At 27.5% G+C, this 60,948-nt stretch overlaps 2 protein-coding genes across 2 annotated transcripts; one reads left to right on the plus strand and one right to left on the minus strand.

Annotated features, from left to right (window-relative positions):
* Positions 1-5,887: 5,887 nt before the first annotated feature.
* Positions 5,888-41,983, minus strand: LOC129960114 (serine/threonine-protein kinase 3-like). The gene is made up of 11 exons (XM_056073246.1): positions 41,795-41,983; positions 27,713-27,824; positions 27,221-27,301; positions 26,904-27,084; positions 26,424-26,486; positions 25,472-25,636; positions 24,787-24,953; positions 18,125-18,380; positions 17,812-18,028; positions 17,408-17,730; positions 5,888-14,445 (listed from the first exon to the last, which is right to left on the minus strand). Exons 2-11 carry the CDS (start codon positions 27,715-27,717, stop codon positions 14,287-14,289), a joined length of 1,617 nt encoding a protein of 538 aa, XP_055929221.1. The 5' UTR covers positions 27,718-27,824; positions 41,795-41,983; the 3' UTR covers positions 5,888-14,286.
* Positions 41,984-42,315: 332 nt separating this feature from the next.
* On the plus strand, positions 42,316-60,594 carry LOC129960559 (GTP:AMP phosphotransferase AK3, mitochondrial-like). Its single transcript, XM_056074047.1, has 5 exons — positions 42,316-42,585; positions 43,939-44,058; positions 45,338-45,510; positions 53,395-53,513; positions 56,839-60,594. Exons 1-5 carry the CDS (start codon positions 42,444-42,446, stop codon positions 56,936-56,938), a joined length of 654 nt encoding a protein of 217 aa, XP_055930022.1. The 5' UTR covers positions 42,316-42,443; the 3' UTR covers positions 56,939-60,594.
* The last annotated feature ends 354 nt before the right edge of the window (positions 60,595-60,948 follow it).

The raw sequence follows: 60,948 nt of genomic DNA on the forward strand, positions 1-60,948 counted from the left end.
TTGCTGATGAAAATCTGAAAAAGATTATTGACAGTTTCGAATCTACTCAGAAAACAGAAGATTATGCCAACTGGACAGAACGTGGGTTCTTAATGAATCAAGGTGTCATTTACAGATATTTGCCAGATGCTGATTCCGAAGAGGCACAACTGGTAATTCCTTCTTCAGAACGTGATTCTATAATGGAAAAACACTATGATGATCCGATGGCCGGTCATTATGGAGAAGAAGGTACTTTTCAAAGAATTACTAAGCGTTACTATTGGACTGGTATGAGAAAATACATAAATGATTATGTAAAAAATTGTCCAGAATGCAACAGATATAAAGCAAACAACCAGAAGCCAGCTGGTTTACTGCGAACCCCAGTCTATTCTCAAAGATTTGAGATAATCTCGATCGATCTTTTTGGTCCATTGCCAAAGACTGAAAATGGTAAGCAATGGATATTTATTATTGAGGATTGTGCAACCCGATGGGTTGAACTATTTCCACTATCTCAAGCAACTGCTAGTGAGTGCGCCATTACACTCATTGAGGAGATATTCCTGAGATATGGAATTCCCAGACGAATCATTAGCGACAATAGGTCTCAATTCGTCAGTGCTGTTCTTCAACAGGTGTGTTGCACCCTCAACATTAGCCAAAATCTCATTCCTGTTTATTTTCCTCATTCAAATCCTGTAGAGCGAAAGAATAGAGATTTAAAGCCTCGACTGGCCATATTGGTTGGAGATGATCACGGAAACTGGCATTCGAAGTTACCAATGATTCGTTTCGCCATGAACACCGCAGTTTGTGATACCACTGACCATACACCTGCATTCCTCCAATTCGGAAGAGAATTAAGGACTGTTGATGATGTTGTACGAGATTTCAAAGCAGTTGTCGAGAATGACAATTTTGTACCCGAGATAACGCCTTATCTTAAAAGGTTTGCAAACATCATGAACGAATTAAGGGAACGAATAGAAATGAAACAAGACAGAAGGAAGATATATTAAGACAAAAACAGGAAGCAAGTATTTTATTCTCCGGGTGATAAGGTTTGGGTAACATCACATCCCATTAGTAACAAATTTAAACGTAAAACGTCGAAATTTGCACCACGTCGAGATGGTCCATCCATCATATTAACTCAGCGTTCTCCAACTACCTATGAAATTGCTAGCCCAAGTGATCCATCCACCTCCTTAGGAACATATCATACCTCAGCTCTACGTTCGTACAGTCGAAACATGGAAGCGGATACACCACTGCATCCGATTCGCAAAAGAGGCAGACCACCAAAACTTAATTCCCTTTCCTCAGGAACCAATAGACTTCCAGACAATTCAAATTCTGTCTCCTTGCCGAGACGTCGTCGGAGCCAGAGGGGGAGGATGTAACAGTTGCATTACTCTTACCTTCCCTTTTGGATACTAGATGGCGATGCCTGATTAGGCCATCCCATATGTCATCCCATAGTGCATTGCGATTGTAATTAGAATGAGATGTGACGCTGAACTGTGAAGTCGCGCGCGTGAATGTTTTGTGTTTGTGCTTGTTTTAAGTGTGTGAATGTGATTATTAAAAGAAATGTTTCCAACAACATTCGTCCTGTTGCTTCCTGCACAGATCATAATAATCTACATACGACCACATTGTTAATTTTTTTGTTTATATTTCATTTGATTTAACATGTATTATTGTATTTTTGTTCTCAAATTTGTATTCTTTTATCTGTTGAAATTTGTATTTCAACGGGGGCCGGGATGTTCGTACCACCTGCTACTTCCTGTTTCAATGTATGGTGTCGCCCCTTATATCATGTTAACAAAATACTTCACTTTTTACCAGTCTTACTCATACAGAGTAGCCGTGCTTTTACTTTCCTTGTAATTGTTGATCCTTTATTATCTATGTTAATAGTAATAAATTTATTTCTTATAATTAATATGGATTAAGTCCATTATTCTCGAATAGTTCACTATCGACGAATTTATTACTTGCTGGCATACCGCCAGAATTAGGCCTACCGCTGCCACACACATGATTCTCTTCAGTTGGTGAAAGCTGAAGAAGGATTCTGTTTAATATCAATGCAGTTCAAAAGCTGATTAAAAAATGAAGTTACAATACTATGAATTTCAAAAGATAATTTAACAGCGCATTTATGTTTTTAACAGCATTGTGATGTTAAAGGGCTGTCTCCATTAGAAAGGTTCGTGTATACGAAAAACAGAACTTAACTGAAACAATTAAAATAGCTCGGCTTTATTGTCAGACAATTTGACGGTATGATGAACATGAAATTATATTTAAATGATAAATTGGATAATGCTTTATTTGAAATGCAACCAATATTCACAATGAGCCAGCTGATCACCTCAGGCGGCTAGATTAACTAAATATGTATTTCATGAATTTAGATAGATTAAGATTAAATAGATTTAATTATAAATTTGGATAGATTAACCTGATATTTACGTGCTTAGTAGAGTTATGACTCATAGGACTAATCTCCATTAGGAAGGTTCATGTACTCATTGAATAGAGCCTACATACAACAATTAAAATAACACGACTTTAATGACTGACAATTTGGGGGACTCATAGACAAGAGAATGCATCTAAACTATTTAATTGGAATAAGGTAAAACAATTATCCCCAGCGAACCAGCTGATCGCCAAAGATGACTAGTTTAAAATAAGTCCGCACGCATTTCCATGTATTAATATTTTATCAAATTAATTTATTGGTTTTCAAACTTCTTTTTTTGAAAGATTAATTATTTTTAAAAAGTATGCTCACAACCTTTTTTTACAATAAACCAATAATTCGATCAATCACAAATGTTACGATTTTTCGCTGTTTCCTCTGCATTTTCCTAATGATTCCTTGAGGGAATTTTCAAAAGAATATTTTTCCTCGTCCAATAACGCGAAACTTTCTGCCTCATTTAGAGAGTCATATTTTGATGAAAATGTAGTGAATTTGCTAAAATTATTACTGAAGTGCTTAAGAATGGTATTTTGTTTTTATTTATTGTTTTCTCTAACTTCTTGAATTATATAATATCACCTCTCGATAACAATCTTTTACAACAAACCTTCGCATCGTAATAATCAACAAAAAGTAACTCCAGTGCTTTGACAGATTTTTGTGAAAAATTTGTCGTCTCATTTAAAAATGAAAAACACCGTTTGATTTTTTTTGTACAGGCTCACAAATAGAGTTCCCGGCAATCGAGGTTCTACTGTAGTTGAAAATCTTGCGGATTTTGACGAATTACAAACTAAAGGCTAGTTTCTTGCATTGCTGAACTCCATTCATCAATTCGTTCGCGGCTCGAATATAGTATACGTCTTTAACTTTGTTGCAAGGTGTGTTTTTAACGTGTTTTAAAAACACTTCAAATACTCATCACTAAGTTGAATAGATTTTTTTTTTTTTTTTTTAATTAACAGTATCTTGAGAAAGTTGGTATGTAAAATTTCCCATAAAATCGCATGTCATGTAGCCATTGGAATTGAATCATTGATGCACCTGGCACCATATGATGAAAGGGCGAAATAATACTATGGCAGGGCGCAGTTTACACTTGCGAAGCTACTGATAATACTAAGAGCGAAAAAGTCATTTTATACCAGGAGGGCTACTTATCTCCGATAGGCAACTGCCTGGTTTTGTAATTAAATAATAATAAACGAAGAAGAGCAAATATAAATTGTTTTCTAAAAATGCTAAGTGATACTTTTGCAGGGAAAATAATAGTAAGCATAGTATTTGTTCATTTTCCAAAAATTTCCCCCAGTATTAAACAAAAAGAAGTAAAATGGCTGTCCTTGAAAGCTTAAGTCAGGTTTATTATAAATGCTCAAACTAAAAAAAAAAAAAAAAAAAAAAAAAAAAAAACCTTGGGTTTTGCATTTAAAAAACACAAAAAACTTCGTTTAGTAGCTGAATAATTCAAGAAAACTTATTTTATGATATATACTTTTTAAATAAGTCACAAATCCTTTCTTTTATATCCGAGGTAAAATCATATTTGTGTTTAACCATGATGAAATGAATACAAGGTGATTTACAAAATCGCTTCAAATTCAAAATGTCGTCTTGTATAGTTCAGGGAAAAAGCGTGTATCTATGGCATAGTGACTATGCTGAATTTATTGGGACAGGTTACCACGTCCCTAGCGGCGAAATAAGAAAGTTAGAAAAAATAACTTTAAAAAAAATAATAAAAAGTCGGCCAAAAAATCCAATTAGAAGAATGTCTTATACCTTCATAAAAACACTGGAAAATTTCATAGAGTGATCTGTATCCTGACGTCACGGAAAGTTCATACTTTTAATCGGAAATATCTTCGCTTGTTTTATAGATAACTCCATGATTTTTTTTATTGTTTATTTATTATGGTATGGCGTACATTTTTCTAGTTTGATTTTTTTTTTGGCCGATCTCCTTTATTTTTTGGAACTTCCTTATTTCGCCACTGGTCGCACAGCAACTTGTTTCAATAAATTCAGTATAATAACCTTACTTCCCTGCCTATACGAGACCTCGTTTTGAATTTAAAGGGTTTTACCCATCAACCTGCATATAAACGTTGTATCTTTTTTTAGTGAAACTCTCATTTAAAAAAAAACTTAAATTATAAAGCAGTCAGCAGGCCACAATTTTAGAATAAAATTTATAAAATCGAATTTGATTCTCATATCCAACATTTATGAAAATGACACATTTTCGAGTAGCTGTACTTTATACTGAGATCCTAGTAACATTTTATAAAATAGTGTCATATAATTAATTCATTCAAAAAATTTAAATTGAACAATTAAGTTTTTTAATTAACAAGGTGAAATGCCCATTCTTTTTCCAAAAATTCAATATAATTGCATCTGTAAAAGCTGAATTATCCTGAAAAATGTAAGAAATTATTTCCTTCATAAATTTGTTCAGTTGCTTTTAGGGCCTCTTAACTCATCTAAATCTTAAAGCAATAATTATTCAAGCAACTTCAAAAATTTATTGGTATATAATGAAAATATAAAACTTTTGTGCTCAAAGTGCATCATGCAAGTTCACAGAGCAATGAACATTGTATTTAGAAAATCGGTAGTTTCATGTGCTTTCACTATAATTCCATGGTAGATACAAATAAAAGACATCAATGCAAAATTATATAACATAGTAATTACCATAATTAGTGCGATTTCTGGCTTAAAAATAAATTTATGAATTGATCCTTCAAATAAGTTCTCTATATTTAACGTCAGTGATATTCTTTCTAAAACTACAATTTCTTTATAAAATAAGTTTCTCAAAAGCAGCAAAGATATAAAATACCTTAAGTCTTCACATATGTATTAAACATAATCTACATGTTTTTTCCATCAGCTTTCTAATGAGGCTGCTGCTTTTATAAATAAGCATAGATTGTATTTCAAATAATATACATTAGATTCAATAACATGCAATAAATAAATTTTTGTGTTATTTAGATCATTTTTCAATGTATTGTGTTTCAATGTACAATGGATATTTTCATATCTATATTTCCTTAAATTTTAGCCATTTAAAAAAAGCAATAAAAATTTAAAATTTTTGCCTTGTATGCAATACTAAAACAGTCTCAAGAATATGTTTTAAAAAAATTAATAAACACTGTATTGAAATTTAGTGTCAAAAATTAGTTTTGATAGTATACTTACTACAAAAGATTAAATGAATAAAGTTTCATTTAAAAGTGTTTAAATAAAACACATCAGCATCTATCTTGGTCCAAACATACTTTCTTTAGAAGCCATTTAGAAAATATTTATAAAAGAAATAATTAGACATTTCAAGTAGACAAAAACTAACAGTGAATTTTTTTATATCAATAAAATTATTCAGTTTATTCCTGCAAATGAATTTAAAAAAAAATCTACAATATGTACATTGTGCTAGAAGGATAAATTTTATTCCATTCTAACATGATTGCCGTGCTTTTGTTTACATGAATACATTTCATAGTTGGAACAGCTTTGATGTAGGTAAAAAGAACAGAAACATATATAAACAAAATGTCTGAAAACTTAGATTCAAAACAAGAGACATAGATGATTTTTGAAATTATTGCACTAAAAAATCAATTTGGATATTTAATTATTTATAATTTTGGAACTCAAGCAGACTAAAAGTACAATTATATTTTATCAGAATTATGGGTGAAAAACAAAGTAATTTGTAACCAAAAAATATAACAATAAATTCAAAATAAAACACTATAAAATATTTTACTAATTAAGATACTTTAAGCAGATTATTAATATTAATACAATGATTATCTTGTGGTATTATTTCATATTAAGAAAATCAAGAATAACATCTGTTTTGTGAACTGAAAAATAAAAAAAAATTCTCCATAAATGAGAAATTGTGCAGACATATCTAAAATCAAAATTTGCATAATGAAAAACTTTTCTAACACGTAAGCGACACATGCAAAATTCTTAATTGTAAAATAAATTCTTTCAAATAAACTTAAATACAACATAAATAAATAAAACATGTTAAAATAATATATAATAGTGATTTAATCTTTTGTAATGATGCTGTCTTATTTACAAATAATATATGCTTATCTCAATGTGTGCAAAACAAATAAAAGTTCAACACTGGAAAACATCTATTACACATGATTTGAGAAAACAATGTGACCATTTACTTATACAAGAGTAAAGAATCCAAGAAATTGTCACTCACATTTCACATTATATTATTCATCTTTATTCTAGATTTACTAATTTGAAATTTATAATCGTTGGTATTAGTACATTATAAAATTATCTGTGTAAAAATAAAAACATTTAATCTTTTTAACTTCTTACAACTACAAAAGTTCCAATTATTGCTTTATGCATGCAAATTCTTACAAGACATAAGAAATACATTTTTACAAATTTTTCTCTTTTTTACTTCTTAAAAAACTACACTTCTACCTCACAGCTCATTTTTACAAAACATTATATCTCAAAGCTCTTAATTAAAAATATTCACTAAGATTTTTTTAAAAAAAAATTTAAATCATCAATAAACAATATGAGTATTAGATATCACTAACTTAACTTTAAATTTTATAATCAATCAATTCTCCCCTTCTCTATAGAATACTTTTACTAATAATGAAATAAAATTATGTTAGTACCTTATGAAAGAATTTACATTTTTTTCTATCTTAATAAACTATACTACATGAGATTATCTGATTGACTAACTATTCATGCACATTTCCATCATTCCTGATACTGAATACAATAAACTCCAGAAAAATCTATAAAAATAGATTCATAGAAAATGGCTTTACTTTTACCAATTTTATCATCCACGTATATGTCTGTACATAGCTTTACTTATGCAGCTCCGGAATCACCATATACAGGCAATAATTTGTTTTTATCACAAATACATAAGTGTTCTCTGTCATGCCAGATTAATTGTAAACAGATCTATAATTTTTAGGTGAAAATATACGGTGCATATTAAAAGAATTAACTTTTATAATTAAAAATCAGACTTTCCTACCTGTTTTGAATTGAAATACAACAAAAAACAAAAACATGAATAAATAAATGCTCAAGAAATGCAAGAAAAAAAAGAGAGAATGAAAAAATATCAAAATACATTTAAGACCGTTTTAAAATAAAATATCAGTTACAAGGATGAGCATTAGAAAAAACGAGGTCAACAACAACAAAAACCACCGTAAAAATGAATATCAATAATAAACTTGAAAAAATAACAAAATTTGTCGGCGATTCTAAGCATGATTCATGATATGTTTCCTTAACCAGTTATCTTAATTTAGACAATTTCACAAAATGGAGAAATGCAATAACTTCCAATATGCAGAGCATTATAGAAAAATACTGCAAGTATATTTGAATACTTGTTTGCAAAACCAAATATCCAGACACTGAAAGGCATTTCAAACCTGACATTAACAAAAAGGCACACAATTTATTTTTTCTAAAATTACTTATAAACAGTGTTGTGTTATATTGCAGGATAAATTCCTAATTATACGTCTTTAAGTAAAACAAAAAAGAGGAAATTTAAGAATAAAATATATTCCACAAATCATACATAAAGAAAAAATTGAGAAGTAAATAAAGTTCATTTAAATTTTAATGGAATTGAACAATTAAAATTTCAATGGAACTGAAGAATTGTCAAGCATTAAATCAACAAATAATTAGTAATAATACATAATTAAATAATATAGAATAAAATCTTGGCAAACAATGACATATACATATACTTCATGCATACTTGAATGAAAATAGTAAAAGCTTTTTAACTCTAAAGATTGATGCTTAGAGCTTGTTAAATTATAACTTACAATTCTTATATTCTTAGTTAAACTTTCACAAATTGACTTGAAGAACTTTTCATAAAAGGAAACTCACTACTGTTGTCTTGAGGATTTTTTTAGCATCTATTTTTTTTTTATAAGTGGCATTTAAATAATTCCACAATGAGAAGGTGAAGGCACTGACTGAAAAAGATGACTAATTAAAGCACTCAGCTTAATAAAAGATGCCCCAATCAAATAATTAAAAACTTTGGCAAAGACAGAAATCAATTTACATAACGTTACAATCTAAAAAATTACAAATTTCTTGATATTGCAAAAACCTTTAAAGATGAAAACACGTAAATGAAACAGATCAAGCAACAAATTAGTATCAAAATTCAAATCAATCAACCTTAGACACAGTAAATTATATCTGTTTTAAGCAGAAAGCATAAAAAATAAAACTGTTAAAAATTAATGTCACTACTTTACAAAAACATTATAATTCAGAGTAATGTATTTTAGTTCTATAGAAATTAATGAAAGAAAGAAAAAACATTTAATAGTTTCGGATGAAACTAAAAATCCTAATATTAAATTTGCTTTCATAATTTCAAAAATATAATTGAAAATATGGCTTGAAAAAAATATACCAGGGAAAATGCATAATTATTTAGAATAATAGATTATCATGTTAAGTCTAAGTATAGAATTACAAGTTCATTTCAAATTTTCAACAACACATTTTGAGTATCAGCAACTTTTTCAAATCTGAAATATTTTAAAATTATACTGGATGAAAACTTTTAAAACTTCATGATAAAGAGTAAAAAAACAAAATGATTATTAAAAGAGATCTAGTAGCTATATTTAGTAGAAAATATTCTAATATTTCATATTCTATTAAGAATAGTAGCACCACTTTCATATCTAAAATTTTTAGCACACTTTAAAAACTAACTCAATATCACATATGAAGTAAATTAAACAGTATACCATTAAATGAATATTCTACCAATGTTCAAGTTAACAAAATGATAATAATAATAATCTGGAGACTTGTTTCAAGAAAGTGTTTTAATTTTTAATATAAAGCAGCAAGATGAAATTAAATTTTCAAAAAATATAATAGCCTTCGATATTATACCCACATGGGAAAAAGTAATATCCTGTAAAATCACAGAAACAATTCAAATTATAAAATAAATTCTCACAACTCAATTATTTATATTACACATAAAAAATTGAGACGTTCTGCTTTATTTCATGAAAACAACATTATACATAATTTAAACATAACAGATTTTTTTCAATGTACTTATTATTGATTTATTAAATTCCCTAAATTAGGTTTTTCTAATGAACACAATTTTTTGATAGAACAATGAAATATTTTAATTACGTATCAATGACAATGTATTATTTTAATGAAGCATTTCTCATAGCAATTCATTTTCAATCTCATTATTCATATAAAATTCCTTCATCATTTTTAACATAACTCTGTCAAAACTGCAAACAGGTTTCTTAAAATAACAATATTTCAAAATTAATCAAATATTAATAAAGGGGTAAGGAAACTGTACCCAGCAACATCTTAAGACCATACTTTAAAAATGGACATAAATTTTATAGATTTATTACATGCGATTAGTTTTTGGGTGATTTAATTAAAAGTTGAAGTGGTTTTGTCCCGGTAATCGCGAGCTATAAAAACAACAATAAGCAATCTCTTAAAACCCTTTCAATAAAATAATTGATATTAATTAAATCAACATTTTGAAGAATAGTCAAATTAGAAGCCCACACACATTTCAATATTTTTGAAAGAAAAGTTTTTCATGTTATATCACCCACAGATTTGAAATCATTAAGTGAAATGGCAATTCACAAAATAAATAGTTTCAAAAAGTGCAAAAGATATTGGAGTTGGTTAATTAATCCATTTCATACAGATGAAATCAATTTTAAAGAAGGGGATAAAAGTGAGAGAAATGAATACAAATCAAATTTATCCAGTGACAAAGGAAATTTTTATGGCATACATACATTTCATGACTAGGAAGATACATACATAATGAAATTCTTGACTAACGATATTATCACCAGACATCATTACTTTCAGAAGGGAGGAGGGGATAATAAAACCCATCAAAATCGTCTCCTTTTCTGCAATTTCCTTAAAATTCTGTTTAAAAAGATAATAATTTTGTTTCCAAATGCAAAATTATGTAAAAAGAATCATGCAACAGAAATTTATATGCAATGAGTAAAAGAAATTAACATTTTGACTACTAATAGTAAATATATGTCCTGCTCACATTTTAAAATTACTACTGAAATGAAAATTACTCTGAATCACAATGTAATGTATTTGTTGCAAAACAAGCGAAATGTGCACTTTTCAATTCGATCACCAATATGGCAGAGACAATTTTTTTAAACCAAGAGTCAATGCTTCCTGAAAAGAATTATGTACATATGTGTGTTCACTATTTTTTAACTATTAGGAGGCATTACACATATGTTTGCAATAAATATTAATTATGTACTATAAAATTTTAACAAGATTTCATAATAATTAAGAGTAATTAAATTTTATACATAAAAGCGATGGTTTTTATTTATATGACTATTACAGCATCAGGTTTAGAAATCACACAGGTAAAAAAACCATCTTACTTGGAACATATTGTTCTCGCTTACATAGAAAAAGGGATGCATTTCAAAAAAAATCCGTACTGAAGGGTTAAATCAGAAAGATGGAAAATAAAGAAAAATAAGTTTCATGCAAGCACTGCAGTTTCTTAATGCTTGCAAACTTCCTTACAGATATATCTACTTCAACTAGGCATGGCTTGAATAAATTTAATAACAAGAAAATTCTTCCAAAAAATAAAAACTATTTTTTTAAAAAAGAAATTACATTTTTTTATTTTATTTTAAGAAGTATATTTAAATGATTTATCACTTGGGTACATTTTATGTTTGATTTTTTTTTTAAAGTGGATCAAATTTTCAGATGCTTGAACAGTCACATGGAATAAAAATAAATGCTAGCAATTTTAACCTGCTCAAAGTTTGTGTTCAAAAGGTCTGTACGCACAAACCAAACTAGCTGAACACACATTTATTTTTTTTTTTCATATGCTGACGTATTTAACTAAATTTAAATGACTAAGTATTACTCTAACATCATTTATTTGCATTTAAAAGGCTTTGCCCATTACAGAAGTTGACATTATATATCTTCTGTGACAGGAAACGAAACGTCCAGTCAAAAATGAAAATAAACACAAATCCCACCTTCATAAATGAAAGTATCATTAATACATATCAAATCGAAATAATACGTAAAAATTTTGAAATTAAATAACAGTAAATACTTTCTTTCATACTGAATAGATTGCAAGACAAAACCTAACTGATTTTTTCCCCTTCAAGTGACGTTATCAGCTTGTGATACTATTGGACAAATAAAAACTGATGATGAATACCAAGTAACATCAATGTACACATCGCAGAATCGTGAATAAAAACTTCAAAATAATAACCAATATTTAAAATCATTAACATATTTTGAATGCTTGATTCAGCTTAATAAAAGAAAATCACCAATAGCTATTATTTTTAAAAAACACAACAAAATTCATTTTACTAAAAGCTCTCTTCAAGCAAATCAACACAAAAGATTACAATAAAAATTATGATACAGAGTTTCAAGGCACTGATGTGTTGACAGAATTTAAGCTACAAAACCGTAAATAATGCGAAAAAAAAAAAAAAAAGACAAAAACAGAATCTACATTTATGATAAAATTTCCATAATTGAGATCTAAAGCCTTCATTTTCATCTCTTATTATCGATTCATTTCACTTTGATTTTCAAACAGGAAAATTATTTTAAATTGGAAACATAGTAACATTACAAAGTCACTTCTATTAAAAAAAGGTTTATTACATAAAATTTCAAACTTGCACAAGCAAACTTGAGCGAATTTCAACAGAAGCTTAAATTGGTAACATCAGCATGATCATAAAATTTTCAATGGAGAAAAATGGGCATTGCACTTGTCATTTTTCATTTAAAAATAAATCACAGAATGAATGTTTAGATTATATTGTAATTCATAATGAATTCCAATTTTTCTCATACTGCCGGCTTAATGACAAATAACACTGCCTAAAAATCGTTACTGAAATAATTTATTACAACTGCTTGAAAAAAATTAAAATTACATACCAAACAATTATAAATCAACTTCCATTAATAGCTGGATTTTGTTCTAAAAAACGCAAGTAAATTACAACTATTTGATATTACAGAATAGTTTTTTTTCCAAGCACATACAGTACCATTATTTCAGAGACACTTTTCGTAAATCATATGATTAGGGACTAAATCAATGATAGTATGTAAAGTGCAGCTTGGGAAAGGTATCGCTAAAATACAGTATATTTAAACAATAATGAGAAATTTTATGAAACATTTGTTTGGTCTTTTTATACATGTGTATAAACCCATTTTACTCCATATTAATATAAGCAGTTTTTTAGCAACAAATAATTTTGAGGAAAGTCTTTTGAAATACGATTTTTTAATATTTACAAACTATTCTACAAAATTTAAATGCATAATTATATACTTCATATTTTGAAAATGCATTCAAGTTATTATATTATAAAAGTATCTAGCAATACAAATTTAGTAAAAACACCTCTTTTAAGAGAAACTAATCATGCAGATGGATACTTTATAATCATCAGAATGCTATCTCTTTTTGAAAACATAAATCATTAATCACTTAATATAATTCTTGCATTTCCAACATTTTTGACTAGTTACAACATTACATTTTTGAGTAATCAACACAATCATACAAATAAAAAAAAAAATGTTTACACAATATCATCTTTGAAAATATTGCTTTGTCTTATTGCAAGTTCAATATTTAAATAATTACAGTATGATTACTAAATTTACACAAAATAGTATCATTGAAAATGTTTCAAAGAAAACTCCATTGCATGATTCATATCATCAACATGCTTCACAAAGTTAAAAAAAAGTAATATAATTCTTTTAATTGATTTCATTTAGTTTGAAATGACAGTATAGGCAATAGTCAAGAGTTAACATACATTTATGCCTTTTAGTTAACATGCCTTAAGAATCCACAAAATGTCAAGATATGACAATAATTTGGTTATGACTAGAGACCAATCAAGCTCATTTCATTGTGGCTTACTACTAAAAAGTTAAAATGTTTTCAATCAAAGCATATTTAATGACAAATTAGTTACCTTTGATACATTTCTAACAATATTTCTTTTGTGCGCGAATTGCATTTTCAAACTATCTCCCAAATACAAATTTAAGGAAGAACAAACAAATAAACAAAAAAAAAAAAAAAAAAACATAAGAATAAGTTTCTTTCTTTACTTCAGGAACAACAGATGAAATGCTCTTCATCAATCAATCATTAGCTGGCACTTGGTTCCTATAGGAACTACAGCAATAGAGCTTTTATTAATTGACTAGTGACAAGCACCGTTTCATTATTTTTTAGTTTTGTACAAGATACATCAACATATATTATACACAAAATGGGACCTGCTGAATAAGTTTCCTTATGAATTCAGTTTTTTACACATATTTAGTTAACAGCAATTATCTTTAAAAACAGTTTGAAACTGCTGTTGTCCTGGGTTAAAATCTACAAAGCCAAACATAAAGAAAGGTAGTAATGCATTTAGATTTCCACATTTAAATAAGATTCTTCTGCCTGATTGGCAGTATCCGATATTAGGAGATTTTCACCAACAGCTTTTTCAATGACTCAAAATCCAATGGCAGGCCTATAATATCACAATCCCATCACAAAGCAAGGTCATCTAATCAAGCATGCCACACTCAAAAGACTCAAATGTTTCTGTCATTTCAAAATACCAACAAGAAACTCAAAAATTTTGTTGTCTTTTTTTCTTGGCATCCATGGCATCTAAGATTGGTTGCCTTTTAGCTTGATACCGACGTCTTAACTCTTCTATTTCTCTCTCCATTTCAGAATCTAAACTTGCCATGCGCTGACTAAGTTCATCATAACTCAGAAATTTCAGCTGCAAAATAATTATAGTTAAAAATTTCAAAGTTACTTAACAATGAAAATTATCAACAGATTGTTAATTAAAAAGCAAACAAAAACGTTCCAAAGCATCATCGATTACTTAATAATAAGAACACATGACTTATTTTCACTATTGATCATACTAATTTTATCTAACAGAGCTTCCCATGTTTTTGTGGTATTAACAATTAGATAGCAATTAGATAAAGACGTATTTAAATTACTATGACTACTAAATCAGAAATGCGATAATAAATTTCCAGATTTGTACAACTCAAGTTTTATGAGGGTGAGTCAAAAATATCTGCTTATGATTTTCGAACAATGGGTCAAAAAAGAAAAAATCAACATAGGATCCTGCCTCTATGACTCATTTAATGCAAAGGTGTACACGCTTCTAAATTCCCTAGAATGAGAAGGAATTTGAGTTGGTCGATTGTTCACCGATTTATCATGCCTTGTACATCCTTGTTCTTTGGAAAAGTATCACTCCAATAATGCAGTTTTGAGAAGCAGAGAATTATCCCTGTATTGTATGGTGAGCTTAAAATAAATCTTGGCTTCAGCAGCCCTTTACATACAAAAGAAATGATTTACTGCTCAACCCTGGTGGATATTGACAGCTGTGTGGTTTTATTTACTCTTCAAAAGAATGAAGAGAAATGCCTTCACAACCATACTCAGTTAACATGATAAGAATATAAGAATGTCACAAACTAAAACAAATGCATAAGGAGCAGCTACATTTCTCATAACAAATATTTTTCTAGCCAAAATGAAAATTTTATATACATATGTAATGATATCTCTTAATATAACAAATTTTAATTAATTTCATATTTCTCTTTATCTTAAATTAACCCATTACTTTATTAAAGAATTTCTTCTTACTTCCTGATTCAAATCCCACTTTAATTATTGCTTACATGTGCTCTATGAAATAACTAACACACTATCTCATACTCCAAGGGAAGAAATAAAAATCCCTCATTCCTTAGAAAGATACCCAAGATTCCCTACCCTAAATCTACATATGTTAAGAAATCCCTATAAGAATGACCTAGTATAAGCACCAAGGAAAAAATTTTCACACTTTTCTTGGGTCTCAACGTAGATAGGCACGTTATATTGCTTCTCACTGTATACATATCATATACCCCTGTGGAGTGCCACAGACCTGCAAAACTATGTTACATATATATGTAATGATATATCTTAAATAATTTATATTTTAATTGCTTAATTTTTATCCTAAATTAGCTTATATTACTTTATTCTCAAATTTTCTCTTATTTCCTGATCAAAATCTCACTTCATTTAATTACTACTAACATGCACTCTAAAAGATCCTCACACTAGAAGCAAAAGGATAAAAATTCCTAATGCCCATGGCATAATTTCTAAAGACACCTATGATTCTCTTTCCCAAATCGTCAAAAAGAAATTGCTATAAGAATCTCTTAGTACATGCACTAAAGGAAAATTTTCCCACACTTTTCTCTTGTGTTCTGCTGTGAACATACGTGTTCCGTCTTTTGTCCCCATGTATAAACCATACCCATCCATGGGGGAGGGATTTTGAAAATTGAAGTTTAATTCTGAATTTGTCTTCTTTTTGGTCACTCATCTGCAAAACTAAGTTGCACAAATTTAACATTCTTTAAAGAAACAAGAATGGAATTTTTAACAATTCTAATTCTTTACGATTTCCAGGGAAAAGTTTAACTTCCATCAAGATTTCTTTGTCAAAGGCATGTAATGCGTAGTGTATCAACTACAAAGGCAGAAAGAAGAGAGCAAGTGAAAGAGCAGAAATTATAAAGTTTTAGAAAAGAATCTGTAGACAGTGTTTTGAACACTGTGAGGAAATAAGATTGCACAATTCTGAGATTACAGTGAAGCCAAAATTCAGTGATTTGAAGATTACTTTTACAGCATAGATAATTAGAAATCACCACACACACACAAAGTGTCTCAAAACATTGTGTAAAACTTTATAAGTAGATCAATTTTTACACAAAAACTTGTAACCAGAAATTGATCATAAAATAAAGAATTTCAACAAATGCAAGCAATTCATTAATTTTAATAAAGAAAATCTGGTAGACAACAAAACTAGATTTACTGAAAATAAAAACTTAGTTTTAAAAGTATTTATTTCACGACATTCAATGAGTTTTACAAGATATAGGCAAAACAAAGAGGAATTAACATTTATCTTAAATTTATCAAAATTTCCTAGATCATTTATTTGGCTCAGAAAGTTTGCACTTCTCAACTTTGAATTGGAAAGTTATATGTATTCAAAAAAAAAAAAAAAAAAAAAAAAAAATCTTGTCTTTGGATGGAAATGTTCCCTCTTTTTGCCACTTAGGGAAAATTTTTGAAAAGAAAAATCATATATATATATATATATATATATATATATATATATATATATATATATATATATATATTGTTACACAATATACAGTTATTTATAAACTGTAGGATGGAATATAAGCAGCTATTAAATTGAAATAATAATTCCTTTTGCATAAGCATTCATTTTTTAATTATATAATAATTAAACTATTAAATTATATAATAATTAACTATTCAATTCTTGTACATAAATGTTCAAATTAACTTCAAATTTTTTTTAACTTTTAGGCACAATTCATTTGTCATATTACTAGCCTTTATCTTTCAATTCTAATCAGAAAATAAAAAATTTCTCTGAGAAAATGTCTTTTCAAAAACACCCCCTGTCCCACTGAATTCAAGATATTTTTAATATTTGAAATATTACTTGAATTTCTACAATGCAATACAACTTGATTTCAAAAATATAATGAATTTTATATAAGTATGGATACAACAAAAAAAAAGAAAGAAACGTTTTTTTTAAAACTGGGTTAGTAATTACTGATATTATGTTCATTCATTTTTATATCATGCACAATAATACTCACAAAATCAAAGTCTCCATCATTAAAAGAACGCTGGAATTTAGATGGTTCATGCAAGGCTGCAGATGGTCCAACACTGCTTATCTGATTGAGTTGTTTTTGAAGCTGGTTAGAAAATCTTTTCTCTTTTGGAGTTTGGCAATTTTTACTTGATAAGTTATCATTTTGGACAAAATGATTTGGATGAGGTGTTCCTGAATGAGGCACAGGATTAGTGATATTATTCGAACAAAGCTCATTTCTGTGCTCCTTCTCTTTTTGATCAAAATGATCTAGGAAGTAGGGACGGTAGTTTTCTTTTTTCTCACCAGGGGCAGTATCATGTCCTATAAGGATAATAAATGTTATGGTGTAATTTACATTATTTCCACATAAAAGAAATCATTTTCCTATTTAAAAATATATACTTTTCATTGTAGAATCCTCTTCGTCTTCTTTGTCACTGTTAATAACTAATGTTCCAAGATCTGACTCAATATCACTATTGACACAAGCAACAAGAGTATTTGAGTCACTATGAGCAATCAATGTGTTATTTTCACCAGAATCACTATTGCTTGGAACTAATGTACCAGAATCTGCTAAAAATTCTACCATTGTATGCGAATCCACTTCATCATCATCCTATGAAAAAAAAATTTAAAAATTATATATCAATTGTAGACAACAGTTATTAACAAAGACAATTTTTAAGACAAGCCTAACAAGATTGGATCTTACAAAATCTAGGTTATTCAATCTGTCTCTATGGTAAGTTTCACTTTCTTGGATTTCTTTAGCTTCAGCTATCATTTGTTGCAGGATTGTCACAGGTTTGGCATTTTTAATGAACTCATGTTGCAATAACTCTGTTGCAGTAGCTCTTTCATCAGGATTTTTAACTAAGCACCTTGAAACAAAATCAATAAATTCTGTAGACCAAAGATCAGGTTGACGAAATGATGGGGGTGGTTTGGCAGGAATCATAAATATAGCCCTATAAGAAAATACGTATGTTCAGTGTTATGACATATTATGCTATTAAAATGATTACATAGCAACTTGATATAAAAATATTTTAATTATAAATTTACCTTTGTTAAAAAATAAAACCCAAAACTAACCAAAAAGTAAACAGAAAACCATCACTTCTCATTTACTTTAACAATTAAGAGTTACGTACAATCGTTTAAAAAATAAAACCGAAACTCTTTCTCGTATATCTTATATATAAATAATTTCAATTTATTCACATTCTCAAAATAATAATTTTTTATTACTCAACCTTGTGGCTTATTTTAACTTCTGAAGTTGCATAGATTTTTCATTTTCTCACAAATGACACGAATATATGCTGAAACCAAAACTGCTTTCTTTCCAAAATTCCATTCTAAAACAATATAAGCACAAAAGATATTCTCATGAACTTTTTCTTACTTTCTGCCTTTCTTTCAGGATTGCTCTCTCTCTCTCTCTCTCTCTCTCTCTCTCTCTATATATATATATATATATATATATATATATATATATATATATATATATATATATATATATAATGATATTTAAAATCTAATTTAAACTTAATTAATTTCCAAAGTTTTGTCTTAAATTCGTTCAGATTAAAATCATTCTAAAATATTCTCTTATTTCCTGATCCCATTCCACTTCTTCTATTTAATTAATGCAACAAAAGCTCTGTGAAAATGCTTCATTCAGCAGTTCCCACACCCCGAGTGAAAGGATAAAATACGTCCAGCTAAGCACATTCTTTTAAAATATCCCTAGGATTCCCTTACTTGTGATTGGCACGTGATGGAAATCCCTATTAAAATATCACGGAAAATTTTCACAGGGATAAAATTTTCATCAGCTTTTCCTCATTTCGTTTTTGTTGTTCTGTGTTGTGCTCGTCGCTTCTGCTTGTACATATTACGTGCCTCCCGGGATGCAATAAAGCAAACTTAATAATTCAAAGTCTTATTATTCAGTATTATATATATATATATATATATATATATATTTGAAGCAGAGTCGTGGCCGAAGACAGAAATGACACTTTGAATTTTTAACTTCGTTTTATTTCCGTCCCGGGAGGTATGATTTATGAACAAGCAGAAGCGACGAGCACAACACAGAACGATACAAAACGAAATGAGGTAAAGCTAATGAAAATTTTATCCCTGTCAATATATACTGTAATAGGGATTTAATACACGTGTCGGCCACAGGCAAGGGAATCATAGGGATCTTTTAGAGGAATTCGCTTAGGCCAGGAATTTTTTATCCCTTCACTCGCAGCGTGGGAATCGCTGATGAAAGCACTTTTACAGGGCTTTCTGTTGCTTTAATTAAATAGAAAAAGTGGAATGGGATCAGGAAATAAGAGAATATTTTAGAATGAAGTTAACATGCGCTGAATTGAGCGAAAAATTAGAAAATTAATTAAGTTTAAATTATATTTTAAAATATCATTACATATAACAGAGTATTACTCAGTACTCTACTATCTTTAAAGTTTCCATGTCTTTTACACTTTTTTTTTATCTCTTCAGATTAAATTTCAGTATTAACCTTTTCAGTCCTGACTTTTTTTCAAGCTGGTTTAAAAATTCGATTTCAAGATCTTTTACCTTTATTATATTTCAATAGTTTGTGGAAAAAAATATTTGCTGATCAAACAATTTTAAGTCCCATAATTTTAAGGTACACATACGTGTGTGTACCTCAGGACTTAAGCAAGTTAAAGCATCTTCGACAAAAGAAAATTATTTAATTTTCCTGGTTACTTAATAGCTATACTTTTCTTATACTAAAGCCTTATAAATGGAAAAAAATGCAAAATTTATTATATTTATAATCTATTAAACCTTGTTTTGAATGAAATTTCATTTAAAAAAAATATTACGTAAGTAGATACTGCATTTTGAGTACTTGACTCTTCTCCTAGATACCTGCATTTTGATACATACTTATCGTCCATGTAATGTTGTCGATGGCTTGATATATCTAGTCTTATTTCTTTTTAATTGGGAAGGGACAATTTTTCTTCCTCTTTTAGAGGTATTTTCACCAGATGGTGGTAATGAAATCTCCAATAGTCTTGTAGTTGCATTTCCATCATTTGATGACCCTTCTATTAATTTGTTTTCACTGAATGATGATTTGTTACTTGTTCTTGGTTTCCTTTTTTGCTGATGATGAGAATTCCCATATTTCAACAGGGACCGTTCATTCCTGACAGCTCAACTTGTCGCTATGCCACCATTTTATAGTATATCAAGCAATTGATAACAACTAAATCTACAAAATACGTGAATGCTCGCGTCGTTCTTTTTTGTAATTACTGCATACCAGTAATATGCAAAATAATGATCAATGCCTCCCATATTATATGCTTTTACAATAGCAGATTATTTTATATCAGCTTTTTGTTTCAATTATTTTGTCTGTCTTCTGCCTATTCCAATTAACTCATTACCTATACATGTGGATAATAGTCACGGATTTATTATCTTTCTATTTGACAAGGCACATTTGACTATTGTATATGACCCATTCATCCCATTTGCCGGGTTTCATCATTTTCAATACATGAGAAATTTTATTGCTTCCCCTAAAATCACTTTTTCCTAAAAGCTCAATAACCTCCTTTTGAGTTAAAGCCATTTGACGTGAAAAAAATTATTATTAGCTTCTAAAATTACGTATATTCTATACATGATGTCGGTTTGAAATATCAATTACTGACTACAAGACATGTATAAAATTAAATTTCTTACTAAATTCAAAAAATAAATATTTTTAAATTTATGCTTCATTACATTACAGAACATGAGAATTATTTATTATAAAATAGATATACAATATATTCAAAGACAAGAAATTACAATCTGAAAACAAGAGCTCAAAAGATAAACAGCGCAATGGATCGCAAGCAGTCAGGAAACGGGCACGAAAACACCCGAGGTACACATATATGTACCTTAGTTAAACTTGTATTTTCACCGATTCTATTATAGAAACAAGATACAATTTGGTAATGACTTTAACCAGAAACTTAGTATTTTATAAAAATGTATACAAGCGTTTATTTTAATAACAAATATTAAAAAATGTACTTATATTTGCTGTGTTTTGTGTTGAACGCCATTTTCGTTATGTCTCTAATTAATAGCGATGGATATGAAAAAAATATCGAACTGTAGTGCTGTTTATTGATGCAAAATGGAAGCTACATTCATAAATGTTGAAATGTATGCATTATTTCGTCAAAATTTAACTTTACCGGATAAGAAAAATGAAAAAAATTGCAAGTACACATATGTGTACCTCAAGACTGAAAAGGTTAATTAATAAAAGTGGCTTTCTGCGATTCGCAATTTCCTTCAGTTTACACCTTTATTCTTCTGATCACTTGGAAAATGAAAAAGCATAAGAATACCATGCTTTCAAACAGAGCCAGAGACAGAACAACTTGATTTTATAGTAGAAGTTAAATAGGTTTTCTATTTTCCAATCCAGAAATTAAAATCTATTCAGTAAAACATCATTTGAATGAATTAAGGTTATGCTAATCAAATAACCATGAATACTATAAAAAAAAAAACTTATGAACGTATACGGAAAACCCAAGAATACAAAATTAAATTAATTCGATTAATATTATCATTTACACCATATCAGATTTCTCTATTTCTGAACCAACACATTCAAATTACATAAAAATATTTGCTTAGTGTGATTACTACATCGCTTAATAATATCAGTTTTGAAGTATATAATTCAACAATCCTTCATTTTCAACCAGCTTAATGACCGACATTCATGAAACTGCTTAACCACTAGTAAGCAAACATCTAGGAGTCGTTTTTCCTATGAGGTGGGATCAACATTCGTTTGTCTGAACTAGAGTGATTTGGATTGATATAAACAGATAGCCTATGCTGCCAGGTCTGTTGGACAGCCAGAAACAAATACTGCCTACGACTGAATTACAAATGCAAAATGGATTAAAGAAAAAGAGTTAAAGATCAAACAGTTATGAAAGTTTACCTAAAACTAGTCAATGCTATGTTACAGTGTGGTTGAAAATTTCACAGATTCTTAGCAAAATGCTGAAAATCATGAGCCTTTTGTAAGGAATACTAAGCGATAAATGTTGATTAGTCTGACAGGAACAAATGTGTTGAAGATACCTTACAAAGGACGCAGAAACGAGTCAAGCCCTTCATAATTTAGAGCCCAGCAGCATCAACTTTAACATTATTATAAGTTAGCAAATTTTAAAAGGGTAAGAAAAACATAACGTTAATTCATAAGAGAATCATTAAGAAATATGAGAGTCATCCAGAAAGTAAGTTCCGTTTAGCAACACACAAAAAAAAGGAAACAATCATTTGGAATTAACCTTTATTAAATAATGAACTGCCGTAATCAGACTATTTCGAGTGCTTGGATGTCCTTACCAATGCCGCATATGACTACAACTGTAGGTTACAATGCATACCGAACAGACAATTTCAGAAATTTCAGTTTTTCAGACACAATCTCGTTCAAAAATGACATGCAAAAAAGTGAAATTTCCAGAGAAATTGTAATTATGAAACGTCTATTCTCTAAAATCATAGCATTAACTACTGCAATCAAATCCTCATTAATCAGAGATGAACGCCTATCTGTTATCGATGAAATTTTCATAAAGTGTTGTACCAACTTTCTGATCATGGAATCGTGTCTCGCATTGGGCTGTAAACATCCCAAATTTATCTGCGAATCTCACAAGCTTTGGTATTCATCGCACTGAGAAATCGGATAACAGAGCATATCTCGCATGCGGCAGGATAGTCGACTATTTTGAAGATATTAAAATCTCATCAAACAACCGTCACATATGTCAGCAATTTTAAAATGAATTTCCTCTTTGCATATAACTCAGTAGAAAGAACGCACATGCTTGAACTATCGAATGCAGCTATTTCGCGACGAAAATGGAAAACGGAACGTTCTAGAATATCGAAGTAATTGTCAATAAGAAAAAAATTACTAATTTTTTTAAATTTCTATTTTTGAAATAAAATTATAGCTATACTTAAATTACTTTTTTCTCTTTTCTCTTGATATAATTAAAATATATAGATTATTTTAACAATTTCGATTAATTATTATCAACTGCTTAATGTTATCAAAATCCATAAGCACAAAGTGAACATTTTAAATGGCAGCTACTGTATTATTTATTGCTTTCACTACCATTTCATTACATTTTATTCAATCTTAAATGATTTACACAACTGTAACATTTAGACTTCTCTAAATGTTACTCTTTTAATCAAACAATATACTGTCTCATTCTTTATACGAAAATATAACTTTTCGGGAAAACTATTTAAATACAAACCCAATTTCAAGCATTTCTTATAGCTTACAAATCTCAAATAAAAAGGATAAAATTTCTTGTTCAATACTGATTATTAAGCATTAATTCTACAAAGCAAACATGAATTTAAACCCAATCAATAGCTGGTAAAAAGAAAAAGATGGATACTAAAATATTTTATAAGGAAACGAGTTAAAAGAATTTAGCTAACAATTCCCAAGTACACTGAAAATGTAAAAAATTATTAAAAGAATCGGAACGTTCTCAACAATGAAAATTACAAACAACAATTTTTTGTAAGAAAAATTTAATATCGGATAAAAAATTTAAGACATATAGAACGAATGATTTATTTTAATTATAAAACAGTAGAAAAATATTTGTTTTTTAATACCAAATCGAATATGTGCTATGATGCAATAGTTTTCAATTTCATAACCAATAATCAGTAGGCTCAGAAAAAATAATTCTGAGTAAAATCATTTAAATATTAGTATAATGTATGAACATAAGTTTAATATATATAGTGAACTTATTTCCACTTAAATATGATAATAATAAAAAAATTTAAAAAATGAATATCTATAAAAAAATATATAATATTTGCATGATAAATAGTCTGTACAGATTAATACTATTGTGCAGGAAAAAAATTAAATGTTTAACAAATACATAATGTTTATAAATATAGTTGTATAAAATTTCATATGATTGTAATGATTAGAAGGCGTCCTATGCGTATCGAAATGTCTCAAGAAAAAGGCTAAAAGCTTTATCTTTCTATCACAGGAACTGATGTTAGATTCATTGTAAAAGGTAAATTTATAAACGTTCGACTGTTCAAACCTATGCAAGTTATTTATTTTTGTAATCAGTGAAATGCCTCCAATTTTATTAGACGAAAATTGAAAAATCAATTTTTTGAAGGTATAAATGTTCTAGTTCCCTTAAAGTGAATATAAAAATTGACCGATTTTCTAATAAACTATGAACATACACCATCACAGAATGTCAATATATTCATCACCTCATTGGATGTATATCTCCATACGGAGGCTTTCCTTCTGCTATTTCCAGTGCTGTGATACCAAGGCTCCAAATATCAGCTACACAATCATAACCTATTTCTTGAATGACTTCTGGTGCCATCCAGTAAGGTGTACCAATAACTGTATTTCTTTTTGCCATTGTGTCCTATTGAAAAAATTTGTTATCATAGAAACTTCAAAACAGATTTTTTAAAATTATGTAAATATCATTTTGGATACAATATGACATCACTTAAAGAATTAGAGAAAAGCGAAAAATGGCATATCACTCAAGAAATAAGTAAATTAATCTACAAATACTCTTGCACATCCGACATTCAAATCTAAACATAATCAACTAAGTCTAACAAATCCAAATAATATATTCAAGATATATTATGCAAAATTTTTAAAACAATAAAAACAATTAAAAAAACAAGAACTTACAAATATTTTAAAATTATATTAACAATAATTTAGAATATCTATATAGATCATACATTTGGTAGTAAAATAATAACAAACTCTTAATTACAAACTTCATTAGCTTTCGATAGGATGGCTTTTTTTTCCGAAAATATTTGAGAGTGAATAAATAACAATGCAAAATAAGAATTCTGAATTGAAGGAGAGAGAAGAGATGCAGTGATAATATGTTTGAAAAATAGGTGAAAGTATACTGACTGTTAACTGTCCAGCAACACCAAAATCAGCCAACTTCGCATGCCCTTCATTATTTAGCAAAATATTTCCTGCTTTGATATCCCGATGAATTTTTCGACGATAATGCAAATACTCAAGACCTTTCAGAATGTCATTCAGAACAGTAGCAATCTCATCTTCAGTCAGCTAAAAATTCAAACCCAAAACATATCACCGTGAATAAAAACAAAATGATACAATATATTTTACAGATAGGATAATATTTATAAAATTAAATCACTGAATAATGATTGATATTAAAATTTCCAATAAGAATATAATAAAATGTTTCTAAAATAAAGAGAATAAATCGTTTTTAGCTATATACTCAATCAGTTCTCAATTAACTTGTAAACCCAATTCATTACATAATCAAAAATAATAGTTTAGTCGTTAACAGTTAGCACTCTATTTCTTTTACTGAAGTTTGGATGTTATTGCATTAGAATCGCACTTTTATAATGTGGTAATTTTATGAGGAACTTCAATAACTTTGCAGGTAGTTCCACTCTCTAATCTTATTTTACCACCCACGCATACAATTGCAAGATTTTTTTAATAATTTACAGAAACCAGAACAAGTTATCTCATGGAATATTGAAAATGACATTAGATATTTCCTCTCACTAAATAGACAATGGGATCTTGAGATTTTGTCTATTTAAAATATATTCCCTCAACAACACAATGTTTACACTCCTCTTAGATATCCGTGCCCAACAAAAGCAAATAGACATCAGAAGAGAAAAATTAATCACCACAATTTCGAATTTTTTTAATAGTATTTTTTTTATATCAAAGTAATCATATTTTCTTTCAAAAAGATTTTATTGATCTGGAACCTATTTTAATTTTTCAATTGTGAAATAGACAAAAACTAATTTAAAACAAAACAAAAAATTGAAATACATTCCTAAATTATAACAATACATACAGTCTTCTTCCGTAGTCTCATGATGTCTGACACAGAGCCTCCACCACAATATTCCATAACAATCTAAAAAAGTTCATTAAAACTGAATAAAAAAAAACTATTCAATATTGTAAGCAATTTCATTAAGAAAAATATTTCAAACATTACAGGTGATTAAGCAGTATAAATAAGTCAAACTTTTTTTCACACTTTGCTTCAATGGTTTCATCAAAGTTTACAATTCTTAAGCACAATTTGTATACATTAAATACATAATGTTACATTCATCATTATTTAAAGAATTTTAAAATGCTCATTTATTTATTTTAAAATATCATTCAAAAACCATTCCATAATTATTCCAGCAACTGAATACAATTCATTTTTATTCATATTATTAATGAATGATTTTAAATTGCACATATTAATAACATTACAATTAGATAATATGAGTACAGTAAACACATATATTACATAAACATTAACTAGCTAAAAATTTACCCATAAGTCTGTTCCCTTGAAATAACTGCCATAATACTTTACAACAAATAAGCTGTCACATTGTTGCATAATAGATATTTCTTTTATTATTTCTTGCAAATCAGTATCCACAGGTACTTGCTTAATGGCCAGCACCTGACCAGATTCTTTGTGCAGAGCTTTATAGACACTGCCATAACTCCTGTCATAAAAAGAAGAGAAAAAAAAATGAATTTCTAAGTATTTCAAAGTAAAAATTACATTATTTGTATGCAAACATAAATGCATTACAACTTAAAACTAGATAAGATAATTACAATCAAAAACTAAAAACTTACCCTTCCCCTAATTTGCAAATGATGTCAAATACTTCTTCTGGCTGCCTAGTCAAACTTTCTTCACTCAATTTTTTTAATTCACTATAAAGAAAAATTGCGTATGTTCATTTAAACTTCGTAAAAACAAAAATTTATAAAAATTCTGGAAGCTTAAAAATATCAAATTTCTATTAAAAATTTCAAGGCTACTTCAACATTAGTTTGCACTAAAATTAATAGTAAAATTCTTTGTTACCTGATTAAATACTACAAAAAAATATTATAGAAAAATGAGCTAATAACCTACATATATATTTCATGAAAAAAGATATTTAGGTAATAATAAAATAAAGCAATAGGAACTTCATATAACCATATCAAAAACAGTTTAAAAATTTATTCTTAACAACATGCAGTTATTAGATACGATTACAACAATATATATGTATATGAAGTACTTAAAGTAAGCGCTTAAATATGCACAGTTACGAAAATCTTATTAAAGACTCTTACCCCATTTTGAATATTCAAAAGTGTACAATCTCTGACTCTTCATCTTTTATCTGAGAACTTGCACATTATCTCCAGCTTGATGGCCATATGAGGAACAGAGAACCATACATTTCTATACAAAGAAAAATAAAATTAAAAGAGTACATGGCAATTTATTTCTCTCGTGGTTATATATAGGGTGTCCACTCTTATAACAGCTCAATAAATAATATCTAAACAGTTTAAGACAGACATAGCTCTAAATGGAAAAATACTTTATATGATAGAAAGTATTATATATATTATATTGTTTAAATCAAAAACATACATTTCTCAAAAAGTTACAAAATCTAATTTTTTATGTAAATCCCCAATTTTATTAATTATATTTAGTAATATTCTTAAAGCTATATCATTTATAAAAAAAAAGCAATTCCGTTATGACTAAAACTGATCCTTTTATGAAACACTAAAAATCATTGTTTTTATAATACATTTTATAGCTACATTTGCAACTTTAAGACAGATCCTCAAGAGACTTTGCAAATTCAAATAATGCATTGTCATGCTATTTAGATTTTTTAAAAATTTCATTCTTTACACAAGAAGCTATAACAACTGCTTTAAAAATATTTTCACTATTATTTTTAATCAACTATTTTCTTCACTCAATTTTTTTTAGTCATTTTATTTAAGGAGCAACCTACAATTTACATCTCATAAGTTTAATGCTTTTTGTACCCCATTTAGTAAAAAATTTACATTCTGAAATGGAGAAATATCTAATTTACATAGGGGGGGGGGAGGGAGGACTGATATTTCTAAATACAAACAATAATTAAGTCTAAAAGATCACAAGCTAGCAGTCAACAAAGAAACAAATTAAATCCTTCTTTGATGCAAAATTTCAGCAGCTAGTAATATGTTATTCATAATTTTTTAAAAATACTTTCATTTATATCAAAAATTCATTTTTCATTTGCTTGATTGTTTTTGAATTAAAAAGGAAGTTGTGTGTTAAAATTTTTGTTTCTGCTATTTATATTGTTTCTTTCTTCTTTTGTTTTAATTCCTCAACCGAACATGAATTAGAGAATTTAAATCATCATAAATATAAGTAACTATTAAAGAAGATTATCAACTTTTATTTCAAATCTTAATCAATAGTCGCTGATCAAAATTGCATCTTCGGCATTTATTTTGAAATAAAAATTCAGTTTTTTAATCAAATAATCTGTATTATATTTCTGTATCGCCTCAAATTTATTTTACACCTATCTAGGGCATAAACTAACCAATTTTAAAAAATGACTATGGCATTTTTAATCTTTTCATGCCATTTTAGTTTTTCAAATTTTCCCTTAAGATAAATTTGTATATCACACTCACTGAGGGTAAATATCTATAACTTGATCAATTGTAACATAAAAAAATCGTACTTTTTTTAATATATATTTTGGTATGTCAACAATTTTTCACTAAATATGATTGATATGACTAAGAGTCATCATAATAAATTAGAATTTGTAATTTTTTTAACACATTTATTAAATTAAACAACATAAAATATGTTTCTTACCGATATTTAAAGCATTTTTCCAGTTGAAACTACGTGTATAACTCAAGAAATTAGCAATGAAATCCTATATAATTGAGAGACAGAGACGATTCTTGAATTTACATTACTGATGGCTTCTTTAAAGAACATTTCATGAATTACATGCCTTCTTTGTGCAAAATGTACAGTCGCAGATAAAAAATGAAGCCACCCAGATTTACTTTGCAATTGTTCAATCTAAATGAAAACTAAAAGTACCATTTTGAAGGTAGTAATGAATACTAAAAGATGCTGTACTTAAAATTTTTGTAGGGGCTGTCTATATATTTAAAATTTACAAACTTTGATATTTTCTATGACAACATTTTTTTTTTTTTTTGATGCCATAAATAGATTCCTCATGGACTACAACTTTTATTTAATACACCATTATTACATCGGGAGAGATTTGACATTTTCTGTTTAGGGGTTTTCCATACTTGGATGTATAAAATTCAGATATTCTCAAAATGTCGACAATAGTTTTTTTTTTTTTTTTTTTGACTAAAACTTTTAAAGAATCTTTAAAGCTTCAATAAACATGGTAAATAAACAAATAGGCCTCAACTAATGAAATTTTGTTTCCAGAAATAACTTTTGATATGGTTTTAAAATTTGATGAGAAACATGGGAGTTGCCACTGGAAATTTTTTGATTCTCATTTACAGATGACCTCTTATGAACTTTTTTTTTTTAATTTGAAAATTTTTAAGACTACATTAAACTCTTTCAAATGACATCTATTTTATGATTATACAATGAAAGATGCCAGAATAAAGCCCCCCCCCCCGAAATTATACAGATGAAAGCGCACGAGGTCAGATTCCAATAGTATTTATTAAGATCTAAAACAACTGAAGATGAATTTATGATAACAAAAATGATGAAATTGCTATTTTGTGGCTAGTTTAAAAATATAAACTCAACTATTGCAAAATATTATTCACCGCTATGAATCAGAGGACTAGATGAATTTATGTCAACAGAAAGAATTAATTTATGATAAAGTCAGTAATACAAATATAACCAGGGTGCAAGCTCAGAAAATAAACATAATTTCTAATTTATTATATATATATATTATATACAGTAAGTCGATATAAAATTGGGGATTCTAAAGTGGTAAATCTTTCAAATTTAAGCTGATAAAATGTGTTTATATTTGTTAAAATAAATGGGTATACAATAGTAAGAAATGGTAAGCAATGCTGTAAACATAATTAAAAATAAACACTAACAAAATTATCGCTTTGAAATGAAAATATGTAATGTGCATATTTGCAATATACTTAAATGCTTTGTTTTATGTTCACCAATAAGTAATTTAAGTAGAATAATATGAACACAGTTATGCAAACTGAAACTAAATTTTAAACAGATTGTTTTAGATATATTATTTTTTTCAAAATTTAACAAAAAAACGTATTTTAATCCGTATTTTTTTTAATTACTGCACTATAAGTAGTTTGCTATTTTCCAACATGTTAGGATTTTGTGATCTGCGATGCTATCTCATATAGTGCAATGAATCTAAATCAGAGTTAATTCCATTATTGCTTACCATATACTTTGAAATTCAGTAACCAGTAATTACTTTGCAAGTTTTTCAGAAAAGGAGTTAACAAAAGCCGGAAACAATTATAATTTGTGAATATTAACATGTTATGGTGGACAAAGGTTTATTAACAATTTTGGCACTAAAAACAAACCGACCATTATTTCTGATGAATGGTTAATCAAAATGATAATTAATGGTTCATCAAACATGGCATAGTTAAAGAAACTCTTGTTTGGAAGATGATAAATATGCCCCATTTGAAAATGGCGATATCTCCGTAAAGTCACTCAAAACATGAAATTGGGCTAAACATTAATGCTCAATGGACGTCAAGTTTTCATAAAACTAAATAGCATCAGCAGGATTAAGATAGATTATATTCTATATCATAGTTTTGACAAGATAATTTGCTGCTACACAGTAATGTTAGATTTAAAGATGACCTTGAGCCTGTAAGGTACACTTATGAATATTTACTTAAAGAAAACGTTCAGAAAATCTTATATAGTAAACAATAAATATTGTTTGTTTGCAAAAATGAAGATGTAAACAGTTAAAATGGCACTTTTCACCATCATGCTTGCTTTTATTACAGTACTTTTTTAACTATTGAATTTGCATCAATAAATTTCAGTTTCTTTTTGCCATTACGAAATTTTAGTAGTTTATTTTCCCATATTATATATATATATATATATAATGTAATAGCATTTCCATGGCCGAAGAGAGAAGAGGCACTTTTGAAATTTTAACTTTGTTTATTCTATTCCGGGAGGCATAATTTATGTACAAGGAAGAAGCAACGAACAATCTACAGCGCGACACAAAAGCGAAGAGACAAAAATATTTTTCCCGGTGATTTTATATACAACGAGATTCTGATAGGGATTCTTTGACACGTGTCGATTTAGGTAAGGGAATTATAGATATCTTTTAAAAGAATTTGATTAGGTTGACAGATTTCCTCTACTCGGAGCATATGAAAATGCCGATTAAAGCAGTTTCACAGAGCTCGTGTACCATTAATTAAATAAAAAAGATGGAATTGGATCAGGAAATACGATAACATTGTAGAATCAAGTTAATATGGGTTAAATTAAGATAAAAATTAGAAAATTAATTAGAATTTAAATTAAATTTTAAAATATCTTTACATATATAAGCAATTTCATGGTATATTAAAGCTTTTCTTGAAATGCGAATTCAAATTCTATGCCCTCAAAGTCAGCAATATTAAGTAACATCATTTTTGTTGGTGGTATCAGAACATAGCTTAAATAAGTGTTGCTCAATGATATATAAGATTTGTTCCACATAAAACTTTTATTTATTTTAATATTTCACATTTCGAAAATTTAATAAAAATCTGCTTTTTAAAACCTATAAGAAAAAAATAAATCAAATTTTCTTTAGTTTAAAGAAAAATTGCAGAAAAATGTGATCATGCAATTTATGAAGAAATTAAAGTGACTTCGTAGTTCCTAGTTCTCAGAATTAATAGAAACAAATTTGAAGTTAAGAAGACACTACCTCTGTAATTAGAAGAAAAAAAATGAATATAAAAAATGGCAGTTGATGCATTTTTAAAAAGTATGTTTAAAGCCAGCACAAAATAGTTTATCACATTGCCTCAGAACTTAATAACACTCATCAAGAGAAGAATCTCATTCAATGAACTGCTTTAAAGTTTATACGTTTAAATTAAAGCAAAGAAACCACTATTTTTTATGACAACGTTAACAGTGATAAAATCATGCGATTCAACGTAGCAATGATATTGTTTGGAATTTGTCTATAAAACTAATTGTTACAAATCGTGTCCAAAACTAATTTTTTATAAATTGTACTTTTTAAAATCTTTAAAAGTGTGTAAAAATATTTCTGCAATAATAAGCTTTGATGTTACTGTGGAAACACATTAAAATTTTGCTTTTATTTTTTTTAAATAAACTTCTATTGAAAAGTTTGGAAAATATTCTTATTGGGTCTCGCATACCAAGAAGCAATGTCCTGCAAAATTTAATGTTTCTAATTTTAATGATTAATGCTGTGTAGTGCTCTGTCAATCTGGATAAACGTTTATATGTATGGCGAGAGGGGAAAAAATCTACAAAAGTTACAGAAAGAGAAAAGGTTAAAATTGTAAACAAATGCTAGAATCCGATCTCCGATGAATATAAGTTCGGAAAACTTTTTTTTATTTCTTTAAAAGTTTCAAATGTTAGATCTAGCATTTTTTTTTCCATAAAAATTAAAATATGGCGAAATTCGTCCAATAAAAAATAATTTTAAACAAATGGAGACATTAAAACACACACACACTGCAGTAGGAATCACGAGCATTGAAAACTTTCGGCTTCCAGTTAAAAGTTCATCATTGAATTTTACACAACTGACACTATAATTACATTAGTCTATATTGAATCACAATTCAATACAGAACAGTAAAATTTCTTTAATAAATTGCTCAAGAGATTGCTCCAAAATGACATATTAACGAGAATGATGATCGCATATGTAACATACAAAAGAGGTTCAGAGCTGATGTTTTTAGAGCAGCTTCTCTCATATTCAATATATATCTTTAGGATACTCAATTCATTCTGCTGTATTCTTATTCATATTCTTCATTAACAACACATAAAAGATCAAACATACATTTATGAGACAGTAGCCACCTTCAGTGACTAATTGGTTTGCTAGGATTAATGCTAGCTAAAATTTTCAATAAAATATTTTATGTAATTTCAATAAAATATTTTATGTCTTAATAATTTTTTAAATAAAATATTTTTAAGCTTTATATTTTGATAGTCTTATAACTCATACTATTTTAAAAACCTTATGTCATGCTGTTCACTGCACTATTTATCTCTTTAATTTTCAAACACCTCTTCTAAAATTTGAACTTTAAATTAAAGCAGAAGTAATTCATTTTCAATTAATATAAAAACTTTTTTTTGCTGTAAGCAAACATGTTTTTTAAAAATATTAATACAAAAAACAGAATCGTTCAGCATTGAAATTTTGTGTAATTACAGAATATTTTTTTATAATTTATGTAATATCTCAAGAATAATTCAATAAAAATTTCTCTGATTAATCCTAACATTTAATTTTACTGTCTAGAGGATTTCAAGGGCCTACATATTAACCTTTTATTTTGTTTCAGTCAATAAATGCACTTTTGAAAATTTTAATTTCATACAGTTTTTTAATACTAAGGAATCATATTCAATGAAATATTCTTGATTCTCCAACTTTTGAATAAATAAGTAAAAAAAAAAAACTTCTGCGATGAAATCTGACTGAGTTATGAAGCTTTGAATATCACTATTTTATGGCAATCAATAATTTTTTTGTAATTTAGGCTAATCAACCTGGGGAAAACTAAGAGTTGATTGGTGCATCTTATTAGAGAAGGTCAATTAAGTACCCTTAAATCACATTTTTATAAGACAGTAATATTCGAATTTTCATTACTCATTCAGTTTTAATCACAATAAAGAGGACCTTTCTTTTTATTTGGAATGTTAGTGTCTCAAGAATAAATTACCAAATATGATTTACAAAACCAAGTAATTCATCAAAGTGTTTATTGATTTAAACTGTATAAAATAGGATTCTTTACTTCATTCAGATTAGAGGTATATTCCTATTAGACATACTGACCTAATACTAACTGTTTAGAAATTAGTTGTTAAAGTATGATTACAGTACATACCTGAATACTATATACATACCATGTTTGCATTAAATACTACATAATTATTGAATTAATAATGTAGATATTTTAATAGATCACAGAAACCTTCTTGCACTTATCTTCCTAGAAATTGCATATTCTAAATTTAGTTTGCAGTAAGATATAACTGAATCTTTTAATCTGAGCTTTCGTCAACTTAAAGACAACAATTAATAAAAGCTAATTTTTCCCATATACTCGTAATGCGCTCGTACAGGTTAAAATTTTTATCTTTTAGGAAATAAATTGTCAGAAACTATGCTTAAAATATTTTTTAAGCAATAAATTTTTTTAATTGATTAAAAACAGAATAAATTATATAGACAGAATAATATGTTAAAAAAATGGTTTCAATGAAAAGATAATTGTTTGAATTTTAAGCTTATGTAAAAATCATTCCTATGCACCAATATTTTTGGAAGTTATTGTGGAAAAACACTAAAATTCCAATAAATTATAATTGCCATTTTTCTTCATGTTAATAGTATTTTAAATATAGATTTAAATCTTCTACAGGTTCTTCTCAGATTTAAATAAATACATTGCCTGCTTTCTAGAAATCTGTCTTACCAATAATAATTTGTATTAAAAGGATAGTAACTCAGATTGCAAAATAAAAACGAAAATATATCTGCAGCATTAATAGTGAATTATCAACAACTTTGATCTTCTTCCAAAATTCATAGTTATCATTCACGATACATTTAATATTCAATCAAAATTTTTTACAATTCTTATTGGAAAATGTTTAAAATAGTTTTTAAAAATTAATTAAATATGGGGGAAAATTTATAGAGTAAATACATTGCATCATTGAAAACAATTTTTTTTTAAATTTTTAAGATGATGTAGAAATCCCTTTTGTGCTGTATACATATATTATCAAGAAAAAATACTTAACTTTTATTTAGTAATTAACATTTAACTATTTATTAAAAATTCCAATTGAAATTTCAAAAAAGTAGTACATTCCAATCCTTTAGAGTATACATGTGCCAAATTTGGGAGCTCTGCGTTTCACAGTCTGGCCTATACAGAACTAACACACGCAAATACATATATTCATTTTTATTATGAGTAAAGATAACTAAAATAAATTCTTCACCATCTGGAATGTTAAGAATTAAAGCTTGAATATTTTCAAGTCACAACAAATAAAACACATTGTGCACTTTGTTCTGCCCCTTCAAGGTAACCATTCCACTATTTCAATAAATGACAATGCACATTGAAGAAGAATGAGAATGGAAAAAATGTCATTAAGCATTATCTTATGTATTGGCACCCCTAAATCTATTTCATCCTGGATTCTTCCCTTTGGATGGTTTTCTTTCTCGATATAACCAATAAACAAGCTTTTATGACCATACCTTCAATTTATTATATTTAACATCTGAGGAAACAAACAAATCTTTCATTTGCACTTTTTGAGAAAATTAAGCATTTTTAAGATGTTTAAAAATGGCTTCCAAATTTAAGCACTTTTCGTGACACTACACACTCTCACTTATGATTTTTTTCTCCCCTGCTCTTGATATGTAGTAATTTAACGAGAATGAAAATGCCTATTGAGGAGGCACAGCTAGATTCCTTAAATTAATATGTTCAAATTACTTTCAAATCTTAGCCAAAAACACATATATTGCATACTGAAGCAGCCATAGAAAACAACTTTATTGATATTGCATAAATCAATAAAGTTGTTATCTATAAATTGAGAAATAAATGCTGAATTATGCAATTTACTTTATTATCAGGTAACAAACAGCATAAAAACATACTACAGAAAATTTCATTACAAATTTTAAAATATAATATTCAAATGGTTTGAAGTTTTTAGGCAAATGCTAGAAGATTGTATTAACCAGCAAGAACAAAAAATTTACTGTCTACATTTTAAACATTTTTGAAAAAATTGCAAATGTATGCAATTATTTTTTCAATTAAAAGCAAAGAATAGTATTTTAAAATACACATTAAGAATTTATCATTTGGCTTTTCAGTTATATTGAAAAAATATCATAATTAATACTAGAATTAAGATCTTAACTGTAGCACTTTAAATATTTCAATTGCAGCAATTAATTGGAATAAAAGGGAATATATCATTGCTTTCTTTTTAAAATATTTAATTTAAGGATATAATGGTTGACTTTTTTTTAATACAGTATATTCTCATAAATGTGGCAGACATGAGACTAGAGGGCAGCATAATTAACAAAACCTCTGGATAAACAAGGTTCAGTTTTAAAAAATGCATTCACATTTACTTTATTGTATAAAATATACAAAATAAAACTGAGAATTGTTCTGCATGTAAAAAATATAAAAAAATATAACTCAAAATCTGAGCAGCAACCCATTTTATACCTAGGCATGTAAAGATTAAAAGCACACTCACAACCTATCTTCTAAGATTATAATAAAATATATTCACAAGAACTAAACTACATGCAGCTTCTGGAGTTTTCTAAAGCTTATCTTCGAACATAATGTTGCCAATAAACATTTCTGCTCCTTTATTATTATTTAATTAGTTTCCTTTAAGTTGTTCAATTTTACAGCACACATGTATTTAAACAATTTCAAAGCAAGGAAAGAAAATGAGAGTAGAAATATTTTTTTAAAATTTATTTAAATGTGGCAATGCAGATCATGTTAAAAATAGTCTAAGTTAACAGTTGAAAATCAATTTTTAGTTTCTGACTTCTAAGCAATTGCAGTTATCAAAAAAATTTAATTTTAAAGTTATTTTTAAAATTTTAAAGTTATTTTAATTCATCTACTCTAATTTATTTTTCCATCTTTAATTATAAAAAAGTTATGGGGAAATGAAAATCTCAACTCCCACCATTGCCATCTCCATTCAGCTAAATACTCCATCAAACGAAATCATCCGAGATTTGCATCCTTTTTACATCATATCCTAAGAATTCAATCAAAATTACTCTAGCTAATGTGTTAATAAGATAACATGGACTAAGTGTTATACATACATATATAAACTTTTGAATGGAGCATAGGTTTTTAAGGATCATAATCAGTGAAGATCTTCAGAAATTTTTCCAAAGGTATGTCTTGAGAATTATTGCAACATCTTGCCTTCTTGTAATGAATTTAATAACCCATTTTACTAAACTGGTGTGCTTTTACTTATTTGAAGTTTCTTACTCCCCTTCTCTTCTCATATACATGGGCAAAAAAGACATAATAGACAACTTCTGAAAACTTCATATTTTTATCCAATTTCTTTTTTTCTTTTTTTAAATATAACTATATTAAGGATGAGAATCCTTAAATCAATTTTTAAATTATTTAAGAACCAAGAATATATTTTTTGCAAATAAAGAGTACTATTACATATATTATAAAGAGTACTATTATAGTATTTATTACATCTGCTTGAAATTCAAATAAAACTTTTGTTCAAATTTGTTTTACCCAATGCAAGCAATAACCCTGCAATCTCTAAAGAAGCATTTATACATCTGATTTTCAACAAGCCATTTTTAAATTAAGAACCAATAACTGATAATTATTCGGTCTGCCTTCTGTAAATGTTTATTGCAGGTTGAAATTAGACAACTCTTTACCTTTCGAGTATCAAGACAAAGTAAATGAAATCTTTAAAATCTTGAAACTCAGTCAAATGGAATTACCCAAAGATTTGCATACAACTCAGAAATTATAGATTTCTGACTCCTGTTTCATACAAAATAATATTTTTTTTTTTTTCTTTAAGGTTTTCACTATATCAATGTACTTTAAGGTTATTGATGAATAATAATTTTAATATATATACAATTACTTTAATACAAAAGTAATTGGCAAACATACAAATTTTAAAAAGATCAATTGGACTGCATGGTCTAAAAACTGATGTTGAAATAAGAATACTGTATATTTCAGAATATAAGCCAAGAATACATTTTTTTCCCCCTTGAAAACTAAACTAAAATTTAAAATTGGCATATAAGCCGAAATAAAAATTAAAAAACAATCTTGTGACTTTCAAATGCATTGCCATGAGGGCAAATATATTACCAAGAAGGAAAAATGGTAGAAATATTTCCAATCAAGTCATTATAAAGTAAAACACCAGATAGCAATGACAAGTATTTTAATTCTGACATCTCTTTTAAAAGCTTCACACTTTTTCTATTGTTTAGAAAATGCACCAAAACTTTTTAAGTTACTTATCAGAAAAAAAAAAAAAAAAAAATTACATGTTTTGTTTGTAAATGATTCCAACTCCTCCCCCCTTAATAACTTCTTTCAAAGTATTTCAAATTGCACTATAGCAGACAAGAACTTGTAATAAAAGCAATGCTACCAGAGAACTTTTATAATTTGCTAAAAAAATATGGCTGCAGTTTCAGCAATTATAATAAATTTACCATTTTGTTTGTTTTTATGTCTCTAGTTTTGTTGCTTCAGGAGTATATTATTAAATTTGATGAAATAAAAAATAATAACTATATTAAAATAAAATTTATATATTATATTATTAATAAATATTATTTATGTATTATTATACACTATATTAGCTCTATAATAAATTTAGAAAGTATACATAAAAATTCTTGATAAATATAGTAAATTTAAAACAAATGGAATCCACATAAGAAATACTGACGTGCAACAATGAAACTGAAATACTGACATATTTCCAAATTCATCTGCAATTTTTATTATATATATAATACAAAAATAATCAAATCAAAAACATTTTCAATACAAGATAACAAAATCTTAAATTCATAACTGAATATTGAACTGGCCCTATAATTTGTAAGCACAAGACAAAAAGAGTTATGAAGTGGTACTAGTAAAAAGTATACTCAAAACTTCATGATTTGAAAATGAATTCTTTTGTCAGACAAGAGAAATTCGGAACTTTCCTGTTTTAAATATTAAAAAATGCTTTTCTAAAATATAGACATCAAATAAAATTTAGCAATCAATTTCAATGGCAAGATAATTCCAGCACAAGAAATTTCACAGAAGTTCATAGGTGAAAAAAACTTATTAGCATTTATTCTAGTATATTAAAAAGTTAATTTGAACCAAGGAAAATTAAAAACTGGCAGACATAAGGCATCAATACCAATTAATGCTATGAATCAAAAAGAAAAAATTGATAATAACAGCATTTTTATAACAAACTGCAAGATTATAAATTGAATTTTTTTTTTTTTTTTTTTTTTTTTAAGAATGAGATCAAAACATGTTTTTCATGCACTGATAACAAATTTATTTAGTCTGCAATTCATCAGATTTCCAACTGGAACAGCTACAAAGATAGTCCTGCATTTTAAACTGTAAATGATAATTATACTTTAAAAAATGTAAAAAAAAAAAAAAAAAAAAAAAATCAGAAGTCATGCAGAAGAAAACATGTCTTTCACTTAGAGCAGCAATTAATGAAAAATTATTCCAACTACAAAATATAAAATCATGGCTCTTTTTTCATTGTTTTTTTTTAAAAATAAGATATATTTTTTGTAAATTCGAATTACAAGAGTGACTAATCTGATTTATTGATACATATGAAAAGTGAATAAAAATTTTCATTTGAATTTTTAAGACATCGAGACAGAGAAAACTGCTTGTATAACTAATATAAAAATGATCTGCATGCAATATATATGCATAAAAATGTTTTATTTTTAAAGCATCTTCATATAGCAGTTAAAATGGCCCTTTTTTTTTTTTTTTTTTTATTGGCTTGAGTGAGTTTCATAGCACGGTTTTCTAGGGCATTTTAAACATACAGGTTAAAAACTAGTATAAAAATGAATCTATAAATTCTGTATATATGTCTCTTGGTATAGTAATATATTTTATAAATTTTTCAAAATACATTATCACTAGAAAAATTAATTATGTTTGAACAAACATATCAAAATCAGTAGAATGCGAACTTTCATCAAAAAAATCTTCTGTACAATTATCCTTATCACTAAAATCACTTTCTGCTTCATTTAAAAATGTCTGAAGCACTGCTTCATAACAGAATCAGTAAATTGGGTGATATTTTGGGGCCCAAGTTTTAAGCCTTGTTTATCACTGGGAACACTAACAGGGAGATGCGATCTTAGAGACCACACTTAAAGAAATAACTGAATTATTTATAAAAGCAACCACTGAAATCAGTTGAAAAAGTGCATGTGTATTGAAGGTCATGAAACAGGAATCTACAGGGTCAATCCATTCAATTGAGCTAAAAATTAGAATAGGGGTGACCAAAAATCCATCGCTAGCGGTGTCGCAGATCGAACATCCCCAGTCAAGGGTTAACAGAATTTATAAAGAAAATTCTCCATAAAGGAAAAATGTTTGTATCTAAAAATAATACATTCAAGAAGACAGAGAATCAATTAGTTTTAAAAAGTTAAAAAATTCATGGAACTAAAATAAAATTATTTTCATAAAAAGAAAACCATAATGATATTCAGCATTTCAACATTTTTAAAAAAATTAATTTTATCTGTGATGGTTTTAACAATTATCTAAAACTACAAATAATTTGATTCATTCTATAAAAATCTTTTGAAATTATTTTGATAAACAACAAAATAATTTCAAACGGATTCAAATGACAAAATAAAAACTAAAAATGATGCACAATAATTTAAAACGTAAATAGTTAGTTTTATTACATTGGTCAAACAACAAAAATCCAATTACCTTGATAAAATTTAATCGAATAAAAAAAAAACTCGTAAAAGTTAAGCACAGTGACCAGCCAGTTTCTCTAATAGCGAATAAGAATTAGTAATGGCATAATGTGAATATTTCGCTGTCAAAAGTGGTCTGTTTCTGTTAACTAAAACAACAACGTTGAAAATTTAAAATATACCTGATTCGAAAATCGACAAATTCAAAAAAGCCCAACTTCAATTTTGATTAAATCAACAGCAATTAACAGCTGTACATCTTATTCCATATAAATATCAGCAACTTTTCAAATAAAAACATATCATATATAAAAGAAATTTCAAATATTAAAATCCGAAATCGCAAACAGTTTATATCATTTTCGGAAACAATAAACGAAATTTTTTTTAAAAAAATTGTATCCTCAACACATTAGACGCTACGACCTGTTAGTTGGGATAAATTTAAGAAGTCTAAGATAAGGAAATTGTGGCTATAATTACTGCCGCACAGGAAACAGTAGGCTTAAACTTTTATTCTCACCTTTCCAAACACATGATTCAAGTAAAAGTGCATATTATTAAATTTCCTAGTATTTGCAGATGTGCCTTCGTCCTTTTCCCTGTAAATCTGCCCTTTGGTAAACAGACCCATGCTTCTTAAGTTTGGCAAAATAAAATAAAGCCATAACATTTAATCTTTCACACATTTGTCTGTCTAAAAATACATTAATAATAAAATAAAAACAGAAGGCTAAATCACTGTTGCCATTAGCTTTTTCTGTAATAATTCGAGGAAATTGACAAAGTTTCGAAGTACTGTTTCTTGGAAGGTGTTGACATCTGTTGACCTTTCATGAAATTAAAAAAAAAACCACTTTCTGATATTAATATCAGAATAAAAGCAGGGCTCGAAATTATTAAAAATGACATGTGATCAGCTTAAACAATTTACAAGCAAAATGGTTGAAATCGAAAATATTCAACGCTGATATTTTGTTAAAACAATGACGAAACTGACGGTTTTGGCAACAAATAATAGCTTCATTTTGTGTTTGTTTTTACTATAGCAACGGAGTAGCGCATGTGAAAGTGACGTTTCGAGTCGGAAGTTCTTTCCGTGTGTGATATAAGCTTTTTCTGTGATAACAGGCCATTAACTCATTATACGCTCCAGGTGTTTCTGCTTAAGAATGGCGAATTTCTTTCGCTTTGTAATTATGGGACCACCTGGTTCTGGCAAAGGAACTATTTCCTCGCGTATTGTGAAAAGCTTCAGTATGTCGTATGTGGCTAGTGGAGATATTTTAAGAAGTCATATAGCCCAGGCAACTAGTAATTGTTTACTTACTATTAAAATATTTGTAGTTTATCAAAAATTGTGTTTTCAGTTTAAATTAGAATTTCCTTTTGTGTGTATTCATATAAGTTTTTGATTTGTTGGTGATAGTTTTTAGATCAGCACACTAGGTTTCTTAACGGAAGAATTTGTTGACGATAACTAATTTTCTTTCTAAAATGGATCAGATACCTACATGAAATTTTGTTTCATAATAGATATATCGGAGGAATGTTGTAATGTGCGTAGTTATAAAAGATTCATTTTACAAGCATAGATATCAAAAGTGGTAAGATTTTGAATGATTAAAAAATGTGTAGGTTTTTGGATAGCCTTAAATGTACTGGGAACTTTAAACATATCTTTCCAGCAAAAACTATTGCTTGGAATTTTTTAAGCAAATGAAATTTTCCATTGTTGAGACTTAATTTGATTTTTTTTATCAGTTATAGTTTACAGCCTGGTTATGATTTTTTTTTTTTTTTTAAGATTATAGAACTAAAACCACTCCTTTTGGTTTGTTATTTATTATTAATAGATGCTTATAATTTATAATACAGTTCACTAAAACAAATTTACTTTATTAATTCTCCTTTTATTAAACCTCATTTAAATATTTTTATATAAATGCATAATATTAATCTGAGGAATCTGGTATATGCTTTGTATAAAAGGTTTCATAAGAGCTAAAAGGGCTAATATTTTGATCCATAAGGTTTGAAAGGCTCTAATAGTAAAAACTGCAGATTTTTAAAAAGTATAATGACTGATTATAATTGCTGAATAAAAGCTGTTTTTTCATTCTGTATATAAAAAATACAATACTTTTATATATTCTTATGAAAATATGTGTTTATTTTTAAATAATATGATTGAAATATGAACAATTCTTAACTGGTAAAATTTAATTAAAACTAGATTTATTTAAATTTCTGGATTCTGTATGCATGCCTTACATTGTTTACATTATAAGTATGCATTTTTGAGAACAGTCAGAGATTATTTGATATAAAAACAATTAAAGCAAGCTTATTTGAGATTTTTTCCCTTTTATGTACTTTTATATTCACTGCCTCGCTAACCTATCTGTATCTTTAGGATTATATTATGAGGTCTATTAGATTCTATAAAATTGATTTTCTCTTGTAATTTGAGTTATTATTCAAATTGCACTGCCTAGTCTTTATTATCTTTTCATTCTGTCAGTAGCATTTTTTAAATGATTTGAATTTTGAGATTTTCACATGTGTGTGTTTGTTTTATTTCTTTTAATTATTTTATATATATTTGAATTCCTATCTGATTACATAGGGACATTATCTGCATTTAAGCCTTACTTATTTTTTCAGTCAAAGGGAGGGAAGCAAAAAAGTATATTGAAAGTGGGCAGCTGGTACCAGATGATCTTGTAACTAGCCTAATTTTAGAGCAACTGGAATCACTTACCAATTGTAATTGGTTACTGGATGGTAATAAAATAGTTTTTATACCTATTTCTGTTGCTAAATTACAAAATTCTTTTATTGTTCATAGTAAAAACATCAAGAAATTTCTTGTTTAAGTTGTATGAAGTTGTATGTATGTGGGCTCATAATATTTAAAAGTTATATTAAACAGATCATATGCATTGAATATTTTCAGGATAGTATAAATAAACTTTTGTGGACAACATTAATATTTTCAGTCAACATTCTACTAATTACTTTCAAAATACATCTATATTTTTATATTATATTTCTCTAATACATATTGTAACAATTTCTTCTGATATAATATTTATAAATATGTCTTCCCTATGCAAAAATCTAAATTTTAATTTAACCCTCATTTTAATCTTAGTATTTAAAATTATGCAAATATGATTATGTAATTTCAGCATATTTTGTTTCTGAAACCTATAAAGTGATAATTTTTATTTATGAATTAGATTTATTAATGATAATACTTCTAACATGTAACAAAGGGGGGAAAATTGTGATATTATGAAACTTTTAATCCTATTAATGTTTTAATCCATAATAATGTACTTCTATCGTATTCTTTTAAATCCTTCAAAATTGAAGGAACTGAAAGTTGTAGTTTGGAGGGAGAATTTTAGAGAATTAGTACTGTCAGTATTTTTATGCTTTTCATTTTTATCTCGTGTAAATATATTTTGGGTTTATGCATGAAATCGTTATTACAGAAGGATTTTTAATATTGGCAAGATGGAATTTCAAAGACAGAAAATTTAAACTCTTGTAGTTATTACAGATTTAAACCAATGCTTTTTATTTTTAGCATAAATTTAAATACTCTTGATAGTAGGGATGTCAAAAAAATTTTGCATGAATTTTATTGGATTTTTCTTTGACAAGTTCCAACCTAGGACATTCTATAATATCTTAAATTTATTTTAAACTGCGAGTTGCCAGAGATTTTTTTCAATATATTGCTTACTGATTAAAGAAAGAAAAAAATATTATTGATATCTAAACCTCTTATCTATTTATAATTTTAATTATTAATTGGCTTATTTTTTTTAATTTAATTTTATTTTTTGTTTCAAAAAAGAATTTTAGCTGAACATTTAATTACATAAAATATGGATTTGCCAGTGTTGCTCTCAGTTCAATTATATGTTGATTTTATAATGAAATACCTAATAATTACACAGTGGAACACTTAGTCATCAGAAACCCTTTATTCAGGCAGGATAAGCATTTATTAATTTTAAAATATGCTGACCGATTTACTTTTTATTTGTAGGCTTTCCTCGCACTGTGAAACAAGCTGAAGATTTAACAGCAAAGCATGATATTACATTAGCCCTCAGTCTTGCTGTACCTGATGAAGTGATTATTTCCAGATTAAAAGGTCGTTGGTTACACCAATCTAGTGGTCGGATATATAATACAGATTTTAATCCTCCTAAAGTTCCTGTTAGTAAAGTTACTGAACTTCTGCTTATCTGTTTATAAATTTAAAAATTTATGTGCAGTCGTGGGGGGAAAAAAAGGAGCCACAAAGCATTATTCTGCTGCTGATCATTTTATATTAAAATTAAAAATACCATTTTGAAGGTAGTAATAGATACTCATAAATGTTGTGCCTAAAATTTTCGTAAAAAATTATCTACATATTTGAAAATATACAAATTTTGAAATTTCTTATGACAACACTGCTTTTTGATGTGATGAATATATTTCTCATATAAAAATTGCCCAAAGTATGTATTTTGATAAATATATCAGGGTTACAACCAAAGATATGATATTTTCGTTTAAGGGGTCATTTCTGCATTGAAATGTTTCATATTTAGATATTCTTTGGAAGTCGGTAATAATTTTTTTTAATTATATTTTTGTGACACTTTTAAAACATTTGAGAAATTACAATCTAAATCAATTATTACTTCATGCATGGTAAAATATTGATAGTGAAAATTTCTAGTAGAAGTTTCATTCTTTTCCTTAAAGAAGTATTCAAAAGCATTGAAAGTTTTGTTTAAATGGTAACTGAGCTTGAATCACATTTATGCTGAAGACACCAAAATAAGTAATTGTTAAAAATACTATATGGGTGAAAGAAGTAAAATTTTATATATTTTGTTGTTTTAAAAGAAATTGGACTTTATTTTTTAAATTAATGTCTTGCCTATATAAAGAGAGAGAAAGAAATTAACATTTTTATTCCTGAATTTTTTTATTAATATTCTTATCGTCATTGCTTACTACTCATAAATAGACATGAAATGATACATCACTTTATTTTACAAATATATATATAAAAAAAAGAGTGCATTTCATTCACTAATAAATGTAAATCGGTTTTCTGCCATGCTTTGCCAGCAACTTAATGATATATGCAAATGCTTTCTGATTATAAAGGATTTCTATGTATGAAAACACATATATAGGATATATGTGTATTACATATGTGGAAAGGAAACTGCAGAGCATCATGCTAAATATTCATTTATTTATTCTACATATCTTTAATTTCCATCATTGTAGCATTTTTTAAAGCATTCGTCACATATTTTGCTGCTTTTTATAGAAATGTGAAAGCAGGTACACTGATAGAAATAGTTATTGTTTAAGAATAGCAATTATGAAAATAATTTTTCCATTGGATGTCTTTAAGAAATAGTTAGTTTAATGGTCGAAAAATTATATTAGAACAATTTTAATTAAACATAACAAGGTTAATTTAATTAAAATGACTTAAAATTGACTGAAATTTAATAAAATGTATGACTGAAATTTAATAAAATGTAGCATTTATCAATCAAATATATTAAATGGAGTTATAAAACCAATAAAGTTACAAATCTTAATGATATATCTAAATGTAATTTACCAGAAACAAACTAATTATACTTAAAAGCTTGAAAACGGATGCAAATTTAATTTTTGCATTTGTTTTTTAGAATTTGAAATTCTTTTCTAAAGGATATAAGAAAATGCCTTAATTCATAAACAAAATTATTTCACAAATCACGATTGTCCATATAATCGAGGTCAAATCGAAAATATCTGCAAATACTTTAAAGGTCTCTTATAGTCTCGTCTTTGCTCTATATCAAATTCTTTGAAAAAGTAATAACTTAAAAATGAATTTCATTCGAAATTTGGTCTATTATTTTGTAAGAAAACATTTTTGTTTATCAATTGTTATAAAAACTTTACTTTCCAAAAAGTTTATTCATTTCAACATTCAATCGGATTGAAAAAATTTTTAAATTGTATGTAATCCACTTCGGCCCTTCATTTTAAATATTAAGTAAAGAACTTGTAATTTATACGGAGAAAAATAGTATTGAACTAAAAATTTAATCAATATTTCATAAATCAATAAAATTATTTGAAATTCTTCCTTTTCATGTGTGCAGGGAATAAATGTAAAACATATTTTGAATCCAAAAAATTACTATTAAATGCATTATCTAATAATGTTTTGATGCCTACATTTTTTTATTCCATTTATATTTATATACATTGTTATATTAATGACAATTACAACAGATTAATTTTGTGGCTATAAAAAATATTGTGCACTTCAACAAATTTAAACAAGCACAAATTTCCTCTTTTGTTGTTACAGAAAGTGGAATTTGTATTACATTATTAAGATAGTTATAAAGATAAATAATTTGATCAATATGTTTATAAAATCAAATAATTACAAGCCTACAAATTATCATTAGGAAATAAAATTCTCCTTTTTTGCTATAAGATTCTAAGCCAATGAATAAATTTCTAGATTGTCATAAGACTCTCCTCCAGATTTAAAAGTAGTGACTGTAAATAAAATATTATGGCTATAAAAGTCATTTTTTTTTTTTACTTTGATTTCATATTTTTTTGCCACTGACGAAATTTTATTATGTATTCTTAAGTTAAATTGCCACGGAATATGATATTTGATTTGAGAAATGCATGCTTGGTAGCATTTAAATGCCAAATAAAAAGCTGTCAATATCTTGAAATTTATGAATGCTAATGGCCTAAACACATCATTTTGGAGTCCAAACAGAAAATTTAATATAATGAGAAAACTACACTTAGGAATGAGCTATATTTTGTATGTCCGTATGAAATGGCCTTGTCCTTCAATTTATGTCCAAATATAAGTGTTACTATTAAAAAAATTTTTTAACTCTTTTTTTTTTTTTTTTGCTTATTTACTTTTTATTGATAAATATGTGTGCAAAATGTGTAGAATATCTTATGTTATCATAACAAAAAGAGTTTAGATCAATAATTATATTTTTTTATGTATAAAAGTTCAAAATTTCATTAATAATTTTGTTAACATTAGGTTATTATGTTAAAAATTTTGTTAGCTCATAATTTCAAACGAATATAATAAAATTCGAACCTATTCTAATAAAATTTGATTCCCGGGAATAACTTATAATAAAGTTTTGAAATTTGATGAGAAAAACTGGTGAAGCCTTTGGAAATGGTGAGATTTGTTCTTATTTCAATATATACATGAAATTTCTGTTATCAAATTTAAATTCAAAATTTCAAATTCCTTATGAAATTTTTAATTCAAAAATTCTTTAAGCATACATTAATGCCTTTCAAGTTATACCTTATATATAATTCTACTATAAATGATGCCAGAATAGAGCTGAATGGCTTCTTTTTTTTTTATCCATGATTATACATTTCACATTAATGTTGTCAGTGCACAATACTTTTACAAAAATAGCAGTTTAATATTGTCTCCCTGCAACTTGTGATTTAATTGATTAAATTATTGTTGATTTTTAAAATTAGTTTTACGTTTTTAAAGTTAGTTTTTACTCATTACATTTTTTTTTTAATGTTTTATCCAAACACTATACCAAAATCTGTATTAATTGCTTATTAATCATAAAATACTTCTAGTTTGAATTTGTGTTTGTTATAATACACTGTGTTTTCAAAAAGTAAGGAAAAGTCAGGGGGGGAAGTCAGGGGGAAGATAGCAAAATTCATGTTTATTGAAAATTTGAGAAATTTAGCAAAAGATGTTAATTGAACAGTGCTTTATAAATCAGAAACAAAGGAAAAGCAAGACTTCTTTTGTTGTTGTTGTTGTTTTCAAAATACACAGAATGAAAACATCAAAAAGCACAATGCCTGAATGTGATCAGCTTCAATATGAAATGTCACTTCTAATAACTGTATAGGCACATCCGTTGTTCTCTTTGCCTAAAATGATAGTGTTTATTAACATTTGGCTATAAGGCCTATTGCTATGTCTAGGCAGGGCAAAGACCTGAAAGGCTGCATTAAGTGCAGCAATATGTTTTGGCCATCTGAAATGCTCAATTGAATTCAGATTTCAAAAATAATTCGGCCTACCCATAAGCATAAAAATCTCATCATGAAGGTAATTTTTCACCAACCAAGTGCTGCGTAGTCTAGAATTATTGTTTTGTTGATTGAAATAATCACCTATTGCATGAGTGCGTGCGTAATGACATGGTTCACGGAGCTCCTAGCCCCAGATCGAGGGAGGGGGGCTTAATCTCTGGTAGATGAAAGGCTTGCAAAAGACCTGGCTTTCAATAGTGACGTGATCATCTTCGAAGATCCATGGATTCTTTTATATAGTACTTGCAGGAGAGATGGTGGGAGGAGCATGATGAAACTTATTGCATCAGTATTTGGACCATTAGATGGATCAAGAATATTGTCTCTATATTACTGAGGATTAACAGTGCTTTTTGAGTTAATATACAAGTGTATACATATAACTGCTAACTTATATGCACTGAACTCAACACATCTCTTTCAATGTTATGATTGGGATTATAGTAAGTTTTTGGATTCTGCCAAACTTGATTACCTTTCTAAAACTTTGCAAACAAATTCTGAACTCGTTGGAAAAGAATAATAACTTCTGTTGACTTGTGCGCCATATAATATGTGAATGTACCTAAATGAACTTTCATTTTAATGGTATTGTGTAAACAGTACACATATTGCTAGACGTCTCGCATTTAACTCTCCTTTGTGAAGATTTTGCATAAAGTTGTTCTGGATATCAGGTTTCCATAAGAAAAAGTCGGATTGATTAGTGGTGTTAGCATATTATTCTAGTTCTTGAAACCTTAATGGCTGCAAGAACAATTTGCTTGTGTTCCATTGAATGGTAGGAATGTCTTCTGGCATTTCTTCTGACATCTCAAAATTTATATATAAAAGTACGATTCCAGTACCAATCAAATATAATTTTCAATTTTGATTGTATTGTACATTAATATATTTATTTTATTATATTGCATCTTTGTGTCAGACATCAATACCAAAAAACATGTTCTAAACTTTTAGAATATGTTCACCTGAAGGATTTTCTTTAAACGAAGCGTGCTTGGACCCATCCTGATAATTATGGATATTTCGGCTGTTAAAATACCTACTTTAATTGTTACTGGTCCTGCATTGTAGTTCAAGATGGTTCAATCTACTTTCTATTTAGCGGTTCCTAAGCCGATCACCGATGGAGGAACCAAACATAATTGCTGTATATTTCATTTCTTGCAGATGCAGTAATGGCAGTTACATCAATGGCATTGGAGACCTCATTTTGTCTCCAAAAAGCACAGATCCGTATTCTAAGTTAAAAAAAGAAGTGTTTTCAAGGTGTAATGGGAGTAAAAGTCAAGAAATTTGACGCTTACTAGCTGGTGAACAAATGGGACATAGAAAACCATCGGAATTATTTCACGCGAAACCGCAACGCTCAGAACTGCATAACGTAGCCAATTCAATTTTGTTGGAATTATTTTACAGCAATATTTGTTAACGTACAATCAATATTAGCTAGTATTCAACACTTTACGCTCAAAATGCCCGAGAAGTAGCCAACAGCATATTTAATGTAATACCTGTACAGGTTCTTTTATATAACTAAATTATTGTTAACAACAAAGTTTTTTTTTTTTTTTTTTTTTTTTTGTATTGAATATTGTATATTGCACCGTTCTCTTCATCAGCGAGGAAATACTCTGTGGTGTAAGCTATATTATTTTATCTCTTGAAACTTTATTGATTGCAATAACAGTGTGCTTGCGTCCCATTGGATTGCAAAAATTTATTTTGGGATCTCAGAATTTATAAAAAAGAATGATTTCAGTTCGAATAGAGTCTAATTTTCAATTTTGATTTTGTTGGATATTAATAAATATATTTTATTATATTTCATATTTCTTTAAAACATCAACATCACCAAAAATTGATGTAGTGGTTCTGTAAATATCGGTCATCTGCAACACTTGTAATTCTATGTGCCATCTAGAAGCCAATTGTGTTCTTATAAATGAAATCCATGAATTGCTGAAGAGTTCACATTCACTCTTGATCATCTTATCACATCGGATCTGCACCCCTTCTACTCACTCAGTGGCGTGCCATCGTAAATCTTCAAATAATGTCCTTATCTAAAAATTTACTCTAAAATTTCACTATGCAGTTCCTAGTTGCAGAAAATTTAGATTATTTTAAGCTTGCTTTTATTTATGCATCCAATGATGTTAAGCCACAATAGCTCAAACTAAATTTCATATCATACTCTAATGCAACAATTACTCTTGCATATACTGCATAATAGATACAAAAATGTACTGATTTTTGGTGGTGTTATCGCACTTTTTCCGACTTTTCCTTAATGTTTGGAATTCAGTGTATTAAAAATTATTTATAATGAAGCATATATTTAATTTGCAAATTTTATTTTAATGAAAGGAATTTTCAGTTTTTATAGCTATTATTTTATATGATTTAGTATCTTGCGCTTTATTCATAAAAAAAAATAAGTAATGAATTATTACTTATAAGATCATGCATTGCCAGAGTGAATTTGTTCTTTAAGCTAAAAGATGTATCTCTTTTTAATGACTTATTTAATGCTTTGTTTTCCAAATTTTTGGATTTTTAAGATGTACTTTAAAAATGTAACTAAGAAAAATGTTTATAAACTTGATAATGCTTTTCATGAATGTTTTTGCCACGTTTATATTATATCAATATTAATACAGGGTGAATTTGACTTAATATGTCAAGCGAATAATGAAATGAATGAATGACTTAATATGTCAAACGGTAAGAGATAGGAAAGGATTGCCATAATGTTATATGGTCCATATAGGCCTATCATCACTTTTCTTTGGTCAAATTCACCCTGTATTTGAGGAATATGTTGTCTAAAGAAAGTGTCGGTAATTCTGTTAACTTTTTATCATAATTTCTTCATATTCCTACACACAGCCCTGTGTTCTTTGTTCAACTAAAATCAAAATCCTAAGACAGTGTGAAATGAAATTATGAAGATATTTATTTCAAAGCAATGATGCATTTTATTTTCCAATACTAGGAAAGATTATTAAATTGTTTAATATCTAAATTTTTAATATTCGATGAACTTGTCCGCGACAGAACAAATTTAATACTAATTTATAAATGAGTCGGAAACAAGAACTGGAAAAATAATTTATCACTCATATGTCAAAGAAAATAGAGTTCACCACTTGTTCATTATTAAAACAGAAATGTTTGACTTAGGCATCAGATAACTATCATCGTAGGCACATTCTATGGAGATAGGAACAGAAAAAGGAAAGGCATGCTAGATTACATGTTTTTATATTCTGTGGGGTTCTGATGGGAAAAAAGCTTAAGTTAGCAAGATTTGTTGCGATGATCCTTTGGTTAAAAAAAATCGAACCAATGGAAAGTTCCATTTGAATGTAATTTAAACTTGAAATGAAAAGATAATTTTTAATGAAAAGATAAATATGTTACTGCTTTTATTTTACTACAAATGCATATATTTATATTTGATGCCCACATGCTTTATTTAGCATATGTATTTTTTAAACGAAAGGTTTCAAAACATCGGTCTTCAGTTATATTTAAGAATTAAAATTAATTTATTTTGATAACTAAAGAAATTACTTGCCTCTTAATGTATGATTTTTCATTGAAGAACAAAAATTGTTTATTTATTTAAATTTTTTAAGATATTTGATTGCAATATATATATAATATTATGAAATGGGTCGAAATGAAGTTATATGTTTGCAATAATAGCAACTTACTTTAAAGTAAATAGCTTTATTTTGCTACATGAAATCATGCTACTATACTTAGATTAACTGCTTGTTCAGGAACACCATTTGTAGCTCAATATAGAAAAAAAGTGATATCGAAATTTTTCTAATAATAACAACTTAAGATTTCATGTTCACATGATTTATTTTATTTACCTCTAATTTAAAATAATTTCATGTATTATTTTGTGCTCAATTCTAGCATTTCTTATTTTAGGGAATAGATGATGTTACTGGTGAGAAACTCGTACAGAGAGATGATGATAAACCAGATATTGTCTTGACCAGATTGCTTAACTACAGAAAAGGAAATGCTCCTGTTTTGGAATATTTCAGGTGAGATTCATCTGTTATTTTATTTTTATTTTCTCTATTTGTAGAAGAAATTATATGAAATCATATTAAATGTTTTAAAGTGAAAATAAAGTCTTGGGGTCATTAAAATGATCTTCTGTGTACCTGTGTATTATATATCTGAATATATGTCTATTGGGTCAAGTATTACCATTAAGAGGGCAACATTCAATTTCGCGTTTTTATATTAAGCTTGGTTTAAAATAAAGATTAATCTGTCATTATAGGAACTCAGAATAGTTTAATTCTTTTGCGAAATTTTAAGCTTTCTATAAAAACGTAACTCTTTTGTGAAAAGTGAATTTTCCTATCTTGAGGTCAGAGCAATTTTTTCATAATCCTTTTACTTTTTGTTTGGTTGACTTTTCTTGCAAAGAAAACTTATAAATACTCATATATAAAAATTAATTTAATATTTATTTCAAATCTAAAATTTCTTTCATTTTGTCCTCCCAAAAGTTATAATAAATTTCTTTTGATGTTAATTTGATCCTGTATTGAGAATCCAAAATAGAAAGCTATTACACAAATTTAAATCTCAACTTAGCTCTATTGGTTATTCTTTCAGGTTTTTGAAAGCCATCATAGGCGTACCTTTTGAATATTGATGAAGTGTAAGAGATACCCAAATATTTAAATTTTTGCAAACCTACGTAAATTGTAGCTATGTAAGATTTATGAGGAATAGTAGCTGAAGAGTGAAAAAAAGAAGTTCTAAATTTTGTATGATTTTTTATGTCTTAAAAATGTTAGTTTTTAATATAATTCAGTTATAGCAAGGTATTAAGTAAAGAAGTTTTTATGCGTTTAAAATTGTGTGCGTGCGTGCGTGTTTTCTGAAAAAATTCAAATCACTCAAACTCCGACTTCGCTTTAACTTTTTTACTTGTAAGTAACGTGGCTATAATTTTCCTACAGAACCAAAACTTTGTGGTGGCAAATTCATTTTTGGAAACTATACAAATTCGAAATACAGTTACTTGGTTCTTTGTGCTGCACCTAGTGGTCGCGGTGGCCTGGTGGTAAGGTCTCGGCTTCGGATCCGGAGGGTTTCGTGTTCGAGACCAGATTCCACCGAAGAATCGTCGTGTAAGGGGGTCTGTTGCACGTTAAATCCGTCCTGACCAAACGTCCTCCCGCTGGTGTGGTGTGGAGAGGGGGTGCCAGCTCAGGTGTCGTCCTCGTCATCTGACTGCGGTTCAAAATTACGAGGTACGTCCCAAAATAGCCCTAGTGTTGCTTCAAACTGGACGTTAATATAACTAAACTAAACTTTGTGCTGCGCTGACCATGACTTTTAAAAAGAAATCTTGATAGCATAAAAATCCAACTATTTCATTAAAGCCATGAAAAATAAAGATTGTGAAAGACCTTCACCCTGCTTCATCAAATAATGTTATATACAGAGGCGGCTTTAGTGGGGGGGGGGGGACAATTCCTTTCTCTGTCAGTACCCTCTTATTGGGAAAATATTAGTTTCCAATAGTTCCTTGGGAAAAAAAAATACTCAAAGACAAGAATATGTGCCTAAAAATGAAGATAGAGAAGTTCAAATTCAAGATTTAATTGTTTTGAATAAAATGCTTTGGTTATTAAGTCTAAACATACAAATGTATGTATATATTTAGATTTAACACGAGTGATCTAATGTTTGATTCGTGCATTTTTATTACTTTACTAAGAATTACATAAAAGAATAAGTTTGTACATGTATTAGAAGGAAAAAAATCTTCAGCCTTCTTAAAAAAACAAACAATATCATGGTATCTTTTATGAGATTATTGGTCTCAGACTTGGAAACAAATCTGAATTGATGCTACTTCTCGCAATTCTTATTTAAAAATTCTTTTAGATATGATATCGCTAAAAGTTCGTTTTTTGGCATAAATATCAAATATTTTTTATTACTTATTCTAAATTTTAGAAAAGTTTCTTTTATAAAACTATTTGAATTTCGTTTCTATTTTTATTTTATATAGTCTCCATTATAAGAGCATGCATTCGTTCATTTAACATGATATGCCATCCAGCTGCAAACGATACAAAGTTGAATGCATTCTTTGTGCTAGATTCTTTGACACTGATTACGCTAAAAGGTACACGAATATAAAGCATCTAGAATCAATATAATAAAATCAACTAACTCCGGTCTTAGAGATGTGCTTGAAGAAAAGGAAGAATCAGTGGGAAATTATTTCATCAAGTGTTACTCAGTTGAAGACTCTGAAAGATCTTCAGGGTACTGCTATCGAAGATTTTTTTTTTTTCTTTCTGAATTTGGAGGAATTTATAAGAATAAACATTCCATTTATTTATTTTTCGGGTTTCCTCTTGTGCCGACAGCATCTTATAAATTAATTCTTTCCGTATAATTATATATTGTAGAAACATTGTTCACTTTCAACAGAATTAACTAATAAAAAACTTTTTATGAATTTTTGTATTTAGTTATTTTATTAAGTATTTTGTATATGTTATCATTATCCAATATTAAGCATTTATAAATTAATGTAGCACTTTCCATTAATTCATTTATTACTGTAAGTGAAATATTTTATAAGCATTAAAAAGATCCAGACGATTAAGAATTTTTTAAATTCGAATCAAATTCAAAATAATTAAAATCTATGTATTAAAATCTAGAATGAAATATAACTGTAGTTTTTTTAGAATTTGATCTCAGTGCAATTAAATCTCAAAAGACTCATAAAAGAGACTTAAATACTGACAACCTTTTGGTGGTTAGTAAAAGAAATTGAGATAATTTTTTATACAAAATATGCTAGCAAATTTTTATCAATGAGAGAAAAATTAGGATAAATATCTGAATTAAAAAAAGAAGGAAACTTAAGAAGGTGAAAAATTTTGATGAGCTAATTAATATTTAATTGGATTTTATGAAAATGGATTATTATGAGTTATTTTGAAGCTAAATTTATGAAATTGTTCTTGCCCGCCCCTGTTGATAAACTTCTGCCATCGGCTCTGGTTTTAGGCTGCTGGCTCGAATGATTTCAATTCATTTGAAATTGGGTATTCCTTTTGCAGTAAAGGTTCTCTTATTTAATCGATATTGCTTTGCTTTTTTTAACTTATTTTAGATATATTTTACTAAATTATATCGTATGCCTATATCTGAATGATACTTGTGGAACAAATTATTATTTACTACAGTAGTGAAATGCACACAAAAGGTATTGTTTGCTTCTAAAGTCATAATGACTTTTTGAAATTGTATGATCAATTTGTCTCTAATTCTTTCAGTTTTTTTTTTTTTAACCATTTTGTTTCTCTTTCGCCTATTTAGAGAGAAAAACATTCTAAAGGAGTTTGTTGGTAAAGAAACAAATGAAATCTGGCCAAAAGTAAAGATCTGCTTGGAAGAGTATTTTCAAAAGCAGGGGTGATAAAAAGAATGATATTTTCTGCCATACTTATTTTTGACATTTTTTTTTTTTTTTTTCTTTACTCTCTTTATAGAAAATTATTTTTTGTTGTATTATTTTTGAATTGATTATGGTACTTTTATCGCAACATTTGTTTTATCATTTTTGATCTCATACATTTTTAGATCATTAAAAATACAGTACTTAGATAGTTTTAAATTTATATTCTTTCTGGTCATTTTTGATTGTAATGTTAAATTTAGAAAATCCTGTAAAAAAGTGCCATCCATAAGAAATTTTAACTATTGTCTATTTAAATTATTTCTAAGTGAAAGGTGCTTTCAGTTATTTATTATATACTATGGTGTTTGCCTTAAAATCTCTAAAGGCTTCCATTTTTTATACTCTTATTATTATATATTTATACACTCACGAAGTTAACTTTAGATTGTAAAGAAGATAATGGAAAATTTTTGAGAAATGAAAGAACATTAATGAAAATGTTATATTTATTATTGTCCAAAGCACCTCTAACTGGTTGATTTACTTAATAATTTTTACTTAATATTTTATTTAATTTTTATTTAATACTGTTTGTTTCAACACCTAAAGATTCTGCAAATTGCTTCATATTGCCATACCTGAATTGGTGATGAATGTTTTTCGTACTAAGTTTCTGTCATTCTTCCTCAGATTAACTTAAATAAATTTCCAGTCTTTTAAGGATTAAGAAATATTGTAATTAAAACCTGACAACATCATGTTAATCCTATAAAACTTTTATTCATTCAGCATGTAATAAAATTTCTCAAAAAAATGGCAGCATATAAGATTGTGTCATTTCAACTTAAATTTTAAAAATGCTGATAATTTAAATGGAAAGAAAAGACTTATTTTAAGTCCTAAAATCATTCATAATTGAATCATCAAGTTAAAAATCATATTAATACTCTTTTGTAGTTATTATGTATTAACAAACGTAAAATCATTTTTTTTTTCATTTTAATTTTATTGAAAGTGAAATGTGCCCAATTGCTGTGACTTACTGTCGATTGAAAATTTGTAATTTTTTAAATAAAAATAGGATTGACTTACAAAATATTTTTAATAAAATTTTAATTGATTTCGAATATAAAAATTTTAGATTAAAAATATAATTTGTTTTAAATCATGTAACAACTAAATACCCTCTTTCTACTCGAATTAATTTCTTTTTTATGTTAAAGGATAAAAAATGGATTCTTAAAAGGTATGTAACTATTCTGAATATAAAATTCCTCTTTTTTTAGGGGATTTCCTTATAATTATAGAAGATAATTTAGCTCTCTTGATTTTTTTTTCTTTCTTGACTCTCTTTTCTCTACATATTTAACTCTGAGGTTAATCGATTTCCATTTTGTCTCAAGCTTGCTATATCTAAATTGTTTTGCCCATGACATATTGATTTTAAATTTATCTAGGAAATTTCAAAGTTGCCACTAGATATTTTTTTTCAGTTTAATTCAACTCATTCCAATAAATGACAAATAATTGTTTGTATTGTTTTCTATAAATGTATTTGTCTTTTAAGAAGCACAAGTTTGTCTCTATTGTGTTTCGTGTTTTTTGTGCCAAATGTTTGAATGTAGAACAAACCTACTGAAAATTCAAATGACTATGAATTCTGTAAATATATTTCTTTTTAACTTAACCTCTACTTATGTTTCAGAATAAACTCATTAGAAACTAAAAATATTAAACCAATCTAGTTTGATATCAGGATCTAAGGAAATGAATGCGACATTTTAGATTTAAAAAGTACTTTATAAGATTAATATAAAGGAATTCTTTCATAGTATAAATGAATGTTAAAACAAACAGTGCACATTCGATAAGTTGTGATATATTCTCTATGACTATTTCAGTTAGACACATAGGTATCTGAAAATATATGAAGAATAATTAAAATGCTAAATGTTTCTAAAATCTTATTATATTTTCTAGAAATGTAAAAAATTTTCTTATCACAATACATGTTAATTATATCAGTATACCGAATATGAATATTAGTATGACAAGATATATCAATTTGTAATATGGAATAACCGATGAATAATTTTATACAGTTATTACTAATAATACATTTTCAAAATCAACGTGTCTCAAAATGGGCAGAGTTTGTGAATTTGCATTAAATTTTTTAACTAAATCTTCATTATTTGTTTCAATTTAAAAATAGTATTTGGCCTTTTGTAATTTCTTAAATGAAGATATTGAAAAAAATTATCATTAATCATGGATAAAATTTCACTATTCTAAAATATTTCGTTTTAAAGAGGCGAACACGAATTTTTCTTACAAATTTTATTTGAAAAATTTTACTTTGGCTCTTTTGATATGCTAATGATTCTCCTTATTTGAAACATAATTACAGTTGATATTACTGAATGATTTTCATGTTGCCTCTTGAGAATTATTGTGACTATACTTTTAAAAAAATGCATTGATTTATTGATGCAAAATGCACCTAAATGGATCCTTTATCATGAGCAAAAGAGAAAAAATATCTCAATTACTTGCCTCTATTGGTTCATCTAGTATTAGCTGTATACATTCCCTTATGGAAAAAATAGAATTTTCAAACGCTGTTTTCTCCTTTGTGAATGTCGGAATTTTGACACGATGATTCTCAACAGGCTAGTGTAGTTGTATATAAAAAGTATTTAGTTTCCACAAAAGAAAATTATATTTAAATTGCAGTATTTTTTAGTGATATATAAATATTTTTATATGTTATCATCTCAATTTTTTACAGTTTTCTTTATATTTTCAAATCTTAAAATTTCTAACTTGCATGTAGTCTCAGGGGCATATATTCCAATTAAATTTTACCTTGCCTTTAGAGCTCTACAAACTTGTCTTTTATTTCAGGTTTCTATTCTTTTAGTTATAAAAACTATGCTTTTTACGTTTAGCAATTTAATAGTATTATATATTTCCATCTTTTTTATATGTCATATTTTTGAAAATGTTTTTGATGTTTAGCAAAGGGGTATTGTAAAAGAAAGTATTAATTGCATATTTTGTTTCAAGAATTCATTTTCTAACTATATTTTGGCTTATGTACTTAATTTATTTGGCTATGAAATTTAATTATTTATGGCGTTTATTTCAGTATTGAAAAGTATCCATTTATTTAACTCATAGAGATATTTTTTTATTTAAAATTTTATTCCATATTGTTATTTATATATTTAAAATGGTTGTATTGTCGTTGTATCTTGTGATTTGTTATAAAATAATTTGTTAATTATTTCTCTTTCAAAATAATTTATTCTATTTTCAGTATTAATGAAACCATTGCACTTATTGAAGTTTGATCAAACAAAACATTTTTATTCTGGAGGTAAATTATGTCTGCATTTGAATTGTGAACTTATTTATGTTTATTTGTTTTACAGGCTTAATTTACTGTGATTTTAATCATGCATTATTTTAGTACTTAAAAAAAACCCAGCATTATATTTTAATGTATTAAACTGTATTGTCTTTCAGTTTTGTGATACTGTTACATTTCTTGAACTCTTATTTGCTTTTGAAACCTGTATCATCAAGATAATTTTTAAAGGATATGTCATATCATTGTTATATTCTTTAATTACTGTTGAATGAATTATGAAATAAAGGAAACTTTTTGACTCTTTATTTTATCTTGATGAAAGTGTATTAGACTGAATTGTGATATATTAATAGTTTTAACAAAAAGCACAAATAACATCTTGTGAAATTTAGTGGATTTAAAACTTCTTTAAGATTCGACTAGATTCTTGAGATGCTATATATTATACTTATTAATTTTATTTCGATCGTCATTATTTCAAAAATATACTAAATTGGAGATTCAATTGGCTTATGATCTTAGTAATTCTTCATTGCTAATTCACTAGTTTATCTTTTTTTGTGAATTTATTATTCATAAACTTTCTTTTTCAGTTTTGGTTCTGACACTAAATATAAACTTTTTTCAATGTCAGAACATTTCAATCATCAGC

Source organism: Argiope bruennichi, chromosome X2 (genome assembly GCF_947563725.1).
Source record: "Argiope bruennichi chromosome X2, qqArgBrue1.1, whole genome shotgun sequence".
Classification (NCBI taxonomy): Eukaryota; Metazoa; Arthropoda; class Arachnida; order Araneae; family Araneidae; genus Argiope; species Argiope bruennichi.

Coding starts and splice junctions, on each gene's coding strand:
- LOC129960114 (XM_056073246.1), bottom strand. Junction 27,085..27,220: donor ATTTGCAAATTAGGGGAAGG/GTAAGTTTTTAG, acceptor TTTTTATGACAG/GAGTTATGGCAGTGTCTATA. Junction 18,381..24,786: donor GGAGATATACATCCAATGAG/GTGATGAATATA, acceptor ATTTTCTTATAG/GGCTATATTTATGATTCCTG.
- LOC129960559 (XM_056074047.1), top strand. CDS start 42,444: ATGGCGAATTTCTTTCGCTTTGTAATTATGGGACCACCTGGTTCTGGC. Junction 42,586..43,938: donor TCATATAGCCCAGGCAACTA/GTAATTGTTTAC, acceptor TTATTTTTTCAG/TCAAAGGGAGGGAAGCAAAA. Junction 53,514..56,838: donor CCTGTTTTGGAATATTTCAG/GTGAGATTCATC, acceptor TCGCCTATTTAG/AGAGAAAAACATTCTAAAGG.